This window comes from Diuraphis noxia, unplaced genomic scaffold, assembly GCF_037042655.1.
Source record: "Diuraphis noxia isolate RWA-SAM2 unplaced genomic scaffold, SU_Dnox_SAM2 contig0004, whole genome shotgun sequence".
NCBI classification, from domain to species: domain Eukaryota; kingdom Metazoa; phylum Arthropoda; class Insecta; order Hemiptera; family Aphididae; genus Diuraphis; species Diuraphis noxia.
In genome coordinates, this window is record NW_028301714.1 from 41772479 (window position 1) to 41843610 (window position 71132).

At 27.3% G+C, this 71132-nt stretch overlaps 5 protein-coding genes and 2 long non-coding RNA genes across 14 annotated transcripts; 3 read left to right on the top strand and 4 right to left on the bottom strand.

The window, feature by feature from the left end:
* Positions 1 to 3011: 3011 nt before the first annotated feature.
* Positions 3012 to 13504, bottom strand: Fancd2 (Fanconi anemia complementation group D2). 2 transcript variants are annotated; one of them, XR_016191751.1, is made up of 26 exons: positions 12749 to 13504; positions 12505 to 12662; positions 12307 to 12440; positions 12012 to 12224; positions 11759 to 11951; positions 11486 to 11679; positions 11257 to 11410; positions 11058 to 11155; positions 10815 to 10983; positions 10577 to 10749; positions 10359 to 10504; positions 10192 to 10298; positions 10033 to 10106; positions 8385 to 8769; positions 8185 to 8327; positions 7864 to 8116; positions 6162 to 6407; positions 5943 to 6102; positions 4991 to 5206; positions 4700 to 4925; positions 4451 to 4640; positions 4240 to 4389; positions 3997 to 4164; positions 3757 to 3911; positions 3518 to 3587; positions 3012 to 3445 (listed from the first exon to the last, which is right to left on the bottom strand). XR_016191751.1 is itself a non-coding variant. In XM_015518290.2 (24 exons), exons 1-24 carry the CDS (start codon positions 13086 to 13088, stop codon positions 3753 to 3755), a joined length of 4449 nt encoding a protein of 1482 aa, XP_015373776.2. In that variant the 5' UTR covers positions 13089 to 13504; the 3' UTR covers positions 3651 to 3752. The 2 variants fall into 2 exon arrangements, 1 of the variants encoding a protein (XP_015373776.2); XM_015518290.2 differs by lacking the exons at positions 3012 to 3445; positions 3518 to 3587 and having other exon boundaries at positions 3651 to 3911.
* A 1384-nt stretch (positions 13505 to 14888) lies between these two features.
* pit (probable ATP-dependent RNA helicase pitchoune) lies at positions 14889 to 17421 on the bottom strand. The gene is made up of 6 exons (XM_089226843.1): positions 17233 to 17421; positions 16756 to 17172; positions 16053 to 16217; positions 15673 to 15974; positions 15459 to 15611; positions 14889 to 15390 (listed from the first exon to the last, which is right to left on the bottom strand). The coding sequence occupies exons 1-6, from the start codon at positions 17246 to 17248 to the stop codon at positions 14911 to 14913; spliced, it is 1533 nt and encodes a 510-aa protein (XP_089082969.1). The 5' UTR covers positions 17249 to 17421; the 3' UTR covers positions 14889 to 14910.
* A 150-nt stretch (positions 17422 to 17571) lies between these two features.
* LSm7 (U6 snRNA-associated Sm-like protein LSm7) lies at positions 17572 to 18496 on the top strand. Its single transcript, XM_015518270.2, has 2 exons — positions 17572 to 17730; positions 17814 to 18496. The coding sequence occupies exons 1-2, from the start codon at positions 17663 to 17665 to the stop codon at positions 18067 to 18069; spliced, it is 324 nt and encodes a 107-aa protein (XP_015373756.2). The 5' UTR covers positions 17572 to 17662; the 3' UTR covers positions 18070 to 18496.
* Positions 18497 to 21897: 3401 nt separating this feature from the next.
* LOC107168760 (protein partner of snf) lies at positions 21898 to 36775 on the bottom strand. Of its 5 annotated transcripts, none has more exons than XM_015518278.2 (15): positions 36364 to 36775; positions 35258 to 35403; positions 34793 to 34942; positions 31286 to 31423; positions 31154 to 31225; positions 30917 to 31014; positions 30706 to 30837; positions 27972 to 28571; positions 27682 to 27897; positions 27561 to 27613; positions 27359 to 27475; positions 26845 to 27284; positions 23755 to 25896; positions 23394 to 23605; positions 21898 to 23328 (listed from the first exon to the last, which is right to left on the bottom strand). In XM_015518278.2, exons 2-15 carry the CDS (start codon positions 35388 to 35390, stop codon positions 22702 to 22704), a joined length of 5130 nt encoding a protein of 1709 aa, XP_015373764.2. In that variant the 5' UTR covers positions 35391 to 35403; positions 36364 to 36775; the 3' UTR covers positions 21898 to 22701. The 5 variants fall into 5 exon arrangements, with proteins under 5 accessions (XP_015373764.2, XP_015373759.2, XP_015373763.2 ...); XM_015518273.2 differs by having other exon boundaries at positions 36357 to 36775; XM_015518277.2 differs by lacking the exon at positions 36364 to 36775 and adding an exon at positions 35995 to 36123.
* Positions 36776 to 39810: 3035 nt separating this feature from the next.
* On the bottom strand, positions 39811 to 42109 carry LOC107168759 (transcription elongation factor elongin B). The gene is made up of 5 exons (XM_015518272.2): positions 41958 to 42109; positions 41736 to 41847; positions 41554 to 41647; positions 40464 to 40605; positions 39811 to 40407 (listed from the first exon to the last, which is right to left on the bottom strand). The coding sequence occupies exons 2-5, from the start codon at positions 41736 to 41738 to the stop codon at positions 40296 to 40298; spliced, it is 351 nt and encodes a 116-aa protein (XP_015373758.2). The 5' UTR covers positions 41739 to 41847; positions 41958 to 42109; the 3' UTR covers positions 39811 to 40295.
* Positions 42110 to 42226: 117 nt separating this feature from the next.
* On the top strand, positions 42227 to 45232 carry LOC149056074 (uncharacterized). 3 transcript variants are annotated; one of them, XR_016191326.1, is made up of 4 exons: positions 42227 to 42620; positions 42777 to 44459; positions 44516 to 45003; positions 45069 to 45232. It is a non-coding gene; the product is annotated as an uncharacterized LOC149056074 (long non-coding RNA). The 3 variants fall into 3 exon arrangements; XR_016191325.1 differs by having other exon boundaries at positions 42227 to 42429; positions 42493 to 42620; positions 42777 to 45003; XR_016191324.1 differs by having other exon boundaries at positions 42777 to 45003.
* A 4535-nt stretch (positions 45233 to 49767) lies between these two features.
* On the top strand, positions 49768 to 51343 carry LOC149056075 (uncharacterized). Its single transcript, XR_016191788.1, has 3 exons — positions 49768 to 49872; positions 50909 to 50978; positions 51053 to 51343. It is a non-coding gene; the product is annotated as an uncharacterized LOC149056075 (long non-coding RNA).
* Positions 51344 to 71132: the final 19789 nt, after the last annotated feature.

Consider the following 71132-nt stretch of genomic DNA (forward strand, 5'->3'; position numbering starts at 1 on the left):
AATTAATTTTAGATACGGAGCGGAGCAATAAATGTATTGATTTTACAAGAATAGGTTTTTAATATTTTTTTTTTTTTTTTATGGGCCTAAGAAAACAACCATTCATACATTAAAACGTAACAAGTAGAGAAATTAGCAACCCCTCTCAAACATATACTAGCAGGGATAGCACCAGAAAAATCTGACGGGGTGGGGAGGGTCTACAAAATTACCGTATTATTTACTAATTACAAAGAAAAAAATTATGATTAGATAAATAATGACGAATTCTAAAACAAATGTTGTCATAAACAATTACATATTATGTTAGTTTGATCTAAAAACAATTGATGTATTTAATATAGATAAACTATCAATTAATTATAAGGCTGGGGCTATGCTCGGCGTATTCCGTGGCGTTTTCCGACGGACGAGCTATACGCAGAACGCATCTACGCATCCGTCGAGCATATTCCAACTCATATATCTATACAATATTTAAAAAAAATGACAAACCCCATAATTATTGTATCAATAATATAAACATAATCATCGCAATCGAATAACACAAATTAATAATAGACATTAGACACTTATCGATCATTATGCCGAAAATTACACCGGCGCTAATAATTACCATAAATGAGGCATAAGAAGAAGGAGGAAAGAAATTTCAAATTTATACACTGGAAGTTTGCGGTACACCTTTGAGGTTGATTAGGTTGAGCCTAGACGATCAATGATATAGTATAGGTAAATTATTAATTTTTGTTTTTAATATGGGTAATTTATTTATTCACAAAGTTGTTCCAAGTTACAAATATGGTCCCCCAAATGTCCTCGCAGCACCCCATTTTAAAATTTTGGCCAATGCAGGAAGTTTCAATGCACTTTAATTTTCCTATATTTCGTATACAGTTCACCTATTGAACTTTTCTATATGGATACAAACAAAACTTTTCTTAATACTTCTATAAATTAAAATATTAGGTAACTAATACAAAATATAAACATCAATTATAATAATGTATCTATACTTAGATATTTTGATACAACTTAATATCAATTATGTAATAATTTAATATTTTTATTTATGTTATCCTATATTATGTTAATTTTAACATATAGGTTACTATAACTATCTACGAATGAAATATATAATCTATTTATTACTTATTGATTCTTGGTAGGTAGGTAATTAAATTGATAAAATATTGAATATCCACTTAAAAATATTAAATTGTATTTATAAAATTATGGCGTAAACGAAGAGTTTTCCGTCACCCAGTTAGCCCATCCTATTTTAAAATAATGTAAGATTAGGAGTTTTTATTACACCGGCGTTCGTCCGCCAAAATGCAAGCCGGCCGGCGTTTTTCGCCGCAGATGAAAACGCAGCGTATAACATCCGTCGTGTATAGCTACTCCGATATAAATTAATACATTTTGAATTTTTGACGGGATCCGCCGTGTATAGTCCCAGCCTAAGGTATAGGAATTGTTAAAATTACTGTAAAGATAGAAAGTAAAAAGTAAATAAAGAAAACCAATCATTTCAATGTTATTCCACTTAGTTCTAATATTCTATAAATTATAATTTATAATTAAAAAGGTTTTTACGATGTTTTTATATTTAGCTGTAAATAGGGAATTCTTATTAATTGATTTTTATATTATTTTGTTGTTATTAAAAAATGAATTACTGTAGAAACTTGAAATTTTCAGCAAATATTTATATCATTATCCTTCATACGACCATACAAAGGTAAAATTTTTCCTTCAAACTATTTTCACTCTTTTTGCGATATTTATATCCATGAGACATTTTTTAATTAATTTTATTTTTCAGTAAGAAATTCATATAAGTTTCTCTTTTCATAGCCAACATTTAATAAATTAGAATATTATGGGTGTTTATCCTGTTATCATAAGCAATCTGTATATTATTAGTAAGTAATATTAACTCCCTACCTTGATCACAAGCTATGCTTAAAGTTTAAATAGTAAAAAAAAGTACTTCCAAAGTTTTTCTACCTTTATAAAAAAAAAATACCAGAACGTTACACTATTAATAGTCATAAGATATTTTTCTTTTTAATTATTTAATTTGATCATTTTTAGGACACGTCTCCTATACATACACACTAGCTTCGCCAAGGAAAGTAGTACAAGTCTGCAAAAGGGACAATCACAGTTGTATATACAGTGAAACCTCTAAATACCGGATACTCTCAGTTGTCGTAACTTTGATAGTTATTTAGAGGTGCCCGCTATTCAGAGGGGAGGGGGAGGATAAATTCTCGAAAATAACTCAGAGAAATTAATAATGATATATTTACAAAATATTTTATTATTTATATAATATTTATAATCAATGATAGTTCTATATTTTTATTATTTTAATGCAAATATTAATTGTACATATTATTATTTAAAATTATAAGAAAAATTCAGTTACTTTAACTTGTTTAGACCTTGATGCCTAGTGATTTAGTGTATCAAGGCATTTTCTAATTCAACTGCTTCCGAGAATATGTTTACGAATACGTTCGTATGTAATGGAATACACAATAACTAAATACGAGTAGGAAAAGGTAATGAAGGCTACTTCACACAACAAAAAAATAAATAGAAAAATATAGATATTTATAAAGGCATTCCACTATTATTCTATATTTTAGAATTGTCAAAATCAAAATTAAATTACCATAAAAGTGTCCGATTTTTAGGGATTTTCCTGTTAAATAATAGTGAAAATGTCCCCGTTCCCAAAAAAAATTCCGCTATTTAGAAGTGTCCGTTAATGGAAGTTTCACTGTATATTGTTAATAAATTATGCCGCATGTGGAAGAAGCAATGTGCTAACAGTTCAGCATAGGTACAACATAGTCACTTGAAAAAAAGGATACCTGCATGGCTACATTTACGCAACATGTTGTGTTCGTCTTAAAAAAAAGTAGTCGTCTTACAAATGTAAATAGTATATAATATATATATATATAATCTAAATAAATATAGTAATACATTTTTTTAAGCCTTAGATTAGGTGCATTCTGCATTAGCACTGACTGACCCCCATTTGTGGGCGCCTCAATTAATATGTTATTGTGTAGATTGTAGATAGCTTTGTTTTTCATTTGATGTTAGACTAAAGTTTTACCTGAAACTAATTGATAATCATCATCTAGTAAGTATCTAAAGCTATTCACTTTCTGTCAGAGTAGTTATTTATTGTTACACAAAAGGTTTTCGATCACAAAACATGTTTCTTAGTCGTGTCCGTTGTTTATTCGATAATGGGTTGAGTTTAAATTTGTCATATGGAAATCTGTCATCAAAAAACATTTGAAATTTTACCCCTTCAATAGCAGAGTTTTGAGCCAAAATCAAATCATCAATTTCTTTAAAAATTAGATCTAGATATTTACATTTACATGATCTCAAACGTTCTTTACATATAATGTCACTGTATTAAAAAAAAAAAACACCATTAACAATAAAAGCAAATATAACTATAAGAATTATTTTAATTACTCACTAGGGTTTTTGAGATTTTTCACAGGACATCTTTGAAATAAATACTGATGGCCAAAATACAGTTATATCACCTAAGTATTGATCAAACATTTAATCGAGGGTGAAAGGTGAATGAAAAAAAAAATGATCAAACATTTGTTAAGAATCTATGCAATTATTTTATTTTAAGAACATTAAATATTACAACTATACATAATAATATTGAAAAATCATTACATAACTAAATTATTAAAAAATTACAATATTGATGAATTATTATCGGAATCTTCATCATCATCATCATCATTAGAAGTCTTATCATTTCCCAGTTGTTGAATAAAATCATTTGATTCTGTTTTGTCTTCATCATCATCATCATCATCATCATCGTCATCACTATCATTTGAGCTATCATTCTAATAATATATAAAAATAATCACCATGAATATACTTAAATTATTTAAAATATTATAGACAAACTTGACAATGAATATATTATACCTGTGACATTATTTCATCTCCTTTAATATCCATGTTTTTCATAATGCCCATAAACAAAGCATCAGTACAACCATTCATGACAATTAGATTTTTCACTTTTAATAGCAGAGCTTCTAAAATACCTCTTATATTTGGTAAACAATTACTCAGGGCATTATCTTTTATCACCTAAAATCAATAAAATTATAATAAAAATATGTTGGCATTGATAAATTTAATATTGTGTTTGGTGTAAAATCTAACTTTTGTATAATTGCAAATATTTTGTATGTATCTTGTGATAACTTGAAGATTTTTTAAAACTTTCGATACTTCTTTAGTACGAACTTTAAATAAATTTTGACAAATGGTCATTCCTTCAGCTAAGAACAGTTTTAATAATAATATAGAACCCTGAAATTTAAACAATAATTAATAAAAAATAAATAATGTTATTCATTATTAGGTGCATTACTTTGACAAATATAAGAAGATTATCTCTTGAATCTTGTTTTTTTATTGTTTGTACTATTTTTTCCATTACATAAATAGCTGACTGCCAAACAATCAGGCGGTCTAGCTCACTTTCAGCAGTTTTCAAGTCATTTTTAACTGAATCCAACAAAGAGTTGAGTATAACTTTGATTAAAATCTTAAAGTTTGTTCTAAATAAAAATAAATGTTATTTAGGATAATGAATTTGTTTTTAATTATATCAACTTACTTTTTAATTGTTGGCAATGTTTTTAGTTTATCAGTCTTTGTTTCTATTACTAAGACTTCTTCTTCTAACCAATCAACTATTTCAACCAACTTTTTTAGTTTATCAGTATGACATTGCAAATAGATCTCAAGTAAAAATTTAATTTGATCATTGTATTTTGAACCATTTTCTTCTATGCCATTCATTGAGTACCATTGCCGAGTTAAAAAATTCCAACAAGTATCTCCTGGAAAAATGAATATAATAATAAAAAAAAATAGGTCTAATATGAGATCTAATATTATTAATTACTTAAAATAATATCGTTCTCTGGTTCATCTGCAAAATTTTTCAAAATTTGTATGATATTGACTAAGCTAACAGCAGCATCTAAATGAAGTACAACACCCTGAAACTCTTTTAGATACTTAATTTTATCAGAGATTAATCCCTTTTTGCAAAATGGGCGTTTAAATTGTGTACTCTGGCTACTCAAGTCGGTTCTATTTGTTATTTTCTTCAAGGCATCTAAAATAATTTTGGAATACAATTATATGCACAAATTAAAAAACAGAATCATTAGTTTTTTTTTAAAATTAAATACAGTGACTTAATGGTTTAAAATTATGTAACACTAAATAATTTACAAATATGATAAACTTGTTTTGAATTACAAGGCCAAAATCACAATTAATTTCTAGTAGTGAATATGTATATAATGTAAAATGTAAACATTAATACACATGATTAATACTCAACTTTTTAAACTTTTTAGGTGTATTAGACTAGAGTCAGTAAGCAAAGGCAGCAATTACTTATCATACTCTTTACTTGCTCCATTTGTAAATTTGAAAAACCATTATTTTAAAAAGGTTAAATTACGTAAGTACTAAAATAGAATAAAAAAATGTATGAAAAGTGTGGTAAATTATAACGTACATGCTATGCGTAAACAAATTCAAAATTGCTCAATCCCAAAGGCCATTACTTTGAAAATAAGTCTGAGCAACAAATTCTTTTTTTGCACAATACCTGACAACCCCCTAACTGGACACTCCCTTTCCTCACATTTTGACGTCTTATATTTGTAATCACATTTACTTATTAATTATTATATTATCTTGTATATAGATTGTAAATTTCTTTTATGATAAAAAAATACACATGTACTTCTAAATGTGTTTTAGTGTTAACTGAATAATCTGTTTTTATTTTATCTTCTTTATCTAAATTGTCTATTAATATTATTAGTAAATCAACTTACTTTTAAAAAGATCATCTGTATTGGATGATTCAAAATCATTCCATTGGAATAATATCACTAGAGATTTCAGGATTAACTCGACACAATGTTTAATATCATAAGACTCTGGCATAAACATTCCAGGGGCATCTAGTATATTGTCATTTGCCATCAATAAATTCTGATGAAAAATTTTTTTAACCATTAATTTTTATATTATATATAACTTTAATTACTTACCTTAAAAAACTCTGAAATAATTTCTAAATCAGTAAACAAGTATGGAAGAAGTTTAATAAAGTTTTTGATTATGGTTTTAGTAGGTACTAAAGAAACACTACTAAATCCGATGGTATCATTGGATTTAGTTTTAACCAGTGGACTAATTTTTTTGTTTTTAAAAACAATATGCTCCAACTTTAGTAACACATCTTCCATTAAATAACGTAACTCCGAAGGACCTAATTCAGGTGTAAACTCTTCATTCTATAAATAAATTAAGTAAAAGTATAATAATCCTGAATAATAGATAACTAGGTAAAAAAATAAAAACTATATTTCACATATAATGTTCACAACTATATTGTACATAAATTTGGAGTCTTAAATATCGGATTTTAAATAGAGCACAATAAATATATAAGATGATTATTAAGTTTACCAAGTACCGATTATGCTGTCTATTTTTATAATACATTTTGAGTTTTTCAAACTTCTACTTGTGTTTGATATAATATGTATAGTTAAAAACAATATTGCACAGTAAATGCCATCTTTAAAAGAACGCCATACCTACATGCAGAGACGGATTTACACAATTGCTGCCCCAAGACAATTTTTTTTTTGCTGCCCCATTACGACTTAGTAAAAAAACAAAATAACAAAATATATAATCTATGGTTAGTATTTAGATAATAGATAATATACGTTCCGGCAGTCGTTCGTATTTACATGGACGTTTATTGTTATGTATCAGTATTATAAAATAATGAAGAAATTATATTAACAAGAATATTATGTTATACAAATATTAAACATTTTCATATTCCATCCTTCAAAGTAATCACCGTACATAAGAAAATCAAAAAGAAACTTAAAGTATATTTTCAATAAAATATTGGCCTAAAATTGCCACCCTAGGCAACTGCCTACTTTGCCTGACGCTAAATCCGCCACTGCCTACATGTGTCATCTCCGTCTTACAAGTACGTAACATATCAAATTCACGTTCAGCAAATAACGTTTAGCTCCGTCAGTTAAAAAATTTAAAGGAATTAACTTCTTTTAAAATTCAAAGGTAAAAATATTATTAGAAATTGTATGTTGAATTTTTACGATAGTTCAATTTTTTGGCAAGTATGGTGTCTCCTCAATGTATGAAAATTTTGTTTTTTAGTCACGCCTGTGGCTCTTGGTTTTTACCCCCGCAAAACAGTTTATTCTGTTTTACATTTGTAAGACGGAACAAAACATACTAGTGTTGTGTCCTCTTAACATACAATTGCAGCCGTTAAAGATATAACAGTATTATATTTATATTATCCAATATATAACAATGTAACATTGTCTTTATATATAATATGATATTGTAATCATGGAACAGTAATTAACTATCAAAATAAATGGCATAATGTGGATACTTGATGATACACTTAATAATCATATACTATATTTATTACATTATATTCAAAATATGATCAATATCAGGAGGCGACAGTTAGATAACGTCAATCAATTCAGCTAAACAAAGTACATAGTCCAGTGCATAAATTTGCTGCTCAGACAATGCTCAGTATTGATCTCATTCTGAATGGTGTAGTAACACAATAAGTAGTAATATAGTGTAGGTTAACTGATATTTTTTTCAAATAAATTACTTTACCTATTTAAATTTAATAGCTTTTTTTAACATACATACTCAAAATTGTTTCTTTTAACAAACCTGTTCAGGGTCAGGATTGACGACAAACTTTTGTGTCAGTATAAGCCAAGTATCAATATCAAGTTCACGAAAATAATTTTGATAAATACTAAGATCCACTTCATTTTCCAAAAAATCATCATTATCATCTTCTATTAAATTAGTAACATTAAAATTTGATGAATTGGTTGATTCAAGAGAAACATTTTTTTTTTCTTTTACTGCTTTCTTTCCTTTTCCATTAGTATTTTTCTTCTTTGATTTTAATGACTTTCTAAACAAATTATTATTTTTGAACCAAATTATTAATAACTTATATATGTATTTATGTTTTTACATTACTTTTTATTCTTATTGAAGTTTGGCTTTTCTACATTTAATCCATAATAACACAATGGTGGAATATATTCTGGTTCGTACATCACTGATAAACATTTTTTTATAGTTTTAATCAAATATATTATAGTTCTCAATCTAATGAGTACCTTTAAAAAAATTAATAATTAATTTTCATAATCAAATTTATATTTATATTTACTTACTTTATCTCCATTTTTTTGTTTAATCAAATAAGAAAAACAATTAATGACTTCATGAAACCAATTAACAGCATCAAAAAGTGTATGAATTACTACACTTTGTTGTTCTGGAGATAACATTTCAAATTCATCAATGGTTTTACTAGTAGGCATTACAAGTGGACATCCCAATAATGCGTCAATTTCGGTTAAATCTTCACGTTCCAAACCTCTGACTAAACGAAACATTGATGTTAAAGCGTTTGAATGACAGCTTTGTAATCCCATAACTATTGCACTATCATTTTTCTTAATTTCACTAATGACTTTAGGACATAAATTGACAGCAATAATCTCATCAAGTTCTTTGTCAAGACAAAATGTTAAAGAACAATCTACCAAACAGTTCCTATTAAATTAAATGTAAAATTAGCTCAATACAATTATTTTATATATATCCAATAGTGAAATAACAACTCTTTAAAATACATTTGTAAATAACAAATACACAATTTAAACCTACATACACTAAACTAAAGATTTGTATTATATGTGCATAGTGTATCCCAAAAGTCTTGTATATCCTTTGACATTTCCATTGAAAATCAATATATTTAAATGCAAATTTTTTACAGTAATTAATCAATATCTAATTATTAGTGAAACTTTACGACATTATGCTTTAAAGATAATGCATTTTTTTTCTAATAATCTGTTGATATAACATTGTATGATGGTTTTTGATGATTTGAATGGGTACTCAATTTCATAGCTTTACATATTTTCTGCAACTTTATGTAATCATATTGATTTAATTATGAACTGAGAACGTAATAAATCATTTTTTTAGTGTAAAACAAAATAGGTAAGAAATAAACTGGTATAAAAAAAAGAAAGCAAGATTGATTAAATGATAAGATTTGTGGTTTACTAACATAACCTATTATTCTTACAGTCAATAACTTTATTTTATTTAAATTTGATTTTGATTCTCACTTAATTATATATGTATATATTAGTGATGAGTTGAACTGTTCGAATTTTTGAAAATCGAACCGAATTATCAATAATCAACTATCAACTATTAAACTTGAAAATATTTGTTGAATTAGACTTTGAACTTGATAGCCACAATAATTCAAAGACCAAATATTTAAACAATTCAAGTTTAAAAATAAAAAAAAAATTGATAATGATTATTTAGAAATAATTACTATATAATAATTAATGATATTTTACATATACTTTGAAAATGAATAGTAAAATATATGTTGAGTTCGAATTCAACGTAAACTGATTCTAGGTAAAAAATATAAAGGTTCAGTTCAGGTTCGAAAAAATTTAAAGTTTGGTTCAATTTAATAAATCAGGATTCAACCCATAATTAATATGTATATATATAGTGTTTCAATAAAAATGATGAATATATGTGATATTATATTTGAATTAATAAAAGTAATAATTTAATTCTTATTCCATTTAATTAGAATTTAAATACTAATTGTTGTAAAAAAATTTAAATATATTGACTAGTTACACATAATATAGGACTTCTGGGACATACTCTAGAATATACACATTAATTTGAATAATTTTATCTGATAAAATTAATGTCTACATTTTATATTATATTTTATTTATACATAACATGTTGTACAAAATTAATACTTACTCATTATTAAAATCGTTAGCAGCAATTAAAAAACTATACTGAAAATTCTTTTTCATAACTGAAGATACAGCATACTAAAGAAACAATCACCATTTAGTAATAAATCATTTTAGAATGAAATTTAAATTGCTTCAATACGAACAAAAATGAATTACCTACCATAAACGTTTTATCAAGGGGAAGTCCATGAAATAGCATAAGTGAAAATTGGTCAAAAAACAAAATTTGAGAGTCTGTATCTGATTGGGTTCTGGTAACTAATAATTCTGAAAATAGCATGATGGTATTGAAATTTAAAATTAAATTTATTTATTTTAATAAATTACCTATAAGGGAATAAGCTTCTTTTGCTTTTTTAGTAAGTAAAATATCATCGTTGGACTTATCAATAGAGATACTTTCTTCATCAGAAGTCAATAGAACTATGTGTTTTATCAACATAACTGCACCGATGATTCCAACTCTTTGAGATCTGAAGTAAAAATTAAAAAGGAAATGATTTTCATCAAAAATAAAAATGAGGAAGATGGAAAATTCCATTTACACAATATTAAGGGAACAAAGTTCTTTTTGTACAAATATATTTATCTCATCTTGGAACACTGAACAGTTATTAATGCCATCAGGACCTTCAGAATAGGCAATTTTACACAACATATCTAAGACTTGAGCTATGTCTTTTGTGGAAAAATCATGAACTTTATTCATGAAAACATACTGTACAAAAGATAAAATACAAATTAGTAATTATATTAATTCTATTTAGACTAATATTAAATTACCATCAAACGAGTAGCTAAAGGTTGAACTTTGTCAATCCTTTTTTCAGTTAATTCAGTTAGTATGTTTAATACATTTTCAATAGTAGACTTGTTTCCTGTACCCAACAAAACAAGAAGTTCGTCCACAATCCATTTACACCAACATTGATCAATATTATTGAAACAGTTACTGAAAATGTAAATAGTTAATTACCCGAAAATTAAAAAATCTGTTAATGTATTAACTTCTTTTTAAGTACTTACACTATCATGCTAGATACAACTTCAATTGAAACATAGTCAGTAGCTTTAAGAAGATTGGAAAATAAATCAATAAACATTTCAAAATATTGTTTGAATACCTTCATTAAAAAATATAAAAAACAATACATTCAAATTATAATCTTTAACTTTTTATTTTTTTATAATAATATAAAATATTATAAACTCATTAATAACCAACCGGAGTAAATGTTTGAAAAGTCTTCACCATAATTTCTGAACGAATAAATCCATTTTTTAAACGTTCTTTAAAAATAGCCAATACAGAACTTTTTAATGAATGGACATTAAAAGATGCAGAATATGCCAAAAACATGATAACAACATCTAATGGTCTAAAATATAATTAAACAATGTTAATTCAAAAGCTAATTTATCAGATTAAAAATAGTTTATATTAATTAATTTACATATGTTCTATGTGGGATTGTATTTGACTAATTGTCTTCATCCAAACTTCCAATAATAATTTGCATGACAAAAACCTATCATGAATACAGTTGAAAATTATAAGTTGTATGCTTGACAAATGATCAGTAGTTGAATTTTGAGAAATGCTGTCTGGTGTTGAAAATGCAAGTTCTGACCTTAAACCATTCACAATCTGAAATTTAAATTGTAAAAATTAAACTGAGTTAGTTATATTTGATAGTTTAACATAACTCTATAAATTAAATACTTACTTTTTCAGCTACAGCACGATCATATACTTTAATCAAAAATTTAACCAGTGCTGGTAGTATATCTGGTGGAGTATGATGGATTACAGGTATCATATCCATTTGAATTAATGATAATTCATCTTTGCTGATGTTCAATTGATTAATAGTTTCCAAAATAGTAGCCATTAATTCTTTATCATTTCTAAGGAGCTTACTAAAACATAAAAACAAAACATTAAAATTACTATTAGACTCAGTGATTTATCACTCATACCATAACTCTTCAAGTGCATCATGATCCTCACTATCTAGCACTATATCTGGAATTGATAAAATAAGTTCCCTTTTTATGTCGATATCAGACATAACATACAGACTGTCAAATAATTTATTGCAAGTTTTTCTCAAATCTAAGACAGTATATAGATACTTAAATGGTCTTATCAATAATCGTACCCATTTTTGTACTGGTAAAATAGAATCATCCCTAAAATTAAAAATACAAATGAAACTATTAGATATTGATAATTAATTAAATAAAAAATAATAAATTAGCTAAGGTATCTTACGTTGTATCTTCTAAATTTATTTCTGCCATTTTGTCAAACAAAAAATCAATCATATTTGATTGAAGTTGAGGCACTTGAAGTAAAAGACGAGCTAAAGTATCTCTTTGTTGTTGAAATTTATTTTCTGGAATAGTCTAAATATAAAATACATAGATATTGTTTGAATTTATAATTCTAAAGTTGTATCCCAAAGCTTACTTTATATGGTGAAAGAGCTACTTTAAGATTTATTTTATCGTTGTGATATGCTTCAAACTCTTTAAAAAATTTATTTGCAACGTCAATTTCACCAATTTCTTCAGAATCGTTAGATAGTTTGGAGTTAATATTTTGCAGGAATTCATACTCTTTAACGGCTGAAAAGAAATTAATAATCATTTGAAACAATGTGTTTCATATTAAACTGTATGTTCTATAGATATATAGTTTGTAATTTACTTACACAATATATTTTGATCACATTTTAAATGTAAGCCACAGCTCATGAATGTTTGTTTTAAATATGAATAAACATCATCACTGTCATTAAACAAAGGTTGTGAACAATCCGTCGTATTGTCAACACTATTATCATCCATAGAATTTATATTATTTACAACAGGAAAATGGTCAAATTCCTCCAGCATTGATGGCGATTCCGGCGATTGACCTTCCAAACTTGTGTTAGTGTATGTAATAGACGTACTTGGTGTACTACCATTTAAAGAAGAATTTGTAGATTTTTTGTGCAACTGAGAAGATGCATTTTCGACTACAGTTTTTGGAAACTTTCTTTTATACATAGTTATTTATAATGTAGTAAACAAAACTAGGTTTGGATTAGTAACAAATGTTGGTACAAAAAGAATACAACTTTACTTTAAAAGCATAAATAATTCACCATCATAAAATATCACAGATCGATTGAATTCATTATAATTAAATGTATTGTATAAAATGTATAACTTAACAGTAAATACAAATAAAATGAACAAAAAATCAAAATTTGAAATTATTGTGTTAATTGTACTTTTTCGCGTATCCACTGGCCAGTGGTCAGTCGTGGTTCTAATTGTAGTGATCAATATGTAGTATTTTGATACAGTCAAGACAAAATAAATCTTAAAACGGTATGAAAATTAGTATAAACCGTAGTCTGTAATACGAATTTAGATTTTAGATAAAATTAAAGAAACATTACTTAGACATTTTCGAGTTTAACTTAAAATGATAACATGAAAATGGCGGGTTTTCATTGTTGCATTCCTAATATTGATTATAAATAGAGATAAGAAGATAAAACCACGGTTAGATCACAGAATAGGCGATTAATAATAATAATAATAATTTCACCTATTCTGTGGTTAGATAAGGTACCACGATGTTTATTCACAGACTTCTACACATCCATATAGATTATATATATATATGGCCGTGGACTTCTATAATAAGTATGGAAGTCTGTGTGTTTATTATATTATATTATCAAAACATTCAAAACTAATAGTAAACTACAAACGCTGTAGTACTGGCTAGAAAGTTTTGTAGAATCACTAAGATCTGACAAATCCTCAATTATAAATATTTAATGTTTTCATAATCGCTGATTTTATTTTATATGAAATTCAGAACTTTGTTCTATTGACTACCTATAGTACTTGGATCAAAATAGTCCTAACTCTCAATATTGTCCAATAAATTATGATATCTGTTTTATTCATGTTAAAATAAAACATATTAATCGAAAAAAGATTGCATTACTCAAGTCCTGGATATAACATAATTTGTGTTAAACTAAATTCTTAATAATTATTATAATTTAATATTCACCAACTACGATACAAATAGATCACAACTTACCAAAAAATATATTCTTGGTTAATAATTTACTGTAGGGGTCAGTTCTTAAAGGGTAATTACTTTTGAAATTAAATAAATGAGGTGCCCCCACAGATAAATTATACTATGTATGATTTATAGTAGCCTCAATATTCAATTTTGTGGGTTGACACTGGTAGAGAATAGTATACAGTTGGGATGCTTGGGAGGTAAAATAGAAAATTTCCAACAATTAACAAAATTATAGTGGAGGGTATTGACTGAAAATTAGTTGTGACAAAATATTAATTCGAACCTTACTTTGAGTACATTTAAAAAAAACACCAAGGATCAATGTAAGACTAGAATTATCTATTTAGAATCTCATTACTCTAGGATCAAATTATCAGATGAATGTTTTAAGTCAAACATTGTAGCGATATGCTTGATATCGAGTCATGAGTAACTGCAATAAATTCATTGAGTTCTATCTTCAATTTCAGTTGACCATACTTTTTATTGTGAAATATACATAGTATATAATAAATATATTAATCAGATCCCTCAATAAATGTGTAGAACAATAGTATTATTTTACACAATAATTTTGTATTCCTCAAGTTTCCGTTTTTTACTCATAATTAACTTATTGTAACTAAAATATAATTATATTTATACATTTAATGACTATTATATTTACATTTTAATAGTTTCATTATGTATTATACTTGAGCCCTACATAAGAGCTATATGGCACAAATTTTAATAAAAAATATAAGCGTACATTAAAAAATCAGTATTTATCATTTATTTCTTTTTTTTCTTTTTATCTGGAGGTTGTACAAATTTATACACTTTTTTATCACCTTTATTCATATTATTGAATTTTCCCAAACCACCACCACCATGTCGTTTTCGTGGTCGAACTGCTTTTGCATTTAGTTCTACAGCTGGAGGTGTAGTAAATCCAAATGAAGCTGCAACTTTTGTAATATCCAAAGTTCCAACATCAAATATTTGTTTAAGATGGTGTGAATCATAAGCACGGACATATGATTTAAATGCTTCTTTTGCAGAGATATGCAAGAAATAATTTTTAGCTATGAGTTTTTCAAGTTGTAGTTGTATATCTGATATTTTATTCCATGAAAAATCAAATTCATTTAATGGTACTTTCGCTTTTTTTAAATATTGTAGGAATCCTAATTCTTCAGGACGCAAAATTAATAAAGCGTGTCCACTACTACCTTCACCTCGAGCGGTACGCCCTACACGGTGAATATATTCCTAACAATGTATAATAACAATTAAACAATTTGTTTATTATTAGTATTATTTCAAGTAAATATACACACTTTGGGATCATCAGGGGGATCATATTGAACAATCCAATCAACTAATGGAATATCTAATCCCCTGGCTGCAACATCAGTACACAATAATATGCCAGTTTCCGCATTACAAAACTGAAAAAAAGTAGTGGTCCGCCTTTCTTGTTTTTGTTTACCCTATATCACAACCAGATAAAGTAACTACAAACACAATTATAAATTGAATACAATATCTTACGTGTATGCACATAACAGGCAAATCTATGTAGTTTAATAGCTCATGAAAATATTTTACTGCCAAACACGAGCTAAAGAACACCATGACTTTTTTCTTTCTGTTTTTTTTCAAAAATGTAAACAACAGTAAGAATCGTTTTTCAGATGGACATACAACATATCCTTGTTCTAAACCGTCAACTGTAGCTTCATCTTTACTGTCATCCACTCCAATATAAATTGGTTCTTTCTTTAATGCAAATGTAGTCAATGCATCGGTTTTAGGTGTTTTAGTGGCACTAAATAGCATTGTTTGTCTTCGTTCTAAACACATTTCGATTATTAATTATTATAAATAAATACCTATAAAATATAAATCAATATTTGATTATAAAAACTCACTTGGTAATAAATTTATTATTTGTTTTATTTCTTCCTCAAATCCGATATCCAAAATACGATCAGCTTCATCAATAATGAGACATTGAAGATTTTTGTAAAGAAAATCAGGTGAATTTTGTAAGTGATCTAATAATCTTCCAGGGGTGGCAACAACTATATTTATACCTGTAAATAAAAATAAGATTTTTCATGAATGAAGTTTGAATATTATAATTGATGTTAATTTATATTTTAATATTAAAAAAGTTATTAAAACATATATCAGGTATTTAAAAATTAAACATAGGTATAAAATTACAGATCTAGTTTGCGACCAAAAACCTCCTAAATTGATGATTGTATCAAATGTATCAGATATAAGGAGTATAAGGGGCAAAAACCCCACACATCTTTGCTTCTTTTAAAATTTCCCGAGTATTTAAGCACTTCCCCCTTAATATTTTAGGATGAATTGAGCTCATTAACATAGATAATATATAATTAATCACTCTTAACAGTGTTTATATGTTCATATTAAAACTAAAAACACAATGTTACGATGAACCCAAAATGGCTGTTTCATATGGGTCAAAGAAAGTAAATAGTGAGATGACATTGTTTTAAATAAGTCGATCAAAGTGAGAAATCTATGAGTTTAGAGAATCCACAAAAAGTTGCTTTTTTCATAAAATTTTTATCTATTGTTAAAATAATAAAAATTTACCTTTGGACAGTTTTGTAGCTTCAGTTTGTCTATTTGCACCTCCCATCATGAGGCCATAGGTATGATGATGATGTTTCATCAATTCTTTTAATACACCGTATGTCTGCATTGATAATTCTCTAGTAGGAGATATAATTATACAACCAGTACCATTCCTGGGCATGAACTTAAGCTTATAAATCAATTCTACAGCGGGTATTAAAAAGGCCAATGTTTTTCCACTGCCAGTTTTAGCAGCTCCAACTAAATCTCGTCCCTCCAACAAAGGAGGTATAGTTTTTGCTTGAATTTCAGTCATAACTGTAAATCCCATGTCTGCTATACCCTTTAATGTATTTTCACATACATGACCTTCTAGACTGGAAAATTTTCTATCTTCAGCCATTATTTTCAACTCCAGGCTGGGACCTGGCAATGCTGTAAGTGAAAAAATTATAAAAATTACTTAGTATTAAACTACATTATTTAAAAAATTACTTGTGTCGTCACTCATTTTGTCAATTCAATAAAACCATTTAAAAACAAAAGTCAAAAATATAATTATTAATTATTCAGAAGTATGAACTATGAAATATTGACTATTGAGGTATGAAATTTATAACTATGGTAGTATGGTCTATGAAGTAATGAAGTCAGAACTATGAAGTAATTACTGACTTAAAAAGATTAGTTTTAGGTTAAGTGTACTAACTACAAATCACACATGAAGCATGGTATAAATAAGTGGTTACACCGGTAGAATATTCCGTTCACTGGTTACGATCACGATACGATTACAATTATTGGTTATGTTCACGATTAAAGTATAAACATGTTTGATAGCAATCATGATTATGATATTTACCATTACCAGAAATTTAAACAAATATCCATTTTTCGAATTCCAAGTGCCGACAACGAATTTAAGATGAGTGGAAAAGAAGCTGCTTCAGCTCCAGAAAAAAAGAAAAAGGAGAGTATTTTAGATTTAACAAGGTTAGTGGAGCATAAATAAAATTTAATTGCATGAATATTTCTATTTATGTAACGAAATTATGGTATATTTTTTGCGTTTTTAGGTACTTGGAAAAAGCAATTAGGGTTAAGTTTTCTGGAGGTCGAGAAGTATCTGGTATTTTGAAAGGATTTGATCCATTAGTAAATCTCGTATTGGATAATACTCTAGAGTATTTACGAGATCCTGATGAACCTATGAAACTAACGGAAGATACAAGAACATTAGGTTTGGTTGTATGTCGAGGCACATCAATCGTACTAATTTGTCCTGTTGATGGTATGGAAGCAATTGCCAATCCTTTTGTGCAACAAGACTAGATGTTTAAACTATATTTAATGATTAACTAATAATAATTATATAGCTAGGTTTTTTGAGCATTCATCAAGTGTTCATGGAACTTAGCCTTTAGTTTAAGCCCTTTTGTTTGATCGATTTCCATCATGTTTTTCTAAATTTAATTTTTTATATTACAAATAAAAATATCAATGAAAGATACATAACAATAAACTTAAATATTTTATTTCTGTAAATTAAATATAAACTCATCTTTAAAAACACTGTTTATACCATTCATTAATTTTTAAACCTAAACAATAAATAGGTGTCTTATATTATATGAATATCTGTTTATTTAAAAATTCAACTTTTCGTTCATTAATTAATAATATGTTAATTGTACATACAATGGATCATGATTATGTATAGAAAAATAAACAGTTTTGTATGATATCAAGTAATTATTAATTAACCGTGTAATTTATTTTATTGTGATGTCTTAGAGGATGGATTTATCTTATTCAGCATGTTGTCTTGTGGAACAGAGTATACATGGTTTTAGTTAATAATGTAATACAATGTTTTCTCAAGGCTATAAGTAAATACATGCACAATTTCTTTGTCTATACTTCATAGACATTTTATTAGACAATTTAAATTTTGACTATGTTCGTTGTTCAACAAAACAGTTTAAAAAATTTAGTCATTTATTAATTATTATTAATTATTTTTCAAAATATTTATATTAAGAGGATATTACACCGGCATGTCTTGTCTACGTCTTACAAATGTAGGTACAACATAGTAAAAACTGTTTTGCTTGGAATAGAATTACTCAAGCTATAATGTTTGTTAAGATATTTATATTATACATTGATATTTGATATTTGATACTAAACAACAGACAAAAATAAAATCTATTCACAGTTGTATGGTAAATTGTTTGACTTAAAAGTTAAAAATTAATAATAATATATGATAAAAATATTATATTATATTATACTCTTATAATAATTGATAATATAATTAGTAAGTATTAAATAATATACTATACAATGTTTTAATATATAATACAATTACCACTTTTAAGCTAAGCTTGTTGAAAGGTAGGAAGTTTTAATATACTTTTAATTCAAATAAATTATGTATGAAAACTAATTAATTTGATTTAAATAATACATTATTTAAACAAATGTTAATATTAGTTTGTATGTTTGTATGTATGTACCTATCTATAATAATTCACAAAATTATTTTCCTTCATTGTTTAGATTTTAAAATTCCAATACCTAGCCATATAGTTAATGAATTTTATGCCAAAACTTTTATTTTGTGTAATATGTATACTACTTTAATGTTGTATAAGTATAATCTTTTCCTCTTTTAAATTTGTCTGTTTGCTGAAACTACAACTGTTATGTTCAAACATTGTAGAGTCTTGAGTCTTATAGACTATAAGTTATAGTGGGAAGACGCAATGAGATTGTTTCTAAACATAATGAAATTATGTTTTGTTGTACCCTTAAGAAATTAAGAACATTGTTATAGGTACCTATCTACCGCCCCAGATTACCACGCCATATTGCCATAGATTAGTGTAGTCTATTTTAATATAATCTGTTATATTAAATTATTAGTCGGTACAGTGGAGAGTCTTAGCCCCTGCAAAATAATATTTTCTTAGTAATTATATGTTAAATTCAATATATCAACTTCGATAACCAATCAGTAGGTTTTATATTTATATTTAATATGATAATTTTACGTCCAACGAAAGAATAAATACTTTTGACAATTTTTCGACGCAGCTAAGTCACATACTATATTGTCTAAATAAAAAAAAAAATGAAAGGAAATGTGAGTGCTCGCAGTCAAACGCCTTTTAAGAAGCAAATAGAAATAATAATTTAGCTATATGAGCTCTAGGAGACTAAACTGCGCAGCGTATAGAATCGCTACATTCCTAAATACCTTGAATTAGGTATAATTTATGAACATAATAACCTGTTGTTAAAATATGAAAAATCAATTCTGATTATTCACAATAATTAATGTTTGAACAAATGATTAATATATGGTCCTCTAGAAAACGAAATTTTTGGATCATATCACCCTTTTTGAATTAAGGTTTACTCCAGGAAATAGCATGACAAATCATAAGAAATAGAAAAATTAAATAAAACCCTAACAAAATTGTAATAGGTTATATGAAAATTCAAAATATTCATTTAATTAAATGTATACATTTTTTTAAAATCTTTTCCGTCACATCCGTCGTTGGTTTTCAAATTTATTTTTAGTCCATTTCAAATTTTACGGCAGCACGGCGTGCCCAAAAAACGCTATGGAGTACATCACTTTGGAAACCACTGCTCTAGAGATCATTCTGCATGGATACTGAGTCGAAGTTAAAACAATCTATACAAAATAATCAACTAAAAAATAGAAATAAAATAGATTGAAAAAAGGCGGGGAAAATATAGCATTGTTTTAAATACTTAACGTAAATCTAAGATCCATAAAAAGTTACCCGGCGTATAGTATAGGCAAAATAGGAACATAAAACAAACTACAGGGCGAAGGTCGAGATGAAACGAAAACGGCGTTCGGTTTGATTGGGCTCGCGACCTCGCGTATTTTATACATAGCACTTTTGGAAATAAAAATGTACGTATCTTTGTCGCTATGTCAGTAAACTGTCCGTGTTAAAGAATATTTACTTTAAGTCTAAAAAGTAAATTTTAGGCTCAGGATAATAATATGAAAACAGACATACGTGTAATCATCGGCTGGTCAAGAATCCAGTGAAATATATTATATTAACGGGTAATTAATATTCAGTTCCGGAAGAATACATTCCAGCCAAATTCCGGAAAACTAGTTTTGCTTAAAATTTCTCGTTTTTCTTTATTTTCTCGTATCTTTGGAAAATTATTGAGAAATTTAACTTCCCGAATTCACCAACTAGATTCATTTCCCCTCTAGAAAAGATACTGTTATGCATTATTTTGTTTATTGTGTTTAGTACACATACAAAAACTATAAATCGTTGTAAGATCACTAAAATCAATACATTCATTACTTTGACCCAGAATTTAGACGGAGGAAAATAGGTTACATTTAACAACTCTGCTATATACAGTTCTAACTAATTATATGAATAGGTTCGTAGTTCAAATATGCAATATAACAATATCATATAATTAATCTAAATGCATTGAAATTTTAATGTTTATAAAAAAATATTTAAAGATGTCATAATCATAAATGTTTCAAGTTCATGTAAGTAATATTTTTGGATGACAACTCATAAACTATAATGGTTCCTTTTATTAAATATTTTTTAGTATGAACTTCTTATGTATACACCAAACTTTGCATTACGTTTTCTAGCTTTTTGACTTGGCAAATTATTTTTATCTGTATTTAATGATAATAAAAAAAAAATATATCACATATATATATATATATATATTATAGTTCGAAAAGTGTAAAAGATCTTTTCAGCATTGATACTGACCAACATCATCTAGTTAAAATTATATCAAAAGGTTTTTTTGTGGATCTGGATGTTTATATAAGTACGTTTGTGCCTTGAAAACATATAGCCATGTAAATTAGATTTTATACTGGCGTATATAAAAAAAAAAATTGAAGTTGCTTAAATAATTTTAGGTAACTTTCCCTTCATACATTACCATATATACCTATAAAACGTCCAATTTTCCTTCCATCAATATTCAATACCCACCTAATTACTCATATTTAAGGTATTTTCTGATTAACGCTAGGATCCTATAGCATACTCCTGAGCAGATGCCAAGCAAATTTAAGTATTTAGTAAAAAACATACTCAGCATAAGAATACATAATATACAACATTTACAATTTATTAGATTAGACAATGAGATGAAACTGTGAAACATACATATATTAATTAAATAGGTTTTATTTCAGTAACTAAACTAATGGTACACCAAACATATTCAACAATGTTATAACACAATGTTGTATCTATTACAATAATATAGCGATAGAAGTCTATGTTTATCATCTAAAAATACTAAAGATGTTGTATACATACTCACTTATATTAAGATAATGAAAAAACAAACATAAATTAATTTGTTTTTAACAATAGACTAAATGTCTAAGATGTTAGATTATGATTTAATTTACAGAAATGTCTTTATTGAAACTTTAATCCAAAAATAAAATGTAATGAAAAGATGTTTATAACATGGCTTTATAATCCACACATCCACATTATCTAACTTTATTGAGAAAAATTAACATCGATAATTATATTAATTGTGTTTTAAAAACATAATTAAGTGTCTGTGTTATTTAAATATATAAAGTTGTACACTTTAACTGTATAAAATCATTTAACATTATGTTCCATTTGTAACATGCCTGCACAACAAATTCACATAAGTTATTTACATTTAAATTTATTAATTCTTAACTATATATAAATACAATAAAATTTATAACAATTTTATATGAATAACATAAATACATGTAATGTTTACATACATATAAGAAAATGAGTAAAATATATTTAAAAAAATTCTTAACGATATATCAAGGTAAATAAAATAAGTTGTACATTTAAAACATACATTTAATAAAAACACGACCCAAAAACATAAAAATTACTTAGGAAACAACTACATACGTCTCCAAGAACCTTTATCTCTTCGATCACCTGATTTTTTAAACTTTTTCTTTTTTGGTTCATTTTTAGAACTTCCATGGCCCCAAAATCTTGATCCTTTTTTAGTTTTTGGGTAAGATGGTGGAGGAGGTGGTTGGTATTGTACAGTATTATACGCATAACCAGGTTGATTATAATTATTATATTTTCCTTGGTCTAATGCCATACTTGGAGGAGGTGGAGGTGGTTGCTGAGGTCCATATTGATTTGGGTAAGCATCAGGCATATACCCAGGAGGAGGGTAAGAATAAGGAATAGGTGCAATATAATTTATAGGTTGCTGCATGTATGAATTTGAGAAATGGGGAGGAGGTAAATTTATGTCAGGATTACAAGGTGGTGTAAACTCATCTTCAACGCCAAGTGGTGGAGGTTCAGTAGTTGAAATTCGTTGGCGAGGGTCTCTGCATTTCTTTTCAACATCTGTAGTAGCTTTAGAGTTTTCCGGTTCAGTTGAAAGTAATTCTTTTGTGTTTATGGAAGAAAGTATATCTTTAATATTACTAGGAAGATGAATTTCAGATGTAAGAGGGGCCAGCTCACTTGTAGGACTATATACTTCTTCATCTAAATCTTGAGACTATATATAACAATAATAATAAATTAATAAATCATGTGAGAAAAACAATATTATGATATACATACATTGTCATCAATAAGAATTGAATTTTGAGAACCGGCAGTCATCATTTGAATCACTAGTTTTTCTTTTTCAATTTTTCTAGTTAGTTCTTCCATTTGTTGTTCAATACTCGATGCTGTATTTATATTATCAGATAAACTAGGCACATCTTCATCTACAGGCGAATATGGTTCTTCTTCTCCAGGTATATAAGGCAAGTCATCATCAGTCAAAACTAAAAAGTAAAATAAAAATATACAAATCATAAAACTTATTGTATGTAAATCAAAAAGTGAACAACGTATTAATCTATTATCAATAATTATAAATACAAATATTTTAGCTATTTGTACGAGCACTATTAAAAACACTTGAAATGTTTACCTGAAGATAGTGGTAAAACTGGTGTTGGTAAACTGAGAATTTTGTTAGTTGGGGATCTTGGTGGAGTATAACTTTCTTTTGGTGAATAACTGTCTTGACTTGATGATGGAAAAGCAGGTTTAAGATGAGGTAAAGCCAAAGTGTCGTTGATATCAGGTAGCGCATAGTTATTTTCAGCTGGTTTCCAAGATGGAACCCAATGTTTCTTAGAATTTCGTACTATTATACCCAGTAATAAATGAGTTCTATAGTCATCGATACCAGGTCCATCTAATGGCAATAGTACCTGAGGAATAGGACTATGACTTCCAAGAGGATACAGATAAAAATCTTTTATGTTTGGAAATAGTTTAGTATCAATAACTGCTATGCGGTTTTTAGCACTCAGGTATTGATACAGGCTCAGGTAGGACATTTGTTGTTCCATTCCACCCGCTGATAACTTTGTTACAATAATATCTTTGGTTCCAGTTTTTTTCAATTTACTCATATATTCCCAAACCGTTTGTTGTTTGATACGCCCAACACATTCCAGAACTGTTAATGTAAGTTCTGCCTCCAATCCAATTACATTACCAGATAATCGAGACATTGTTACATTACAACGGGCAACGTCTGTGAAATTTATGGTTCCTTTCCATATAGGGCCAGCTTCATCTTCCATTCGAGGCGGAGTAGCTATAACAACAGTTGAACTTGGTTCCCTATCACTAATATCATCATCTTTACGTACTTCAGTTTTATTAACAACTGGTTCTGTTACAGTATCAATTATATTATTTTTATCAATTTTTTTATTCTTAACGTCTCGGCTTTTACTTCGGTCACGACTTCTATGTTTTTTATCCTTGTGTGATTTATGACGATTTCTACTAGTCTTATGGTGTCTACGATCACGTTCACCACCACTACTGCTTTCTTTATATTTGCTCTTTTTATTTTCTTTGGATAATTTTAATAAAATCTGTGGTTTCTTTTCCTCGACCTTAATGTCAGGATTAAGTTCTGATACTATTGTCTCCTTATTATCCTTGGATTCAATGATTTCTTCTCCTTTATGAGTCTTCATAAGTAAAGCCTTTGGTTGATTCATCATATCTAACTCTGTTTTTCTGATCATTTCTATTTGATGTTTGTTTTCTCGTTCTCTCCACTCAGCAAGTTCTTGAGATGCCATTTCGTCAGCAGTCATACGCACCAATTGATATGGTGTAACCCACTTAAATATAATTTTCTTAAAGAAATTTAAATTTTTTGGATCTTTTATATTAAATAATAAACTTCTATACTTTGTTTTGTATTTCTGATCAACCTTAGTAAATTGATTATAAAGTTCTTCTTCAATTTTCGAGGTTAATTCCTCCAAATCTTGTTCAGCTGTTTTTAATTCTGGTTCTTCAGATATTCTACTACTTAATGATTCTAATAAAGATTTACGAACATTAGTACGTAATTGTTCTTCACCCTTTTTCTCATTGAAAATTTCTTTTACTGGTAGATCAATTTTTTTAACTGGTTCAGGTTTTTTCTTAATAATTTTTTGCACAACATTTGTTTTTGAAATTGATGTACTTTTTATCTGTGTTACTGATTGTATACCTTTGGATGACTCCTTTTGAGGATTAGTATGTTTAATAGGTTCTTTTTGAGTAATATGTTTATTAGGTTCTTTTTGCGGGATAGCATGTTTATTAGGTTCTTTTTGCGGGGTAGCATGTTTATTAGGTTCTTTTTGAGGGGTAGCATGTTTATTAAGTTCTTTTTGAGGAGTAGGATGTGTAATAGGTTCTTTTTGAGAATTAATATGTTTAATTGGTTCTCTTTTGGGTAATATTGATTTTGGTGAATCTTTGTTAACAAATACTAGTTTGACTTGATCTGGTTGTAATAAATCTCCCACATCAAATTCTCTTTTTATTTCTTTTGCCTTATGTTTTTCTGGATAAATGGCTGTTCTTTTAAGGCGATTTTCGTTTTCTTTTTTAAGACTTTTGGATGTATTTGGGATTGGCTTAGAATTAGTTTGAGATTTAAAAGATGGTTTATTAAGGTCAGTTTTAGGTCCAGAGGGTTTTAAAATTTGGAATGCTGGATTTTCTTTCAACCATTGTCTTAAATTTGCAAGTTTTGGAGCTTGTTTACCTGTAACATAATTTTAACTTATATGGAATAATACATGATGTCAGTTTTATTAACAACCATTACTTTTAGATTCTATACTATAATTTATAAGATGGCATATTCCCTGAATGTATAGTCACCCATTGCTGCTTCTTAATAACTCATTTTAGTTAATATTGAAAACAATATAATAAAGACAGATTTTTTTTTGTAGTTTTTTATCCGTTATCAATACTTATTAACAATGAACTTTGATAAAAATTAAACAAACTTTAAGAAATGCCTAAAATTAATATTTTATTGTTATTAATTAATTGAATGATGATTTTCTGATTGAGAAAAATTACTGATTATGCATCTTGTGACTTATATTCCAATACAGTAGCGCCTAACAGATATTTTTCAGGAGTAATAAGACATAATTTTACTTTCTACCCACCAAAAGTAATTAAATATTCTTTTTACTCTTATTTATATTTGTTAGTGATTAGCAACCACTACACTAATTGACCAACCCCTCTCCCAAAAAAAAAAAAATTGTACCACTTAATATATGTTGTGAGTCTATAATAACTGTAGTCTTAAAGAGATATTTTAATAAGCTAGAGAGAAAATATAAGTATATTATTGTAAAAATAAAATTCAAAAATATATGAAAATCTTGATCTTAAATCATATTATAGTAAGGAATTACTTCTTAAGCGATGTTGCACAGTTGTTCCCAGATAAATTGAGCAGAGGTGCCGCTTTTTAATAGGTGTATCCCAAACTATAGTAGAGGTGTGTGTCTATTTGCACGGTGTGCCTCAATCACTCATCAATTTGTTTATTATAAAAGTGCCATTATAAATGGCTGACATTTAAATACTGAATATTCCTGGTTGTTTATTATTGTGCCACCATCACCTGCTCAATTTATCTGGCAACGACTGTACACATTTATTATATAATGGTAAAATAATTACATACCAGAGATTAATCTGCTGTTTTTTTTGTCAAATAGAATAATATCCGGTGAATCTGATGTACAACATGCTTTTATAGCAGCTACACTTTCTTCAATATGTTTTTCCAAACATGTTTCTTTGCAAAATATACCTACTGAAATATCTTCAACAATTTTTTTACATTGAGCACATTTTTGTTGTAATTGAGGTTGAATTTTAAAGACTTTTGATTCATTGTTTTTAATCGGTGATTTTAAACTTATCATTTTTTTCTTTTCTTCTTCTAATTTCTTGGCTTTTTCTTCTTCAGATTTTTTACGTGCATCTTCTGTCCGCTTTTTTTTACATGGAGGGCAATTCCATTCAACACCACGAGCTTCCATTTGTTCACCCAAGGCTTTTGTTATACCCACACATTTTCCATGGAACCAATCTTCACAAGTATCACAACATATCATAAATCTGAATAAAGTTTAAAATTATACATATTTATTTTAAATTTAAATTAAAACTAAAATTTTGTTTAAAAATAATACCTGTTATTATGAGGTTTTCTACATACACACCATAGCCTATTTGGATCATCCTCTGAAGTCATAGTTCCTTCTCTATCAGTATCTGATTCTTCACTATAATCATTAATGCTTTTTGAACTACAAAAATGAATATACATTTACATAAATATCACATAAGAAGTCATAATTGTAGAAATCCTAAATATTATTTATTAATACTTACTTTTCTGATGAACGTCTTTGTCTACCTTGCTCTTTTATACTTGCATCAAGATTCTAAAATAAAAATATTAAGGATAAATTACAAAATGTAATTTAAAATTTATTTTTGTCAAAATACATACTTCTTTTTTTACTAATGATCGAGTTTTGGGAATCTCAATTGGAGGCAGTGTCACTAATCTACCAGATTTTCCATAAACCACTATAGTAGAACCTTTAGGTTTGTCATCAGTTACCGATGTTATTGAGTCGTTTTTGTCATTATGATTAAGACTATCATCAGATAATAGTCTGTTCATTAAATCGTGACTAGAGTTAGATGGAGCAACAAAATTTGACTAGAAAAAAATGAATGTAATAAATTATACATAAATTAGTTTAATTCAAATTATGCTTTTTTAAGTTTACATACAGAGTTAAGGTCTTCATTGAGATCAGCTAGTTCATCAATTAAATTTTCTTCATCAATTATTTCTGTTTGATTGGCTATTTTAGAACTAATATCATTTAATATGTCTTCTACTGTTTTAGTTACAGTCATTTCAACTGGATTGTCTTTTATTCGACTTGAAACTTTTTGTACTCGTCCAGTTTCTTCTTTATTTACAATAACTTGTTCTGTATCTTTTGTTGTGTTAGAAACACGGTTGTCTATTGATGTTATATTATCAATTTTATCTATGACATTTATTTTAGAATCCAATTCAATATTCACTGTTTGAATAGATGTATTATCATCAAGAGTAATATCAGGAGAAAATAATTCAGGCACATCTATTAATTGTGTGACATTGTTTAGTGGAACTGATAAAGAATCTAAAGAATTTTCAATAATTCCAATTTTATCTTTATTCTTTTTAAACATCAACTGATTTTGTATGTATTTTTTTGGTTCAATACTTGACTGACGAATCAATTCATTAGCCTGTAGTAAAACTTTGTCAACTATAACATCTGATTTTTTTTGTCGACTGTTTTTATTTTGAACTGGTGGACGAACTTGATAGGTTTTCTAGAAAAGTACAAACTTAATTAATAAAACAGAAATGTATATTATACTAAAAATATTAATTTTAAACTAAAATACACTAACATATTTTTTTTTAATTTTAAAAGTATAATAATTATTGGGATACTATTACCTAATTAATATAACATTTAAACAATCATAAACTTTAGGTTAGTTATTAATTTCTTAATTATGCCTATGGTTATTTAATATTAATGTATATATTGTTTTAAATAATAATTTCAATAAAATAAATAAAGAATTAATTAATCGAGAGGTAAAGATCTCTTTTGTTATATGTGAATATGTAGATTATTAAATCAAGGATTAGATACTTCTAGTTCTATCACAATGTATGAAAGTAATAGATAGATAATCTCTTTCAATATTAAAACTCTTGCTCAGTGTCTATGCTGTCTAAAATATTGTTTAAAAAATCTGTTTCATATTCTTAAAAATATACAGTGTTCCATGAGGATTTACACATTGAAATATCTCTCAAAATTCTGGTTTTGTAATAAGACTCACAAGGGGTTAAGAATTATAATTATTTCATATTTTAATTTATTTTAATGTCTTGGTAAAAAAGTTAAAAAATATTTTTATTTTTTTTTTCCGAAAATATTGACGTTTAAAAATTTTATTTTCATTAATTTCCTGATTTTTAATTTTTTTGTTTTAGTTTCGAGAAAAATAGCAAATTATTTAACACCGTAATGTTATCAAACATGTGATCCGCAGTGCAGCGCGCATTCCCATACGGCTAGCCAAATACTTTTCGTGTTCCTAATAAATATAATCATACTTTATTTCTTAAAACTAGAAAAAATAATAAAAATCAGGAAATTAATGAAAATAAAATTTTGAAACGTCAATATTTTCAGAAAAATAAACTACATCTATGGCTCTTTATTTTATTTTTGGAAATAATTAAATAAAATTAGATTTTTTAGATTTTTTAAAAGAACATTAAAATAATTAAAAAAATAAAATAATGGTAGTTCTTATCTTTGTGAATCTTATTATAAAACCACAATTTTGATATCTCTATTATTTTGTGAAATATCGCAATGGGTAAATCATCGTGGGACACCCTGTATACAGGGTGATTCTTTTATCAAACAACACTCATAATATGGTGTTTGTGTGTAAATACCACTTAACATACACCTATAACACATAACACCACCCAATTTTGGGAGGATATATTTTGTAAACGGATTAACGAAAAATGAAAATTCATTGAAAATTTTTTTAAAAATCTCATATTTTTAAGTTTTCCTAACTTCAATAACTTTTAATATATTGAAAAAAAAATTTTTGACACAATTAAAATTCTTTTTTTTTTATGGTAAAAATCTGGTTTGTTAGTCACCACTGTAGATTTCTCGGTTCTTTCTTGCGAGTAACAGTTCTTACTAACGCACTTGTACGACAGAGACAACACGTCATGCACATATCACATACTCTAAACCAGTGGTGCGCAACCTGGGGGTCACGACCCCTAAGGGAGTCGCGTAATTTTATTAGGGGGTCGCCAGTAATCACCAAATGAAAAAGTTTTATACTATATTGCTATGTATATTGTATATTATTTTATAGTTTTATACAAAGTAAAATTATTTTGTACCGTTGATGGCTGTGTCAATCGTAATATTATGACAATATGTCATATCTTAATATTGCGATAACTAGTTCTATTGAACCACGCAGTATATGGGTTATTATAATATTTTTTTTTTCATGTTTTTGATTAATTAAATTAAAGAAATATTAAAACTGCTCTAAAATTAATGATTTAATGTATATGAATAAAATGTGTAAAATGTGTTATACATTAAGACTATTAAGTAAATTTAAATTACACACTTACATAATGTTGGTAGGTAGGGGGGCCGTATTAAAAAATAAATTATTTTGGGGGGTCGTGGATCAAAAAAGGTTGCGCACCACTGCTCTAAACAATATTTTTACTAGTAATTTTTTTAATAGTATACATTAAATAGATTTTTTTTTAATATTACTAAACATTATATATTTTGAATTCCATAAAAATATTGAGTCTAAGAATTCTAGATACAAAAAGAATTTTTTTAACTACTAGAATACAAAAGTATATGATAAACTTATATCTTACTGTTGGTAACAGACGCTTAACTGTTTTTGTAGCTCTTGCTTTATCTTCAGTTTGATTTTGTGTTTCATCAAGTTTCTTTTTAGCCATTGTATTTCTTAAAGATATAGGACCCTTATTTTTTGGTTTTTCATTCTAAACAAACGTAAAATATTAGTATTTTAATTTAAAAAAAATCTATTTTAATCTTTTTAATTATTAATATTTTAAGTACTTTTCCAACTCTTAAGTTAAGCATCTTTTTGGTGTTGGATAAATTATTTTCTGGTATATTTTTGGATAAGGGTATTGATGGTATGCCTGATTTGATACCTAAAAAAAAAAAAAAAATTAAAATATTTTAATAAGCTAACAAAATGTTTAAGAAAATTAGATATTAATATAAACTATTGGAATGTTATTTATTATATTACATTTTTTGTAAGCACATTCAAAGACGTATTTAACTCACTCTCATCTGCTGAAACAGTAATCTCTTCAATTTCTTCAATGTCATCTAGAATACTTGATTTTTTCAATTCGTCTAAAATATTAATTTAAATTTAAGATATACTACTTTTAAATCAATTCTTATAATAATTACTTGTAATATTCTGTATTCCGGTAGAAAGTGTGATTCTAGGAGAACTAATGTTGACTTCTGGTGTGTTTGGCGGGCAATCCTTATAATAACAATGATCCAAATAAATGGTATTTTTTGTCATATCACTATTTTCATTGGCTAGAAATAATAAAATAATTTGTATAATTAAATCTAGTATACTAGAATAATATGATAGGTAACAACCTAGAAAATAAGATTTACATTAACCAAATATTTTAATAAGATGACAAGTGTAAAAAATTTCAAATTTTAATAATAATTCTCAGAATTTAAATATAATAGACCAACATTCAAAATAAAACATTGTAAACAATGAAAACAATAAATTAACTGATTTTTTTAGGTTAAGTTTTACAGCTTAAAATAATGTGATGTTTATAAACTTAAATGTTTAAATTATTTTATTCAATATTGAGAGAAATGATATTATAAATAAAGAAAAATGAATGATATTAATTAAATATACGGTTTCGGAAATTTATGTTCATTAAAAAAACAAGTTTGTTATTTTTTCTATGGTTATGAGTAGAGCTTAAATTTTAAATGATATTTATGTTTTAAAAAATCAAAAATAAAGCAAGATCAAAAATTAACATGAATTAGTTGTAAAACTGAATCCAAAATTTTTTAAATTTAAAAGAAAATTTACTCAATATGCTTAACAAAATTTTCAATAGTGAAACTGACCAATTCTGAGTGAATGTTTTTAGATAACAGAAAACTATACAATATAACCATTTAGTCTGAATTGCATACAGGGCCGACCCAAGGTATTTTGATCCCCCGGGCAATATTTTGAAAGGCACCCTTAATCAAATGCTCTATAATACATTTAATACTTTTTATACTTACCTACATATTTTGTTTAAAATTCTTATATTTATGAATAGGTAAAGGACGGCAAAACTTATTTGGATACAATTTATAGACATATCAACTGTAACACATAATTTTTTGGTTTTCCCGAGATAATGATTATATTATATCATTATATATTATTTTTTAATTATTTGTAATATAATGCTAAAAAGTGGAAAGTGGAGTAAAATCTATAAAAAATATATATATATACCAGAATATTCCATCATAGATAATTTAGTCATTTTGCTATATTATTGTCAATTTGAATAAATATTACGCTAAAATTTATAAAATATTCGTATATTAAAAGCACCCCGGGCAACCGCCCCGTTTGCCCGTATCTTGGGCCGGCACTGAGCGTGATTCTAGATTTTCTTATTAATTAAATACAATTTTTTTTATTACTATAGCACAATGGTTAACAACTGGAGAACTGTGATCTGAATCTGGATCGTGGAAGACAGAAAACTGAACATTCAACATATCCTACAATTTTTTTTATTTTCATATTATACTATTATAAAAAATATTAAGATTTGACAAACATTTATTTTTCTGGACCTCATCTATTTATTATTTTAATCGTAAGACTCTAATAGAAATTCTTTTCCAACCCCTGCTATACCATAATAAACATAATATACAATTTCTACAGCTAGAATAACTGAAAAAAGCAAAAAATGCATTTACACAAAAAAAAGCCAAAATAATTGGTTTATTTAGAATGGGAATGACATGAAATAAAAATTATATTACTATCTCTAATTTAAAAATAAGTATTTGTTGTAAAATCTGAGCTCAATTTATGAGGTGTTTATTGATGGTGACATGTAAAATGGCTATAGAATAAAGATCAACATAATATATACAGTAGAATCTCGATTAACCGTGCCTCAATTATCCGTGTTTGAGATTAACCATGGCCACTCTTCCGAAAAATTTAAAAATAAGTATTGACTGTAGATATTGTATTTTTAGTTATAATCGAACATGTTATATTACTTAATATGTATTCAATAAATATCAAGAAACATATTAATGACATTTTTAACGAAACAATATATAAAGAAATAAGAATAACATCATATTTTAAACTCTGATAACTTGTAATATATAATCTTATGGACATATAAGTATATAACATTATTGTAAGTATTTCTAATTTTAATTAAATAAAAAATTTCAAAATCTTTTATTACGAAATGTTTCCATTAACCACCACGGTCAATCTATGGTTTTCATTTATCCGTGTGACCCCTTCCCTACCATTACCATGGATAATCAAGGTTCCACTGTATATATTATAACTTTATCTTTGTCAGATTTTTTTTGTTAATTTACACTAGTTGTGATTTATGTTAGAAGAAAAATATTTACCACAGTTTGCATAAAAAAAATGTAAATAAGTTTATGGTGAATCATCATACTAAAAAAAAGTTCTCTATATCTATTTCATGAATCTAATATGATAATATTTAAGTATATTATAATCATGGTTAATTTATAGTGATTTTCTGAACATAAGACTTAATTTATATATTATAAAATAGGTATACCATACACAAACTGAGCCTTTTGATATAAATCATTGTAAACACTAAACGTTACCTGATAAGAATTTTTATGAATAGAAAAATCGGTACTTTTCGGTTATCGTACCCCAAAGGTCGGCCGGCCGACTGCGGCGGCCATCGGGATATACCGATTCCGTTCTCGTACCCCATTATATTTATTTCAATATTGTTAAGTTTTATTGCCATACGAATAAATAAATAATTGCCAAAAATATAATTTATTTTAATAAAATAATATAATATGAAATTATATGAGTACAAAGAAATTATAATAAAATATGAATACCAATAAAGTATAATAAAACATCAATACAAAAACAAATTATAAAAAAGTATTAATACCAATACAATATGAATACCAAAAAAATTATTGTAAATAAAAAATATTTTTATGATGGAAGCATTGAGATAAATATAATGGGGTACGATGGCGGAATCAGTATATCCCAACCGCCGCCGCAGTCAGCCGGCTGACCGTTGGGGGTATGATAACCGAAAAGTACCGAAAAATCAATATTTATTTTTTGTTTTTTAATTGATACCATGAATTATTTAAATGATATTTCTGAGCAGAATACCTTGAACCTAATTATTTATAGGAATTTTAAGCATAGAAGATTGAAGTAGTGTACTCCTCAAAATGATACCAATGACTCTTCCCTAATTATTTATACTTAAAAAAATATTGATTCAATATTTGATTTTAATTTATCAAATTCATTAAAAAATTATTCTGCTTTGTAAATGAAATAAAAAATGTATGTTGTGATTTTAAAAAGTAAAAAAATAAACGTATAGTTTTCCACATATTTTTTAAAATCTTACATTAATAATTATTCTGCACTCGATGTGCTTCATGCTCAACCTCATTTTCCTCTTCTAGCAAATATCTACTGAGAAACTACCATTATTGTTAGATTAGACATTTTTCTGTGAAACATCTCCACATAAGTACATGTATGTTTCTAATTAGTTAAATTACCTAATAGTTTAAATTGATATGCATTCAAAAAATAATACAGTTTGTTGTCTATATTCCATATCATCTTACCTTGGGATAAGAATGTTTTGGTAGAAATAGATGGATAAAAACCTTGCACAGTCAAATTTATCTCTTGCTCTCCATTGTCTGGATTTGTAGTTATGCCTTTATTACTACTGTTTTCAAAGTGAATAATATTCATGGTTTCTTTATTGCTTTCTAAATAAAGAAGTTTAATAATATAAAATCAAATATGGCTAGACATAAAGCATGAATTTAAAGTTATGAGTTAAAATAATTGAGATAGGTACTTAATAAATAATAACATACAACCAATTTAATTTATACAATATACGTAAAAAGTATCAATTACTAAAAGGTAAATACAATACCAATGACAATAAAAAAGGTATATTATTTATCGTTGATAAAAAATTTGATTTAAATAAAACAGCAACCTGACATTTACTATGTCTATTGTCTAGGTATGAAATGGTTAACCCTTGAATTTTTAAATATTTATAAATGACTTACCCAAAACTCTATTGAACATATTTTGATCTATAGTTACAGTACCATCAGGCTTAACAATAACTACTAAAGTGTCATCAGCTTCTTCATCTTCTGGTTCTTCATCTGTTTTTTCAGTAATTTTGGAACAAGACATAATAAAAAATTACCTAAAAAGTTTACAAAATACATTAAAATTCTTTAACAAAAAAGAAATATTTTAATACAAAAAATATTGTAATGTTATCGTTTTCAATTTAAAATATCAATAAAATATTAAAGATATAATACCTACTATCAAACACAGTCAGAAAAACTTAATACATTAGATTGTATATTAATTATAAAATTATAAGTAATGTTCACAAAAATTATATTAATGTTTTTTTAAAGATCATTATACAATATTGTAATTATTGTTATTAATATAGGAGACTGATAACTTATAAACATTTTAAAACAACAACATAATAATATTACATAAATATAAAGAATTGAACGAATTTTAAGTTGAAAAAAATAATTTACAATAATTATCATCAACCTGTCCCAGACAGAGAAAATGTGAAATATTAAAATATGAAAAATTAACTTAGTATTTAGTAATTTGTATTACAATTATTTACAACTTGATATCAGTGTGGAAACAAAATAAACAATCTCAGTATTATTATTATTGTATTACGTATTTAATAATAATAATTTTAATGTTTACGATTTGTGTGTGTTACACTGTTACGGTAACGGGTAAGTGAACGTACAATTTTTCCCTCCAACAGCAGCTCCAAACAGTGTGGGCGACGGGGCCACAGTTTCACACAAACGTCACAAACCCGGGTAGCCGGGCGAAGGACACGGTTTGATGCGGTGGTTGGAGAGAGATACTAGATACTAGATAGAATAGAGGTAGTGACGGAGAGAGAAAAAAAATTCAAAACATTGAACATGTCCCAGGGAAAATATTAAGTTTATCGATATTATCACAAGACACGCGAACGCGCGAAAATCGATGTGCGCGCAACAAAATGCAATATTAGAATATTGCAATTACTTATTATTTTATTTTAACTCAATTATAAAATGAGAAAAGGCATGACAATATAGAACAATAATATGTACTCACTACTCACCGACTCGGTTACAGACGACGAATGTAAATTGTAATCGGCAGTCGGGACTGAATCGGCAGTCGGGAGTCTTTAACACCGCTGCGGTCGGTTCGGCGTCGTTATCACTGCTGGCTGACTGGCCTACACGGCTCGACACGTTCGTCTGGACCCATCACTGCCGTCTGTCGTTTGAGCGAACGCTTGTACAATACTACAATGGTACCGTACTACCGTCCTATTCCACTCGCGCTACAGCACTTATCGCGGGTTTGCAGTTTGTTTCATATTGACTTTTCGTTTTTGCTCAAAGGCCCACAGACTTACGAGTGTGTTTGACGCGGGATCGATTCCCGTTGGTTAATGGGTTCTCGCCTTTTCGATTTAATTTGTTGTTAACTGTGTTTTAGCAGTGGAGAGTGGCAACTCGCAAGTCTGTTCATCAATTATTACTTGTTAGTTGTTATTACTTATGATTATGATTGTTATGATATGTTTATACTTTTTAAGCTGTTTGGCTGGGAACGTCCGCCATTGTAGTGTGTCATGGAATAGATGCGCTACTATAGAAGAAAACCCTATATTGATAAGGGAGTTGTCAGATGTTAGATAACTGATAATAGTTAAAAATGTGTAATAATACATTAATTTTGAAATATAAGTGCATTTTGAAAACACAAAAAAAAGATTTATTTTGTAATAATAATGTATATAAGTGGCTTCTGAGTACTAACTAGATTCTCGAGTAGTAGAGTATATTGAAGATTGACAAATTTACAAAGGAACTTTATTATTATGCTAAACCCTCTTAAATACTGAACGAAGTGATGAATGTATTGATTTTACAATGATGTTTTTTTTTTGTGTGTCTGTGTACAGCATTACTAGTCAAAATAATGCTGCTTCAATTTCAAACTTCGGTGGTGCCGTTGGCGGTTTCTGATGTAAAAGTGAATATCCTTGGTGCATTATATAGGTCAAAAGTAAACATTTTTCAACAATTTTCAAAAAAAAAACAAGTAAAACAAAAAAAAAAATGACAAAAACGGGAATTTTTACGCAAAACCAGTTTTCGACCAAATCGATTTTTTTATATGGTTGTAATTTAAAAATTAATCACTGTAAACACTTGAAATTTTCACCAAATTTTTATGTTGATGTTATCTATATACAGTTTAATTTTCACAAATTGTTGACTTTTTTTGAGTTATTTATAGACCACTGAAATTTTCAATTTTTTTGAGAACTTTTTTGATGTGCCGGTAAAAAAATGTTGGACGATCAAAAAAACTTGAAAATTTAATACAAGGTTCTTTATGAGTTGTTCTTATTGTAGCTAAAAAAAATTAAAAATCGCCAGTCACAATTTTTTTTATAAGCGTTTAGTTCAAATTTTTACAAAATCTGTCGAAAACATGAAAATTTACAAGTAATATTTGAAGTTGAAAAATCATAAAATTTTTTGTGTTAATAACTAAGGATTGAAAATGCAACACTAAGTTTTCCATTAGTTTTCCTTCAAGTAGCTATAGAGAAAACTTGAAACATCAATATAGAAAAAATTTTAAGTGCGTTTGAATTTTAAATTTTTACGAAATAGCGTAACGATAACGATTTATCCTCAAACGATTTTAAATATTTGTAATTATTCATAAAGTATAAGTCATAACTTGAAAATTTCACAAGTTATTTAGATTGGAATTTTCTTTACATGATTTAATTTTCAAAATATTTTGACTTTTTTTGAGATATTTATAGGCAACTGATATTTTCAATTTTTCTGAAAATTTTCTTTTGAAGTGTTGATAAATTTTATTTGGCCCTATCAAAATACTTGAAAATTTAATACAAAGTTCCTCATAAGTTATTCTTATAGTAATTAAAAAGTTATAAAAATATATAGGCACAATTTTTTTTTATTAGCATTTGAAGTTCAAATATCGACTTAATACGTAAAAATCACAAAAATTCACAAATTATTTTAAACTAGAAATTCATAAAATATTTTCCTTTTATATTTAAGAATTGAAAATTTAATACAAGGCTCCTAACATATTTTTACAACATCAGTTGAAAAATAAAAGAAATATATGGTCACAAATTTTTTTTTATAAGCATTTAAAGTTCAAATTTGACTAAATACATAAAAATTACGGCAATGTTCAAATTATCTTAGATAGAAATTCATAAAAGTGTTTCTTTTTAAATCTAAGATTTGAAAATTAAATATAAGGCTCTTGACACATCGTAACAACAGCAGTTGAAAAATATATAGCCACAATTTGTTTTTACAAGCATTTACATTTTAATTTTGACAACATACGTAAATATCAAGAAAATTCGCAAATTATTCTAAGCTAGAAATTCATAAAAAATGTTCTTTTTAAATCTAAGATTTGAAAATTTTTAATAATCTATAATATATCCTAGACAGATAACTGTCTCCGTTCAGAATCGTTTTTCATATACAATGATACCCATCATTGCATTCAAATTTAACCTACCGTAGTCAGAGGTCCACCCCACCCTGTAATGTACAGCAGAGCGACATCCACTTACCCGCTTTTTTAAAATATAATGTAATCTTAAAACCTTGCTTTATACATATTGGCGTACATGTACAAACATGTTTCACATAAGAAATCAAATGAATAGAAATCTGAAATAGTTTATGACAAAGTACTATACAATTGTATTGTATCTATTGTATTAATATTTTTATTTTTAAGGTGAAGCAACCATAATTAGTTATGTGTAAAGTATGTGTATGTATTAGCGTTTTTATTAAACATTAATAAACGATGGCAGCAGAGGAGTAGTAGTGTTCATACAGATCCTCCTCTGCTGTCGGTTTAAACGGAGAAAAAAAAGTACTATACAGAGTGATTCTTTTATCAAACAACACTTGAATCACCCTGTATAATGTACATCATTTTTATATAGTTACAGGAAAAAATGTGATAACTCTTTCTATTTCCTGTATACTAAACTAAAAATACTTTATTGCCCTGTTGTTCATATAGTATTAGTGTTCCTAAAATTATGGTAATAATAAAATATTATCTAACATTTTAATGACCAAATTTGGATTTTACAGAGTAGAAATGGGATCTGTAAAATGTTAGCACTAAATATATGTCATACAGCCCTTCTACACCAACATGTAGTACTAATATAATCAGCGTATTGATAATGTAGTATTTTTATATTCAATACTTTGTTATTTATAGATGTGTTATGGGTATTAAGCTATCTGACTTTTACCCATCCACCACATAATTCAGTATGGAAGCCTTTAGACTTGGGGATGAGGATCAATGTCACCGAATACAATTCAACTTGAATAACAAAAAATAATAAAAATAGAAACAAAAAAAAAAAATCAAAACTTTAATTTTGAAGATAATTATATGGTTAATTTGTAATTTTTTTTTTGTTATTTTTCCTTAATTTAAATAAATATACAAACAATTTACTGTCTTAAATTAATTTTATTTGCAGTGTTCCATACTGAAAATACATAGTATGATATATAGTAATTTAAACATCTTATTATAATATGTAGGTATGTAATATTTTTAATAAAAAACATTTTGTATCAAATAGGTTTTTTTTTAAATAATATACAAACTAAATTAAATATATTTTAGACATTAATATTGAATACCTTAAATGTTACATTAACAAAGTGGATTTCTTGGTATATTGTCTAAATTAACAAATTTGAATAATTTGGTATGTTGTTTAATTTGTTTAGTGATTATGTTACCATTTTCATATTTAAGACATGTTTATTGATTATAAATAAAATATAAAATAAGGTTATATAATAAAAAAAAACTAACCGATTGGCAACCATAAAAAAATCCTTAGTTTAAGCTGAGATGCAATTTTTCACTTGTTTATAAACCATTAAAAAAAACCCATTTTCGAACATGTTATTTAGTTATTAGTATTTACATGGGTGGTTCTTGGCCATTAGTTTCTTGGTTTTTCATGACATATGGCAATTCTGGTGGCAATGAGTATGGAACCATTTCTAGTTGCTCAAATTCTCCATTATCCATCCTACAAATATACAAAATTAATAACCTACTAATGTTTTAATATCTGATTATTTTTACTTCAATGCTAAACCAATAGTAGCTGGACTTTGTGCCTTAGCAATAGTAGAATTCAAACCACATTCTGACAATGTTTTTGTCCCATCCATTATTTCATCTTTGTAGTAAAGTTGTTGACTTGTTGGTGGTACTTTAATGATATCTAAAATAATAATTAATAATAATATAGTACTTAGTACTTACATTTTAGAAAAATTCAATAAATTTTAGTTCTAATTATTTTCACAATTTGTAGTTCACATACATGGAATTATCAGAATTTTGAGTAATAAAGTTATAATAATGCCATTTTTGTAGAATACATATTTTTAATAAACTTGTATAGGATTTAACTATATTAACCTTAGATATGCATATAGATATAGGTTACATACATACATGTAGATAATATTATAGTAAAAGTCAGACATAATATTTTGATACATGTTGTTGTTTGACTGTCCTTTATAAGTGCACATATAATTTTATTTTCCTATAGAAGAAATCGTGAATTTTAAATATTTTATAACCAACATTTTTATAGACTTTAGAATGTAATATTTTTACTCACACAATTTTTTTTATTACTTTTATTAATATTTTTTTTAACTAATAATTAACATGCTAAATTTCTTGTTCCTAAACGTGTTTAAAAACAATGTGACAAACTATAATTTCATAAATAATTTGGTAACCTTCATAATGTATTAGTTCGCATTTTTTGATTTTGTAAATCTATATAGAGTACTCATATTTTGATATTTTTTAATACAGGCTAGTTTAAATTTTATTTAAATAGGATGGTTATAATACCTTATTAATAGAGTAAAATATGTACTCATTAGTAAATTATATTATATATAGTAAATATTGAGATATTTTATAGTATTCCCTTATCAACGATTTGGCTTTCATTACCACACTAGGTATTCCTTCAAGTATCTTAAGGCACAAATGATGTTATTAGTATTATATAGGAAATGTCATAGTTGGGTGGCTCCTTTCATCTTAATAATGTTAACCACGCCATATTTTTGCTTTAACCTATTTTCTTATCGTATTAAAAATGAAACAATTGTATATTGCTTGTAAAAATAAAAATAGTACATACATCCAATAATCTTTTTGAGTTCATCAACCAGTATATTGTCTTTAGCATCAGTAAATATGGTTAGCTTTTTTCGTTGTATCATCATAAAGGCGTCCTAAACAATAAAATAATGTTAGGTATTTGAAATAGGTTTTACGAGTAGTTTAATTTCATATACTACCTACAAATAATAATTTACAAACCATTTTAAATTTAAACTGAAAATATTTTAATCACGAATTATATTGATAGCCAACTATCCACTAAACAATGATTTTGAAATCACGAGGTCAAGAATTTAAAATCTGAAATACACTGAAAAAGAGAAATATTATAAAATAAGCATTAGATTAGATAATACAATAATACAATCTATATATGTTAATGTTATTAAGTAAAATTACAGTAATATAACTTCTACTTACTGGGGTTTATAATTACTAAATACTAATATATTACACAAATAGTAGGTATCTACCGTATATTCGTAAATAATAAATCCTAAATAATAATTATTATTTATTAAAGAGATAGTAATTTCTTTTAACATCGACCTTATCAATTGTCATATGATTTTATAATACAGGTTAGCCCATAGAGCAATATTACTGTATGAGTTAACCACTAATTGTCAAAGATGATAATGATTATAAATTCATGCTTAGAAATTAGAATGATATATAAATAATACTATATTACCATATTATTATTAGCCATTTGTTATAATATTATGATATAAGTAGAATTTACTAATATCAATGGATCTAAGTAATTATGGCTTAAAATAGGTATAGACACAATTTAAGATATATCTTAAATCGTGGATATAGATAATTGAATATTATATTATTATATTTTATTTTTATTATCTTATTGTGGCATCGTGCATATAAACGAGTAAGTTGAAATATTTTGTATAATTTTAGACTTAAATGTATTTTAACGATGCACTCCTTAAAGTTAACCATGTCAATAACAATACCGACTATAAATTTTACCATTGAGCATGACATTTTGTCTCAGAACGATCAAGAGCTATACGGATGTGTCGAGTTCCGTAGTTTGGTGAAGTCGGTTTTGTTGAAGTGGTAAGTGGTATTATTTTTTATTTTTTATTACTATGCCTATGGTTTTAACTGGTTTAGTCGTCGTGAGGTGAACTTGCCAGAGGGCGCCAGTGTGAATGTTTACATGTATACTTATATATAATATATATTATATTATCAATGTTTATTGTTTACTAGGTTTTCAGGTTTTCTACATCCTGCTAGATATCATTGAAAATTGTGCTAAAAAGTTTGTTAAATCGTGGAAAAATTGTATGATGGATGACTAATGAGTATCTACAGGTCTTTAATTGATATATTAAAAAAATTAAAATAATTTTTGCGTGTCATATCATAACTCATAACCTGTCTAAGCAATTCAAATGCATTAATCTTCAGTTTCAAAGGTTGTTTCTGGTTGTTGATACTTGGGGGAGCAGAAAACTAAATGGAATCTACAAATATTTCCTGTAGGTTCTTTTCCTTTGATCGAAAAAAAGGTGATAAATTGTGGTCGTTTTGCTGGGGTCGCTATATTAAATGTGTTAAATTTGAATTCAATAAATTGTATAGGTAATATCGTTATATATTAAACACGATTCTGAGCGAAGACATAATGCCTTTGTCAGGGCACCCACAATATTGGGGGGGGGGGGGGGTCAGAAGGGCCCATGGTATACCAGTATACTGGGGCCTGACGTTTATGCAAAAATAATTACTTCAATATATTATATTATAAACAATTTTTCAAAAATAATTGTTATTTAAGAAGGGCCCGGGTTAAGTTCTGTACCTGAGCCAAAAATATGATGTAGGGGGGTTGACTTTTATTACTAACCATATTTCATAATATTGCTATTAAAGTAATTTATATTATTATTAAATTATTTATAAATAATAATACGTAACTATACTATGGCTATTTGGTTATATATTTAAATAAAAAATAACAATTTTATAGTAATTTTGTTATAATTAAGAAAAAAATCAAAGGATCTTGACATTTTTCGTCATCATGGTTATTATTATCAACCATGTAAAATCATATTTTCAAAATATTTTGCCTACAATAATAAATTAATAATATAAAAATGTATAAAAGATCATTAAACGTTTGGACTGACACCTGAGTGCTTGACACTGACCGCTCAAAAACGATTTTCGTTGGTAGTAAACTATAGTAAGTATACCTACTAAGTAGGTATAGTATAATTGTCACACAAATACAATTCTATAAACTTAATGATATAAAATTGAATACATCTATTACAGTAGGTAACAATACTTATTTGGTTATTCAATGATGAGTTTCATTTGACTCTTAATTAGTGCCAATACTACTCAGTTCCCCGGTTTTTTTAAATTCAACTCACGATCGGAAAAAAACTATATGATAAACTAAGACGGCTAATACGAGGTACCTACTATTTTCACCGAGGATGTCATGTCTGATCTAACCGGTGATAGCTGACGAGATGACCGATTTCTAGATACTCACATTGACTATTAAGCAATAAAATTTATTAATTTTTACTCACAAAAGACAATCGTAATATCGTAGAATAGCCAGAACCAGTCTTGATTTACAGCAGCGATCACTAATAACTAGAAACTTAAACAACGGCTTCTGCTGTCAGCAGACATGTATTAATTGGATGTCAACGATTATTGTGCTTGGGACGAGCACGATGGAATATGACCGAAACAGCCACCATATAACATCACTATTGCAGAGTCAGAATGGTCATATAACATGTATATGGTGACGCTGTTAGTCTACGAAAGACGACGAGGCGACGATAGTCGGGTCTATGCCTCTATATGGTCTGTATAATGCATTCTATCGACGATCTGAGACGTGCAGGGACTCCTGCTGCAGAGGTATAGTACTTACGGTAATGAAACGCACACATATTATACTGATTCCATGTTTTAAGGGGCAACAATTCGGTGAACTTCCACACCACTGCAGCATGAAGAATACGTAATTTTGCTCTGGCGCCTTTGTCGTTATTTATTCTGCAATTGTGATATCTTTCTATATATATTCAGCTTATTACACGCCGTAGAAACGTCTATGTAGGTTTTAATTCACTCATCAGCCGTCGCTTTTTCGTCGTCCATGGGATGCAACGCGTCGCACAACAGGACCTGACCCTTCCAGTGACGTTGCGGTAGCTGTGTCGTCCATATTCCATACTTGATGTCTGAAAGCGCAGTCATCCGATATATGTTCATTGACAGGAGTCGTCTACTGCACACAGAATTCCCATCATTGCAGGATATCCCAGGTGTATACTCGTCATTCGGATGTTCCTCTAGCTGGAAGCAGACCGGTGCCTGCACGGGCGACAATGGTCTAGTCCACCAACGTCCGTCGTTCTGTCCGATATAAGTGTTCCATGTATACCTATATAAAAGACAGGTAACTCGTTTTTTTATATTTCAACTTATGTCTTGCGTCCGAATCATTTTATTAAGTTTTTTCAGTTCCGTTTCATTACGGCATCATAATCGTCGCTGCAGGACACCGATACTTCAACCTCGACATGATTAGGTATAGGAGGTATAGCTGTATCGCTGAACGCTGATATAATCATATTTTCTGTAATTTGTAGTCTTAGACATAATATTAATATGTATAACCTAATAAAGTCTCAGTTTATAAATTACGAAATTTTCTTTTGGAATATAGTATTCAATATATTATATCATCCTAACATCTGCTAAACAACGATAGTATATCTATAGTTGATATCAATTAATATGTATGAATATTTTGTTTTTTGATGATATTTATAATACAGGTACCTACCTCCAAATGGTTATTCATATATTGCATTATATGAGAAGTTTGGCTATATCATTTTATCTATGACAGTAATTACTATTTTACTATTTATAGTAAAATTATTATTATTACTATTGAAGTTATCATTGTAATTTGTCGATATTTATTCACGGGAAATTAAACTCAAGATGTTATACTCAACTTTGCGTGTACATATAAAATCCTTGTTTTGAAAATGGGTAAAATTCAAAAAGTGAATAAGTAAAATAATGTTTACTGTTTCAAATTATTTTTAAAGCGAGGAATGTACTATAAATTTATAAATATTTTGTATGAAACATTTTGTATAATTCAGAAGTTACAATTACTACTTATTTTGGTATTTTGGATAGAGTATTCCGAACAATAGATATATCATCTTTTATTTAGCCCTGTATAGCAGTGGTTTCCAAACTGTGCACCGTGAGCACATTTTAAGGGCACCGCGGTTTGCAGCTCATAATAAATAATTTAAGATGTATATAGAATTTATTTTTTTTAATTCATTATTAATGAGTATTTTTTTTGTTCTGTTTTTTATGGTATTCACAGTAGGTCACCTGGCTATATTTGGTCCAAAAAAAAGCACCGTGTAAAAAAAGTTTGGGAACCGCTGCTGTACAGTTTAATATTTCAGTTTATTATAAGATTAATAACTTAAAGAAAGAGAAAAATCGGCAATAGAATTTATATACAATTGATTACGTATTGAATGGCCAAATATTATGAGTCACTGCCATAATAATATTTTTATGCTTAACAACCAACATAGAACTACAGTTGACTAAGCAAGCTGCATATTACAATGCTTAAAAGGATTTTAGTACTTGAATAAATTTTATATTTTTTTTCACTATAATGCGTATTATCTATATTATATTACACCTATAGTGTGGATTCTTAGTTTCCAATTTAAGCGTTATTATTTGAATATCATATCCGATGCATGAATGTTATTTTTTACACTCATAAAAATATACATTTTTTCTTGTACGATAAATAGTATCAGTTAAACGAACATTCTCAGTGTACACACGTTGACGTAATACACTCACGTAAAGGAACATATTTATCATACATATATGCATTGCATATACTATATGTAATGCACTTATACATAACTTATTATAATCTGCAGCAGACTAAAAAGTCCAGCTAAAAATATCAAATATGCATCTGGCATGAACTAATTACTTTGAAAATCCAAATTATTTATACTTATACAAGCCTTATTGGTGTTTCAGAAAATAACTAGAGAATACCATGATAAATATGATACACAATACACTCTATATGGCTTAGATCAAAAGGACTTGTTCAGTTGTAAATTAATGTTCTTAAATACTTAAAGGTATTATAAGAATGTAGTAGTGTGAGCCTTACGTCTCACACTCTTGCTGTAAAATCCTCGTACCTATAACTATCGTCTATTATTTACATTGTGGTCTATGTGAGTGTCTATACATTTATATACATTTAATACTTTTTGTCTTTTGACAAACGTTTAAATGTATCTATAAAGTTTATATATTTTATAAATAATTCAATATGTAGAATGTAGATACAGATAATAAGTCTCCCGTCGATGTTATAAAGCGAATTACGCTGCTTGTTATATACAAATATGAAAAATGTAATAGTATATAATATTCATCAACCAAGAGTATTCTTTGGGTATGGACGGGAGTTCCCCTTTTAAATTTTTGAAATCTATATCAAACAGAGGCGCAAACTAATTAAAATTATGGGGGGGGGGGCAAAACAAAAGTATTCAATACCCACCTATTAAAAAAAAAATTTTCACTGTGCTCACTTACATATAAATAATAATATTAAAATATATCAAATAAAAATATAATATAATATAATTACAATGTGAGATAACAGTATTCACCAAATTTATTTTAAAAGAATAACCATTAACTTGACTAAAATGTATTTTCAAAAAAGGCATAATAATAAATAAAACTAATACCTCATTTTTCAAATGACCCCTAGATTTGCGCCTCTGATATCAAATGATCAATTTGTAATCGTTATTAATGCATATTGTTATATAATAATATTTAGGTACCTGGTACCTATGGTAAATAAATATTTATTGATGAAAAAGCCTTTTAGGGAGACCTACTTGTGAATCGGCTTTATGGTCTTAAAGAATGAAACCTGCAATTACCAGAAAATATATTTTTTTGATAACCTCTAGCATCAGGAAATTTTTAAATTTAGTTGGTTGTGCTACAGAATAAGATACAATCAACACGGACAACGGAAAATATTATGGTTCCGGTTCACAGATGCGTCGTTTGTCATGTTGTTTAGCTTTTATCGTATTATGATTGACCGTTGTAAATTTACAAGTCAATTTCTAAAGTTGGGCCGAGTTCAACTTTTGGACATGAGTACATGACAAGAAAGACAACGTAGTATTGCAGTGAACGTGAACCCGGCTTAATATAAAATGTAACTATAACCATGGTACAAATTTTGTGACCGTTGTTCACATAGTGCATGGTATTTTGGTAAGTGTGTTAACGTGAACACATTTTCTTATTGGCCTACAGTCAGTTTTTAAGACAGTTTTTCATACTTTATCGTTTCGTTGTTTCATATAAGGTATTATGTTTGTTTTTTTTATACATTATAATAGTAATTATATCACATTAGGTATATTATTATAATATTTAATACTTAGGTGTTTTCTGGTAACAAAATATTGGTAATATATTAGCTTTAGGTTGAACCATATTAACTCTACTGACTACCCAACATGGTATAGTTTCCACTATACCATATTATGTTGTGTAGAGTTACCAACACATTTGGTCACCTACATAATAGGTACACTAAAACACAACACAAAACCGAGGTACAGTAGAAACCAAACTTAAGGAAAATACTATGTACTCATCATATCGTCCAAAACGTAGAGAGAAATTCTACGTATCCATTTGTGCCATTCACCGATTCTCGATCAAACCGTTTTAACGACGTCGTCCATGAGTGCGTTTATTAACATGCAGTATGCGCAGTGCGACGAAATTACAGTGAAACGAGTCTAAATCTGTTTGTCTCTTAATTTCCGGTGGTGTCGTCATCGCTCGTTTCTCGAGGATTACGAGACGAAGGCAGCGCGTCAAGGTAGGAACTAGGAATTACGCACATGTACCGATAGATAGTAGTTATTCATATGAAACAAAAACCAACCTTAGAACCATTAGAAAATAAGCTATGAACCATAATAAATTTTAAGAGTTAATAATACAATAACTAATATGTTAAATACTTGTATTAATGTTAGAAATTATAATTATAAACGGGTATGCATTTTGATACATAAAGTGTAGCCTGGGGCGATTTATAGACGCGTTTCTGAGTCTATAACATGATATTGTTTTCGTGTTCGTGTTCGTTGCGCGACCACAAGAGTGAGAGATAATCCGTTTGTGCCCAGTGCCCACATCATTGTCACGCCTACAAAGCACGCGCATAGTACGATCCCCTCACCACGCCATTTTCATTATTATTATCATTATTTTTATTATAATATATTCCCTCTGCACGGAATAATAATACACATGCTACTAATGCTGATCATCGTGTGTTAGTAGGTACCACGCGAAAATTTTGTTTCAGTACTATAATAATGTCGTCCGTCTAAATCATTTTTCAAGTATTTTTTTCTTCTATATTCTTTATACTTGTCTTTCGCATATTTTTAAGGATATCGTAGTATAAATAAAAATACCAATCATTTAATATATATATATGTTTATAAATTATATAACATCTGTACTCTGTAGGTAGTGTAGGTATATACTAATACTATGTATAGTGATACTGTATGTCTGTATGGTATAACTGTATACTTAAGAGTATAGGTATTCAATATTGTTTATTATAAATTATATAATAGGTACACGATGCGGTCGATGCACCAACTGCATTATCCCATTTTTATACAGAGATATGCTACGATCATGCACGTATTGATGCATTATTTCTGCAGTATATAGTGTAGGTATTAGGTAGTAAGTAATACTAAATAATAATAATATACTGACACATTTTTAATTATTATTACTAAATATGTAGCAGTTATCGATGTGCTTTTGGAACGACAAAATCACAAAACAATATACTACCAATTATTATTATTATTATATGCTTCACAAAATTATCAATTAATTCTGTTACTCCGCAGTCAAATGTGTTCTCCAATTTATATGGTCGAATTTAGTGTGGCACTTGATAACGGTCCATCGTCAGCAGCGATTGTTGACGTGCCGCCACACGCGGAGAAAGCTAATTTCTTTGGGTTGTCAAAAACCGCTCTGTTGCGTCACGCGCGCGCACGTTATTAGTCGTATATGGGCTTATGTAGAAAACCCGAGTCAGAGTATGGCGTTGGCGGTGTTAACACAATAATAAGGGAAATTGGATGCAACCCTATACTATATATAGGTAAACGTATACTATACATTATAGTATATAGTATAATTAGTATATATTATGTATAGTAGCTAGGTATGTAGGTACCTGCAATACTACTATGTACTATAGTGTCTATTTACCTATAACGTATTTATATTGTCATATTATTATGTTTATTGTTTGGTGTATGTTGTATACATAATAATTCATATACCTAACACCTATATAATATATTATGGCTATATTTTGTTAGAAAATAGTCTTACATATTTGGAAAATATTTTTTCTGAATTGTATATTTATCTGAAATTTAATTTAATTGGAAATAGGTATATTATTCTGTTTTTAAAGTATGCGTTTGAAAATTAAACTATTTTCAAAGATTATTTTGGAACCATATGTTTATTTGAAACGTTTATTTTATTGGAATAATTTTAGCTCAAAAAACCTTGGATAAGTATTTATTCTGTTCGGTACCGTGTATTATAACTCAATATATTATACTTCAAACAAAATATTTTCATGAAAATAAGTTTTTGAGCATATTTGATTCCAAAAAATATTATTCAGTAGGTATATTAAAGTTTAAGCAACATAAATGTTTTCAACTGTATATTTTTTATGAAATTTCGTTTCCGATATAGGTATTCTTTTTTAAACAGATTACGATTCCAAAGCATATATAATTCAATTAAAATACAATTTTAGCAGTATGTGTTTTCAACGAGATATTTACAACAAACTGATATTCCGAATTAATCGTTTTATACATTTTATTCACCTCTATAGCGACGTGTTCAATACTTATTTTAACAAATTTTTGGTTTGGGACTGGCAATTTGAAATGATAAGTGATAACTGAAAACACATGCGTGCCTACATGATAATATATTATAATATAGTGAAAACTATAACGAAACTCTTTTCAGCGAAAACTCTAAATAATGTAAACATGACATAACAATGGTGGGTTTGCTTCATAACCCATTTGTAAATTTGTTTTCTATAGCGTATTAATCACTCTCAATAATAACGAAACAATATTTTATGTTTCATAAATTTGAAGTTGTTTTGCCAATGCTGAAGAAGAAATAGGACAATTTTAAAAAGAAAATATTATACGAGTATACCACTGAGTGAGTGAATTATTCAGTTCAATATTTCACAAACTTATACTCCTCACGATTTACAAAATTATTTAACTATGCAGGAATTGTCGAGAACCTGGTTACAACAGCAATAACGTTAACTTATGAAGAAATCCTAAATGCAGTGATAAAAAACAAGGTGGAGCAAAAAGAAGATAAAGATGAAGAGCAGCCTGATGAAGTTGTAATATCAAGTACCTATTAAACAAACACTCGATGGGGCTAAATTATTAGAAAAATACTTATCGTTTCACGAAGATGATCCAAAGTTATTCTAAAACATGATACAAATTCATAGAAAAATACAAAAAGAATATTGGCATAAAAAGTGCAAACAAAGATGATAGACTATTTTTAAATAAATGTATAAAATATAATAAGTATAAAAATTTAATACAATAATTATAATTTAATTTAATAAAATAATAAATACATATCATGTAATTAACTACTTATTATAACTTGGTATAACTACCAATAAAAAAATATTATATTGAACCTTTTATTCCATTTTCAACCATACAGGCTTTTTTTATATAATCTTCTTTATTTTCTTAATTATAAGTAACTTTTTATATCTTGTATTTTATGTAACGTAATTGTTGAAACTTATTGTTAGACAAAGTTTAAATAAAAAAAAAAAAATAATCATATAATACATATAGACATATACATTTATACATGTGATTAAAGTTTTTTTTTTTTTAACGAAAGAAATTACTTGGTCCTTCAGATTAGTTATAAAGAGTTTTCACTGTATGTAAATATACAATATTATAATATATTGTTTAATTTTTTTATTCAATAAAATAATTAGTTACATATTATATCTTTTAACGTATTCATTATAGGTACCAATAGATAGAAATACGAGCAATATTGTTTCGAAAAATGTAAATCCACATTTAATCATCATTGTAAAATCAATACATTCATCACATCGTTCAGAATCTAAAAATGTAATCTAAATAATTAAAATTAAAGTTTATAACTACTTTTCCTTAGTCGTATATTAATATATTTTGCACGAATTTTGATTACTTATCAAGTTTATCTACATTTATTATTACTTAAAAAAAAAAAATAAATAAATAAAAAGATTCGTTTTACGACAAACGAATAAACGATGAATTTAAAACTCATTTATAATGTCATTACGAATTTACGATTGTAAAGTAAAGCTATATTCTTATATATCCTTAATTCTTTTCATCCTGTTTATAATCTATATAATATAAAAAAAATACATTTTACTAAATAATTTTTAAAATTAAAAATAGTGATTTTTTAGCAATTTTCGAGACATATAAATTAATGAAGGTAATACTTTTTTATATTATTCAGTTCTTCGTAATTCTTCATAACTTGAACATTTTTGTTGTCAACTTGCTTGCTACTATAAATATTTATAATCCCTACACGCGTCTTAAAATATCTCAGTACTCTTTAGTCTATCTCTATATCATATTATTATAAAACTGGATGTTAAGTGTTATCATTAATTATCTGTAAAAAAATAAAAATATGGAACTTAAAATATCTTGTCAGTTGTCGGTATTTGAGGCCAAATTTTGTGATGAGTCTTGAATTTACAAATAATCGTAGTTTATGAAATATCTACCTTATTATTCAATTATATTGTATATTTTAATTCGTTAGTTCGTTAATATTTTTCTATTTTTTTTTTTTATAATATAGAATTAAAAAAGTTTGGTACATAAATAAATAATTTAATATATTTAAATGTCTATATCAGTACATACTATTGCATAACTTGCACATATATTAATAATATGTGCAACACTGGTAACAAAAAATAGATAAATAATATATTAATATGTAATGTATAGGAAATAAAAATTATACATAAGTACCGTATATATCAGTACAATAATCTTGTATTCGAAGTTAACATTTATTTAAAATTTCAATTGTTATAATAGTAACTATTTAAATTTAACATTATATTATTATTTATGTCCTTATAAAATTATTATTCAAACTAGCTAAACATACTTAATGACGAGCTATTGATCACGTTTTGTCTAAATAAATAAATTCTTATAATTTAGAATGTATGTTATAAGTTATAAGTTATAACGTCATTATATTTATACTATTTTGAATTTTTCAAATTATTTTGTATACTTATTATATTACTAAATAATTTTGTAACATGTCAAAAGTTAAAGTTGTAATACTTGTATTCTATAACATATTTTTAACTTGTAGGTGTATATATATTTATATAATATAATAGCCAATTTTTTTATTTATTTCGCTGTAAAGTATTTAAATATTAAGTAAGACTCAGTAACCGTCATCTCATCTTTTCAATTAAGTCTTCTCATAATAACAGATACACGTACAATGCACTGCATTGAAATATTTATCGCATTAAAGTATTAACTACTAACTTTTATGTTAGTTATATTAGTATTAGTTCTTATTTAGTATACTATATTGTAGTATTAGCGGATGTAATATAATACTTATATGACTATATGCTGTTTAGTTCTGGATGAGGTTTAAATCAGTTTAAACTAATGTTTTCAAAGTTTTATGTGAGTTTTATTTAGCATATGGTCATCTTTTACATCTGAGATTTATTAAAAAACCAAACAGGTGGTTGCCCGAATCGGGTAGGCCGATTGCATAGTTTAAATTAGTTGTGTGTAGGAAGATATTTTATTACCGCAATATTGTTATTATAGTATTACAAAGATGTTTGGCAAATTTAATATATTTGTATAAAATTATGGTATACAGATGGTGTGTTTTAGTATACTAATTAACATAGAATAGTAGATCCAACCATTGTTAAAGTGTATAGTTACAACACGTACTCATAATATTTAAAATATTTTATTAGTTATTAAAAAAAAATTAACCAATTACACGTCATGATATTTGCAAACTTGTCTGATAGGTCGACAATAATCTGCAGGTTTTTTTTCAATTCTACCGACATATTATTATTACTTCCTTCATTTTAAAAGTTGTAAATCAATAGCTATATTAAACAAATATAGTCTAGTTACACGCACTACAAAATTATTTAGTAGACGTATATTATAAATGTATAACTATATAGGTAAACTTGGTATGTAGTTGGTACTGTACTACTGTATAATAATTATTCATGCATACTGCATGTTGTTTTATTTTCATAAAATAAATTATTATTTCTTGTATAAAAATCATGTAGCAAGTAGCAACAATAACTTCGTTACTTTGATTATTTATGACTTATCAAATTATGTGTCATAATAATTGTTGCAAAAATTCGTTAATCAGAAAAATATAGTACCAACATTGACAATCCTAAATCCATAATCCAAACACAAAAGAACATGAAACGATAAAACCCAATCAATTGTCCACACCTTAGGAAATAAACTTAATTAACTAATATAGTGTGGAAAGAACGTGTTTAAAGATACAGATCCAAAATAGGCGTGTAGTATGTATGTATAACTGCTAACATTTTATGTTTAGGCACCTGCACTATTATTCAAATTGACTTAGATACATGAAATAATTTCGTATTATTAAATTAATAATTGGTATGGATATATAAATTATAAAGAGACCTCCTCAGTGAAATATATCAGGAACCCTGATGAATATCATACTTTAATTTTGTATCTGCTGCAGTTTAAAAGACATGACGTTAACTTATTGGAAATTCATTTGGGGATCCCAAATAAATTTGATTGCAAGAAATATTACAAGATGTCTAATAGTTTTAAAAATATTAATTAGTAGGTAGCATTACTATAAAATTAAAATTACATAGTTTCGTTTAAATGTGAATAAATAGCATATGTAGGTATTCTAAATATATATATTTATTAGATATAGCTTAAATATAAGTAATACGTATTATAATGTACTTATAATATGCATAAGTAATAAATATACTACTATAAATGTATAACATTCTTATTACAAAAAATAATGAAGAGCTTGGGTATCTAATTAATCTAAATTAAATATCAATCATACTAATACTTAAAATAAAGGTAGGTATATCCTACAGTACACAATTTTCTGTGATATATGATATTTAAAAAAATTATAAACAATACAATTTAAATAGCTACTTTTCTTAAGATTTTGTTCTGATGATGTTTTTCAATTTATACATGTTGACGAATTTCAGTACCTACACAGTTGTACACACACAAGCTGTTATTGATACTTTGTATTTATATATATACCCCTATATATATATTATATGTATTAAGTTGGAGGATGTCCAAAGGAGTCCCAAGTTTACAGTATACGGGGTCACCGGAACCCCAGAGATATTTTAAATGTGCATACGGTCACGTATATAATATTTATTTATGTAAAGATCAACTTTATTTGATATTATATATAGAATAAAAACTGAAAATTTCCTAGCCTAAAATTTAAGCATTGTAATCGACGAAATATAACGCCATTATGGTACAATGACTTATAATTGTGCGTACGCACTATCCATTTATTTCTATATAATAATGTTTGACCGGAAATTAACTCAATTAATTAATTTGAATCTCTTATATTATATTATTGTACTATTTATAACCACTGTAGCATAGCAGTTGTAAAAATCGTTGAACATATGGGAATATTTTACTTTACATATGCGCGCGGTGAACTGTAGATGAGAAAGCCGAAAGGTAATAATATATTATATACATTTAATGTGTGGTTGTGTGGCGTGCGTGGGTTTTCCTATGCGTATAAACGTATCAAGGCAATATTTTAGGCTGTCGAAACTGAATCTTATACTAGGTAGGTATAAACGACATTGTATCGATTACTATAATACACCTCAGCCTCAACAACTTCACAGACTCATAGGAGATTATCTTTTGTATAGATCATGGCTATTATATCGATATAACAGTATATAGATAAGTTCAGGTAGTGCTCAAAAGTCAAATCGAGCACTGATTGCTCCTTTAATATTTTCCGATAGTTGAGGCGTTGAGTGGACATTATATGGCTTATAGGAATTTCTCTTATTGAAATAGCTATTCGTGCCTTTTATGTGTAGCTATATGATATCCTTTTTGAAAAATATGTATAACAAGGCTACGTAAATGTGCATTTGAATTTTTTTTTGTCTATATTCACTTAGTATATTGAGAACAAATATATAGAGCATTGGAGGTTTGAATAATTATAGCACTACAAAAATATAAAATCATTTGTCAAATATAAATTTGGACAAAAGGAATTATTCAAACTTCAAAGTATATTTTAATTTATAAATAGGTATCTGGTATAATTATATATATTATGTTAATTTATAAGAAATGCAAGATGAGATACATTGTATGCATTATTTTATCATTATAATATTATATGTGAAAAAGCCGTGGTAAGAAAACGGGGATTGTGGGGCGATTAAATTCTACGTGAAAAGCTGATAAATTGTAAGTGTAAACAATATCCAGGTCCCAGCTTCCGAGAACTCTAACTTATAAACGCCATAGGTCAAAATACTTTAGTTTCCTTTTTCTATTATTCCGATTTTCGAGCACTGTGCAAAAACAATACAATTGTTAACTATAGCATTATTGTATTCGGCCTATTTAATGATTATTATAATCATATTATACGTATCGAAATAACGTTTTTTTTTCTAACCGGTTGTCGGGGCCGCTGCTAAAACACGCGCTTGACGGACTTTCCGAAATCCACGTGGGTGTCCGTCGCCGCTCAACGTCTGCTCAGCACGTTCATCGTATATCGTTAGTCATCACGCTCGCGACTTCTTCCATAATAATATTTACTACGTGCTTGCGCTACCGACGGCTGCCACAGATCATCGCACACCGCGCGATATTACGCATTTATGTGTACCATAATATTATATTATAATAATAGGTATAGCGTTGGTAATAATAATAATACCGTGAAGACAGGGTCGTATCTAAGTAAGAGGGCGAATTGAGGGGAGGGATAGTCCAAGAGGTAATAATTATTTTTATCTCAATTCACAGATCTCCACGAACAAGCAAAGTTTACTTCACAACCAACAGATTGGTTATAACTTATAATCATGTTTTATAGGCGAAAAACTATCAAATTAGTGTAATGAAAACCAACTTGTTTAGTGGCTCATATAATATTAATTGCGAAATATTTAAAATAATGTTTGGTTATCTACTTTAATAAGTACTTTTTCAAATAATATAGGTATAGTCGTAAAGGTAATTAATAACTAATTATTTAAACTATCTATTATGACACTAAAAATAAATGGGTTCTCTAGGATTTACAATTTATATGGTAATACGTCATATAACAATTATTGCATTATAATGTAGGTAAAACTATATAATACCTAATAACATGTAATAGACTATATGTTTAAAACGATAGTCTTCTGTGTTTTTTTTTCAGCGGTGAATGTGTCCCCCACAAACAACCCTTTGGTGCTGATAATAATGTAATGGGGAGCAACACTGCATGCGTTTAAGCGATTTACCATGTGATGTCAGATGTGTCCGTATGTGTGGGATAAACACCTCCGCGTGCGGGTTCGTTCACACTGCGCAACTTGTCCGCGGGCCGCTTTTCGAACGCGCTCGCGAGTTGTGCGCGACGGCTGCCGGTGCCACAGCGGATGCCGTTTTCGGAGGGCGCCAAGTGGGCAACGTACCGGTCCACCGTGGGCCGTGGCCATGCGGAGGCGGCCGCGCGGTATTGCGGAGGTGATATTATTATTATATTATTATTATTATTATTATATTCTATATCGCCGCGGCCGCGTCTGTTAGCAGCGTCGTCGCTCGGTATCCGATTCAGGTGCGCGGTGACGGCGGCGACAAGACGGGAAAACGCACTGCACCGCGGCCGCCGTCCCACGCGCTATTTTGCTAATAGCGATAAAATATCATAAATATTATACAGCTATTCAGTCATGGACGATCGCAGTGCATGTACTGCAACGCGCGTCTGCACATAATACAGGGTGATTCATCTCATCGGCCACGTCTGTCCAATCAAATATTTTTTAGGTAATAACTACTTATACCTATAATTCTGCAATGTTAAAATTCCATTTATTATTATAGTAGTGTAAATATGACACATTTTAGATTCTGATAAAAACGATAGGTTGTCTATTAAGGTCAGCGATAACTTTTTTCCGATCATTATGCAATCATGCAATCATATTCAGCATGCTTAAATCATTTCCGACAAATAGAAAATAGTGGATGAATATATAATACATTGTACAGAATTGTACTTGATCGGAAGAGGTAATTTTTTGATTCTCTTACATTTATTCATGAATAATTAATATTCGAATGGAAAAACCACGAAAAACCTCTAATATATGCAAGCCGTACGGATTAAAATCCATTTCAGGGACCAAAGGCCCCACGGTACACTATTAAAACTTAAGTTAATTTATTACTAATATTTTAAGGTTGTAAATAATTTTATAATTTTGTAGGCACCATTAAACAAAAATATAATCATTATAATAATTAATATGATTTAAAAAACAATAGTTATATAATATTATATCATACACAATTATCAATTATTTAAACTACATCATTATAGGTAGTAACAAATTATATTTTAAGCGTTAGGGTTAGTACCTATATTATAAAATATTATCACCTCATGAGAATAGGTCATAAACACTTAATATAAAATATCTTAGTTTATTGGTTTCAACTGAACCAATTAAATATGATAAGTTATATTAATAAACCTATGTCATACTAGATCATAACTAAATTTTCCACAAATCATATTTTTACCAATTTACAAGCTTCGTCATTTTCCTCAATCAAATATCAATTTATAATGAGTTTATTATTTAGAAATTTTTCGCGATATAAATATTTTGATTTTATTTTTTGAAATTTACTTTAAAAGTGTACTTAAAAAAAAAAAAAAAAATGGCTAAAATCAATGTGATCCTTGTGGCCGAGTCCCCTTAATCCAGACTTCTCGAAAATATGAGACGTTTTTTTGTTGATAAAATCGACTTTGGGGTGTTTTTTTTTTCATAATATAGCTGTGATAATTAAATTATTTTTGGTACAGCATCGCGAAAGATCTGATACAGCCAATTCATACAGCCATATGTAATAAGAAACTATATTATGGTGTTTAAATATTATATTTATATAAAATTTAAATTTGAAATATATAATATATAATATATTATAGCTAAAATGTATTGAGCGTGAGTTCATATAATATTATATATTTATAATATATATTGTTGTACATGCCACTTTTAATAGTTATGCCAGGAGGCACGTAGATAAGTTATTATAATAATAATAGTATGACTTTATAAGTGTATTAATGGTATAAATGTATAAATGTACTTAATACCTACCCAAATATTACGATAGACACCCTGTATAAATAATATGCATGTGCATCCAAAGACCCGAATCTTTGGACACATAAATTAATAATATGCGTATATACACAATAGTACAATATTACTCAGCAACTCGTATCGTTGAAGTTGCAAACTTGCGTAAATATTATTAAGGCGCGTTCATGAATATATAATACACATATTGGTTCAGAATTATTGTATAATAACTATAGTATTAAGTATAATAATAATATTATGTATAGATACACCATCAAAATATAATGTATTTCGTCGTATACAGCAACACTAGCGTCACGCGATCCGGGGGCGTAATGATTAGTATACTGCATGGATGTACAGATCCATCAAAGCTTTCTATTTTTCATTTCCGTTAATTTTTTTGGTCGTTTATCCTTCGCGAGTAGTTGTTCGTTTATTGATATGCGCGGAAACTTGTATCAAATTGTACATATATTATAGCTGCAGGTATACCTATAATATAATAATAGGCATATAATAGCCCAATACGTCAAGCTTAGTAAGTATATACATAGTCAACGTTGTATCAATGAAATCGTTTATTGTAGTGTAACGTGTATTAGTTTATTTATGATATATCAGATATCTCAATGTTTTAGAGTATAATACTTTTCCGGAAAATCAGTATTATTTCATATTTGAATCTTTTTTGTTATTCAACCTCCACAAATTACAATAATGCAATACTCAATACATTTATTACCTATACATTTCCCTCAATATCCAGGGATAATTTATACTTATACAAGCTTATTATACAATCTCCAGGGAAGGGATAACATATAGTCATACTCTTCAATCCTCACTCCTCACGTATGTATATATGTATGGCTTCGTCAAACAAATTTTTCTTAGAAAATTAATTTGTAAAATTGCTCAGTAGCTTCTGAGATAATCGTGAAAACCATATTTAGCGTCTGGAAATGAAGACATTTGTATTGGAAGCGATTAAATATATTAAGCGTGACTTTGATATACTTATTTGCAGGAGCTCTAAATGTATCCTATATCAAAAATTAGAATTAACTGAAAAAAGCTAATTTTGTATATGGGCAGGCTTAGCTCCCTTCTCTCAAGTTTCTCAAGCCCCACAAATGAGTCAACACCATTCTTAATTGATTTTTCAATGGTTTCATACATAGGCGTATACGCACGAGTGCAGCAAAAGGTTCATGTGCTACATCTGCAACATTTTATTGATCGATTTATTGACCTATGATGGGCCATGGAGGTGTAAATTACTGCCACACTCAGTTATAATCGCGCGATGACAAAATGCATTGTTTAATATAACTATATATAAGTAGGTAGATAAAATGGATTCGAACCAATATTTTATTAGATAATTCAATAATTAATACTTGATGCAATTATACCTTGTTAACAACAAATTGGAACCTAATAAAAATTATGAATTAGATTAGTATATAGGCATTATAGCTACTGCCCACTGTGATGGTAACAATATAGACCATAACCTTTGTATCATACAATGTCCATTAATACCTAGTTTTAACTGTTCAACATTTATTTGGTTGATTGTAAAAAAATAGGCCGCTTATTTATTCTATAGTTGTAGTTGTGATTAAAATTTACGCATGACTATATGAGTTTACTCGTATATTAAAAATAATAAACACCACTCAGCATCAAGGTGACATGTGTCCGCAATACCTATATACCTTGTTTATAAATCACATAACACTAGGTAATGAGTTATCAGATTTTTTTTTACATAACCTAATTTTTAAACAATGTTTCTTTATTAACACTAATACAATACACTATACACTTAAACAGTATCTACACAAGTACACAACTATAAACAATTAGTGAATTATCTATTGCATTTTTGGATACTCCGATATATGTTGAAAATGTATACATTTACTTACTTAATAATATCGTAATAATATTATAACGAGAAAGAAGAGTTATCAACATTTAAATTTCTAATATTAATTTATTTTTCTACAGGTATCCATATTTTAATTAAATAGCATACAAAATCTAAGACTATAGGATAATTAACATTTTGAATCCTTGCATTATTTGTTATGTGTATTAATGCGTATATAGACATTAGACATATTATTATAAATCAAATTTGTGGCGTGGGCAAGAATTTGTTGCGTAGGAAGTAGGCGAAAATCAAAATAATTATTTTTCTAGACACCATTTATTTAAAGTATCTTGCTTACCAAATTATAATTTCTGTAATAAAGTATTTATGAATGAATAATACAAATAAAAGGTATAATATTTGTGTAATATGTACATAATATATATAATGTAATAAGCCATAAGGTGTTTAGGCGTAGTGTGTATGCGATGTAGAAAGTATTACATTTTTAACCTTCAGCCATACATTTATTGAAATATTGTTTCTAAACAAATCTATTATTTAACTTCAGTGTTCTTTTTGAATTGTTTCCAAATTGTTTGTATGCTCTATTCATTTTTAATATTATTTAGAGCATAATAATTGAATTACTTTAGTATATTATTATAGTTTTAACAACTAATATTAATACACACACATACACGCACAAAAGGTGCGATATATTATACTTATCGTATATTATGATGTGTTCTTGTGTACATATATTTAGATACCTACAGTAAACGTATAAAAAACAACGGAAATGAAAACTAATCTTAATACTTTAAACTTGTACGTAAAAATTTAAATAGACATCTTTACTATATAATATATGTTCCATGTGCCCTACCATAGTACTTATGTACCTATATATGATTATATTTTTTTCATCGCTTGAGTTCGCCGTTTGGTAAGTTATTAATGTTCCATCCGGCCGCCACCACCGATATGACGCGGGCACGCCTAAAACGTTTATGCTCACAAATAAAATGCAATTTAAGCAAGATTGCTACATTGTGTTTCTACGTTATATTTTAGAATATCAAATAAATATATATACAGTATTTTCACTAGATTGTTGCAGCATGGTTTTTAAAAATAAATAATTTTATAATACCTATATAATATTAAACACTAAACACTGAAACACTTTAGTTTCTATACTAATTAAATCTCGAAGGGGGTGGATTAGTAGGTAAGTGATTTTGGCCGTGAAAATATTCAGTGTCTCATTTAAAAAAGTTGTTTTCATTTGCCAATTGTATTTTGTGTTGGCAATGTAATTTCGCTTTTTTAACAAATAATGAATGTTGAATAATATCTTATAAATAATGTTGATAACTGTTAATATTACCTTATATACTATAATACGGTATATAGTCCGCGAAATATTTAAAAAAATATGCTAATCTTATACAGGCAATACCTATACAACATAATATGTGCGTGTATTAGCTGTGTAAAGTAGTTTCGTCGTATCCAATTTTCTATTGTTTGGAAATACGATTATATTAATTGAAGATTTTTATTATAACTACAATATTATACCTACCAAAATATTAATTATGTATATATATTGTTAAATTGGCATGTAGAACGTACCTATGTAATATTTATGTTAGGCCATTAATGAATACAACTTTAATTTATTTTTTTTACGTTCATATTGTTGGTAGATAGTTATTTGTTTTTAATATTTGGAGTATATTGTATATTATTATAATGTTTCAAATAATAAGTGATTTATGAAGCACTGAAAAGCATAGTTTAAATTTGTTTATTTAACTTTCTTTAAAATATTTTTTTTATGTTATTTATGTATGTGTGACAAAAATATCTTAATATTTTATCATAGTTAAAATATTAAATATGACAAGTTAAAATCATTTGATGAACAAAAAACCGAGAAATTAACGAACAGTTTTTTCATGACTGTTCAATTAGCTTGACGTTTACCAAAAACGATAAATGAGAATTTCTATACGGAAGGTATTCAATGATTGATGAAAAAAAAAACCGAGAAGTCGCTCTGCTGTATAGTTGATAAATATTTATTGTATCTTATCTTTGAGTAAATCACATTAATAATACATTATTGGATGTATTAAATTTAAATTCACAAATTGCATTTGAAAAATGATTTTGCGAAGCCGCTAATTTGTCAACTTATATATTTCTAAGGATATTTTATTATATATCTAGTATCTACGTATAATAAACAATAATTATAAAAATAGTTGTAGAAATAATTTATTTTGTATTACAAATAATTATTATAATTCAAGTTTTTTTTAATAAACAAACAAAAATTTCATCACACTTTTAACAAAACGAAAAAATACCAACATTTCAAATGTATCTATAAATAACACAGAAAGGGCTGAAATATTTCGAAAATGTTATCATGTCTAGAAAACTTAAATATAAATTATAAAATATGTGCTGAAGAATAAATCCATAATTATTCATTTTTGAATAACAGCAATACAATAATTTTGACAGAAAACTGGTTTAGAAATAATCTTCTTTTTAATAACTATTGATTTATTTTTATGATTATTTATATTATAAGGATTGTTTTACCTTTGTTGTCCTATAGTATCAACTAGATTAAATGTTGCTACTAGAGACATCCTATATTTATTACTGATCCAAAAGGTGATGATGGAAAATAATATATCAATACTCGAATACTCAGAGTAAAAAACTATTTTGTTGACGTAATGCGCAAGCAGTTCCGGCAGCGTCGTCGATAATAAAAAAAAAAAACTATTTAAAAAAAGTTGGTGTACTTGACAACTTATAATGATTTTCAAATTGGAAACGAATAATAGTTATGTGTAACCAGTTGGGTTTTTGTAATTAAATAATATTTATTTATACTAACATTTAATATAAAATTATCAAAATACGAATTTAATTTTAAATACCTATTCAATTAGTAGGTAATTTGTATACCTTGGTGGCTATAGGTAATATTTTATTAAGTGCCAAAAAGTATACAACAGCCGGGTGTATAATATTAAAGTTTTGTAGAACTGATAACTAGGCTTCGGAAGTTATAGGAGTTTTATATTGTTCTGTATGCTTTCAAATGATAGCAGACCAAGCTAGAAATCTGAGCTATACAATGTTGAGTTTAAAAATTGAAAATTAAAAATGCATATTTTGCATATTTCGATAATTTTAGAGCAAAAGTGCATATTTCGTAGATTTTCATTGATTTTCGCATATTTCTATGCATATTTAATATTTTCTACAAAAATTAATTTTTTTTTTCATTCTTAACCAATTTATTTTAAATAATGTTACATAACACAACGCTAGTAAAGCGAAAAACAACTTAACAGGTATTATTCAACATGATATATTTATTTGGTATTTCATAAATAATGAAAATATATTTATTTAACTATTTTTCAGTTCAATAAAATCTCATACGCCAATCGGTAACGCACCATATTTTTAATTTTTTGTATATAATAAGAGTTTTAAATAATAACATTTTTTTAAATAGATGTATTTAGAATTTTTTTCATGTATATTAATAAATAAGTAACACACTTTTAATAGGTAAATAAATAAATTTTTTTGACATATTTCACATTTTTTCATGCATATTTTATAATTTTTTCTTGTATATTTGCATGCATATTTTGCCTTTTTTTGCTCCTATAACTTCCGAACCCTACTGATAACTATAATTTCTGAGTTAGGTTGGTTTTTAGCTACACTTAGAGATATGTTAAATTCAGCTATATATACCTACTAAAATTTCAAATACATTTATCAAATCAGAATTCATGACTAAATATTAAATTGTCATCATATTACTATTAATATTTAGTACCTACTATAATACAACTATATTTTTATGGCTGTTGGTTGACAAATCCCAAATTAATATTTATAATTATAAATATATATTATATAAGTACCTATGTCAAGACTTAAATGTGTTACTGACTACTGACTATTATGTAGGTATATTAACTAATGGTTATTGATTATTAATAATTTGAACGATACATAAATATTATACACAATATATATTATATACATTATAAAGTACACAATTGTATATAATCTATATATATATTATACATTTTTAATTATTTACCTATAGTCTATGTCTATACATAGGGTATATTTGATTCGTACCATTATTTGTTATTTGTTTCTATTTATTGTTTTTAAAAAAAAATTATAATATGTCAATATTGAAATTTATAAATATTAATGCCTATAAATTATAATATTATGATATTTTAATAATTTGTTATAATGATTTAGAACATTTAGATTTACTTACTTACCTAATAAATGTACCTATTACCTACTGTTACTGTGTACTTCTATATTTATGTATACATATATAATATTATACTTTAAAGTATAAGTAGATTTTACTAAATAGACATTAAACCTATAAATATTATATATTAAATTACTAAATAAGAATGATATATTGAATTTTTTTTAAACTTATGAGAGATTATTTGTTTTTGTTGTTTTAAATATGGTTTACTATTACTAAAACATACGACATAAAGTACTTGATTAATAGCTAGTTTGGATTCTGTTTATATTGAAGACCTCCTGTAGTGTAAAAAAACACTTTGGCTATAATAATTTTGAACGGTTAATTCAATCACTCGTCGCTTAACATTCGCCTACCTTAAATCGTTGATCACTCATAATCAAAGATGTATAGTAATAGTAATAATAATATTGATAAAATATCAGTCAATCTAAATCCTTCTTTTTATTATACTATTTTAATATGTTACTATAGTACTTTAATTTTTATGTAGATACGATACATTCGACTTCACTTTTACTATCTAGACACATGTCAAGTTTACATATTCAGCATACTACAAAAATAATAAAATAAAGCGAGAATTGACACTGAAGGCGTGTACTTAAAAGTTGAAGTACCTACCTCATTTTGGCACTTTGCACTGGTGGCGCATATATTATTTATTTTCACGGTCGGTTTCTTTCACTTCTCACTGAGTATTATATTATTTTAATTTTGAGTTTGAAAAAAGTCAGATTTATACTTATTCATACTTGAATGATACTTTTTTACTTCAATTTATTATATTATATAGGTGTGTGAAGTGTGTATGTTGTGGTATCAAATACCAATAGGTTAGGACGGACGACGGTTATGCTAGGTACATTATAATAGTGTTTACAATTTTTAAAACTAAATACATAGAAACTTCTATTTAACGAAATTTTCCGTTCAATAAATTATTTTCGAAAACTATGACTTTTATTGTTACAAATATATTATTCTATGTATTTAATAAATTTTTCTTCTATATTATAAATATTTTATTCCCCGTACGTCATCGTTATATGCAAGATTCACTGTACTATATAGAGACCAATTTTAAATTCGGCATACAAATAATTTCAACTGTTTAGAAATAAATAAATAAAAATATTATTAATAAATTATTTCAATAAGTACACTTTTATATTAGTATATTACATATAAAATATTTAACATTATTTTAAATTTATTGTAGATTTAAATTGTAGATTCCGATTTAATCTATCAGCCTCGATCAGAGGTTCCCAATATTTTCACGGTAAGACCTATAACCAGAAAATATTAACATTTTTGCGATCAACAATCTCATAATGACATTTTTTTTCATGGGTAATCACTATTTTTGAGAAAACTTTTATAGTTAAAACTGTAACGGTGACATATGCATATAGGTATATATCTTGTAATTGTCATGGATTATAATGATCAATGATAAAACTGAATCCGAACATCAATGTATATTCTATAAGATTTAGTTACATGGTAAATATTAAATTAAAAATAAAATTTTTTTGAATTTGTACATATAATAATATAATTTATCTTTTATTTTTTTTTATTTGGATGTTTGCAAGTACCTAATTTTAGATTATTAAATTAAATAATAAATGTGACCCACAAAAACATTATTGCGACCTACAGTTTGGGAATCCAACGTACAACTTGGTACCTTCAGTATTAAAAAAGGAATATCTGTGAAATATAGACATCCCGTAATCCCCCCAAAGGCTAATAACATTCCACATTAGAAAACAAACAGTCTCGAGAAGCTTTTATGGACGTTATATCCTTCTTCGCCCACAGTTCTTAACAGACCATCACATACTCGATAATTTGAAATGTATTATAATTTATAGTAGGTCATCGTATAAATTATTACACTAAAGGTATTAGGTACATGAGTAGTATATATATCACATTATTGTTGTATTTGAATGAGTTTTCAATTAATATTTAATTTTAGGTCTTTACATTGTACCCACGACGCACCACAATGATTTTTATAGTTTATACAGTGCGCACTTGCAATTCAAACAATGAAGGTTTAATAAGTATAAGTTTATGGTATTTTTATTATTATTTTCGTATAATCGGAATGGATTTGGAACGAAGCAGCGTATATAAAAATATACAACGTATCAACGTAGCAATACGTTTTATAGGTAGGCTCCAACCGGTCAGAACGATTGCACGGAGTAGAATATTATAATAATGTGGGCAAATCATTACGCGGTGATGGAACGGGTCACAATGGTCTTTGTCTTTGTGATTTTATCTTCATGTGCATGTGCACGATATAAAAATTAAAAATATAGGTATATCCAATCTGATTTGGCTGAAACGTCAAGTCATAAACACCTGGCGCGTGTGTTTAAATAATAATATTATCTGCAGATGCATGTGTTTGTCATCGTCGTGTCATACACATGTCAAGTTACAGGGGTGTGCTCACGGAGGTGGTTGACGATCATATCCTTCTTACCCTGAGGATTTTTTCAATTTCTCATAATTAAAATTAATATTCATATTTTGAATATATTTTTTCGGCATGATTTTTAATTTTTCATATCTACAAGTTAAGTTGATTAAGAATAAAGCAGTGGTTCCCATACCTTTTTGAGACTATTACCTATAAGTCAGGTTAGATATTAACAAATGCCACCCGACCCCCAAAAAAAAGTGGATTAAATACCTATACCTATAGCTAGCTAATTAAAGCACTTGCAGGTAAATACAAGGTAGTCTGAGAACAGTCAACAATGTATAAAAATCTTTAAAAAATTCGAGAACGCCAATTGTAATTTTGGGTTTGTGTGAGTAAATAGCGAGTTTGTGAAAATGAAAATCGTACACCAGCGATCAGAAAAAGCGACAATTTTTTTTATTATTTAAATAAAAGATTGATTGTACACATTATAAATACAACACTACAGTATCTCTTAAATTTATACTTATCTTTTTTAAGCATAGCTTGTGATGAAGGTAGGGTGTTAACAGTGGCGTATTTAGGTTTTTGTCATGGGGGGGGATATGACTTTTTACCGTTATCACTAACTTGAGGGGGGCTACGCCCCCCTCACCCCCCCAAGTTTCCAGGAATTATAAAAGCTTATTAATATTAAATATACTTTCTATGTTTGCCAAAATTATAATACACAACACATTACTTGAGATTAAATGTTTTATTAAACCAAAATCAAATACTTGTTAGTTATTACAATACAAAATCTAATTTTCTTGCTTTTTTTGATAATTCATCTATAACTTCTTCCACTGATAAGTTTATGTCTCGATGAATTGATCGATTGATCCCCTTGATCCCCCCCCGTAAATACGCCACTGGGTGTTAATATTACTTATTACTTATTAATAATATACAGATTGCTAATGATAACAGGATAAACACGTTTATAGTAATTACATCAAATCATACAAGTTATACAAGTTAACTGAAATAAAGTTTAGGCTAGAACAAAATATAATAATTAATATTAAGCAATGATATTATAATATAAATTATATACATTTTATTCAATATTTAATATTGACCAATTTTTAATAATATTTTTTGCATACTTAAGTTTTTCGATTATTTTTTTTTTTAATATCTAAATCTAGAGAGTTATAAAATTTCGGACCGAAATAATCCACACATTTTTGACTAAAAGAAGTAAACGTATAGTTAATTTTAGCATCATATGCCCTAATTTCCCTAGTTTGTTTAGATTTATCTATATTATACCAATTTTCCATATTTTTTATTACCCATTGCAATTTTCTTATACAGTGAGCTAATAGGCAAAATGTTGAATACTTTATAATTTTTAGACGTAGATCCTTCTAAACTGTATTTATTTAGACATATTCTAATAATTTTATTTTGTTGTAGTTGTAGTGGTTTAATAGCTTTTTTGGGTAAGATCTCTCCATACTCGTATGCCATATTGAAAGACTGCTTGGTATAATGATAAATTGATAAATAAATATTACATACAATGTTAATAGGAAAAATATTTTTAAGCTTACAAAATTTATACACTGATATTCTTAAACGATTAAGTATATTATCTATATGTACACTCTACCTTAAGTTTTCATCATAGGTAATACCCAGGTATCGTGTAAAAGGTACTTTTGAAATTGATTTATAATGATCCTATAATAATGGATGACGATTTAATCGGAAGGTACATTTTCTTTGTTTATAGTAAAAGTCATAAAAACGAGTTTTTTTTAATATTTAATAATAGTTTTTTTGAACTTAAATGATTGACAATTCTTGTCAATTCATTTTCTGACTTTTGGTATAATCCCAAGTGGGGCCAGAAAAAGCAAACATGTGTCATCTGCATATGTAATTATTTTCCCATCAATTTTTAGATTGCATATACTATTTATGTATAATATAAAAAAGATCGGTCCAAGTACACTGCCCTGAGGTACTCCACATATTATTTCTTTTCCTCATTTAAAACACAATTTATCATAAATATTTGATTACTTTTAAATAAATAACTTGTAAACCATTTTATACTACTGATTTTCATACCAAAACTAGGTAGAATTCTAATTAGTTCCTAATGATTTACCATGTCGAACACTTTAGCAAGATCAAGAGAAATTGCCAAAGTTTTCTTTCCCTTATCTAGTGCATTATAAGTAAAGCTAGTGGCACTATAAAGAGCCTCTTCGGTATACCTATGCCAGGTGGGAAACCAAACTGATTTTTTGATAATAACTTGTTTGCTTCTAAGTAGTTTATTTAGCAGTTTTTTAGATTCATGGACACTTCCCCGTCTACCATTTCCCCGTCCAATACGTTTACCCGTACGACATTTCACCGTCTATATTCTAATCTGTCTCATCCTACTATATGGTGCCTTATTGAGATTCTTAAAAAATAACATCATTTAACTGTAGTTAAAATTAATGAATTTATTGATGGATAGGAACCTCGAGCAAAATAGAAAAAATATCGAGATGTTGCTAGGCGTATAGAAAATATTATGTCTGTATATGATGAACGTGATCTAGATGAGTACTTAATTTGAATCGCTCATAATTTAAAAATACAACATTAAAATATTTTATGGTAATTTTTTGTATTTTTTTGTATCTTTTTAAAATTAATTATATTACACATACTATTAATTATTATATTAACATGATCTAGGTATAGATTGAATATTTCAGAACTAAAAAAACAGAACAATAAAATGCTTGTTTTTTAATTAATTTTATTATTCTTACTAAATATTATAAATATAATATGGACGGGTAAATTTCGTACGGAGAAACATGCAAATGGCAGACTGGGAAGTGACCAGATATTTTTTATAATCTTTCCTAATATTTTTGAAAAATTACATAACAAAGATTGGTCTATAATATTATTAACTTTATGTTTATCTCCATTCTTATATAATGGAATTACTATTGCAGTTTTAAGTTTATCGGATAATATGCTATTGCATATACTTTATTACATACCTATATGTTAGTGGCCTCAAG

Bases quoted from the DNA above. Each gene is read 5' to 3' on its own strand.
- Fancd2 (XM_015518290.2), bottom strand. From the start codon at position 13,088: ATGTATAAAAGAAAGTTTCCAAAAACTGTAGTCGAAAATGCATCTTCT. The intron at 5,207-5,942 runs GTAAGTTGATTT...AAATTATTTTAG, and splicing joins TACAGATGATCTTTTTAAAA to ATGCCTTGAAGAAAATAACA. The intron at 4,165-4,239 runs GTTAGATTTTAC...TATTGATTTTAG, and splicing joins ATATTTGCAATTATACAAAA to GTGATAAAAGATAATGCCCT.
- pit (XM_089226843.1), bottom strand. The intron at 15,612-15,672 runs GTAAGATATTGT...GTTGTGATATAG, and splicing joins TGCCTGTTATGTGCATACAC to GGTAAACAAAAACAAGAAAG. The intron at 15,391-15,458 runs GTGTGTATATTT...ATACATTGTTAG, and splicing joins ATCCCCCTGATGATCCCAAA to GAATATATTCACCGTGTAGG.
- LSm7 (XM_015518270.2), top strand. From the start codon at position 17,663: ATGAGTGGAAAAGAAGCTGCTTCAGCTCCAGAAAAAAAGAAAAAGGAG. The intron at 17,731-17,813 runs GTTAGTGGAGCA...TTGCGTTTTTAG, and splicing joins AGTATTTTAGATTTAACAAG to GTACTTGGAAAAAGCAATTA.
- LOC107168760 (XM_015518278.2), bottom strand. From the start codon at position 35,390: ATGTCTTGTTCCAAAATTACTGAAAAAACAGATGAAGAACCAGAAGAT. The intron at 34,943-35,257 runs GTAAGTCATTTA...TTCTTTATTTAG, and splicing joins TATGTTCAATAGAGTTTTGG to AAAGCAATAAAGAAACCATG. The intron at 31,015-31,153 runs GTGAGTTAAATA...TTTTTTTTTTAG, and splicing joins TACTGTTTCAGCAGATGAGA to GTATCAAATCAGGCATACCA.
- LOC107168759 (XM_015518272.2), bottom strand. The intron at 40,606-41,553 runs GTATGTACTATT...TTATTATTTTAG, and splicing joins ACTCAAAAAGATTATTGGAT to ATATCATTAAAGTACCACCA. The intron at 40,408-40,463 runs GTAAAAATAATC...GTATATTTGTAG, and splicing joins ACTATTGGTTTAGCATTGAA to GATGGATAATGGAGAATTTG.